Source organism: Mytilus californianus, unplaced genomic scaffold (genome assembly GCF_021869535.1).
Source record: "Mytilus californianus isolate M0D057914Y unplaced genomic scaffold, xbMytCali1.0.p SCAF_13, whole genome shotgun sequence".
Lineage (NCBI taxonomy): Eukaryota > Metazoa > Mollusca > Bivalvia > Mytilida > Mytilidae > Mytilus > Mytilus californianus.
This window is the reverse complement of record NW_026262615.1, coordinates 9,067,451-9,128,398: the sequence shown is the minus strand read 5'-3', so window position 1 is coordinate 9,128,398 and position 60,948 is coordinate 9,067,451. Positions and strand designations below refer to the sequence as shown.

The window sequence follows — 60,948 nt, the reverse complement described above, 5'->3', positions numbered from 1 at the left end:
TTTTTTACAGTTAACAATCTGGGGTTAAAATTTGTTTCACATCAATTACTTTTACAGACAGTCTGGGATTTAATTTTTTTTGACAAGATAAATTGGTTAACCTTCATGGATTGTTATGAAACTTGAACTGACGCTAATCTTCAAGACCAAGGAATTGCATCTAAAAAATAATAATTTTTTGTTTAATTCGCATTTTACTGATACATGGACTCACTTTTTATGTAAACATTACACTTTTACACTAACAGCAACAATCACAGGCGAGACACGGGTTTTGCGGAACCTTTTAGATTTTTTTATTGAAAAATAAAAGGCACAAACTCTGTTATTTAAGGGAAAAACTCCAACACAATCTCGTCTGACAGTTTTGACGTATATAGACGATAGGGAGATCTCAACATTTTGAATACTTCTGCCCCTGTCAGATTTTCATTATCTATAGGAATTTTCACGATAAAAGACAAAACTTGCATTTTACCCCCTAAGTTCTATTTTTAGCCGTGTCGGACATGTTGGTATGAAAGGGGGGAGGGTGTCATTGCACACAATTTTTAAAACTCGATAACCTAATGGTTATTTTGGCCAAGTTTGATTAAATTTAGCCCAAACGTTTCAGAGCAGAAGATTTTTGTAAAAGTTAACGGACGACGACAACGGACGACTGACGCCAATTGATCATGTTGATGAGAATAACTCGCACTGGCCCTTTGTTCCTAAATTGTACTTTGAAAATAATTTCAGAGACTGTATTTTTATAGTTGGGATATCTGTTCCATAGCATAAAAGGTGGTGTTTATAAAAACAACTAGACATGTTTCTTAGACTCTCAAAATGTAGTCAAACTTAGAATTCAAATGCCAGACTTGAATTTCCAGTTCATGCTGGATCAAAGGACCAAACTCTGAAGAAAATCATTTTACTACCAAATTATGATGCAACAGATGCATGTCATGATACATTCACAAATATTTCTGTTATATAAACACACATTAGACAGAAGAAGAAGCAATAATTTTTCGTTATAATGTCACCAACTGATCTTGAGTTCAATATATTCCATGTTTGACAGTAGTACTTCATTGAAGTCTAAATAATGTACTATATATCTGCTTTATCAATTGTTTTCGCTTTAACTTAATTGTCCACCAATTCATTTGTTTTCTTTACAGTAAAGTTTCCAAATAAGCTTCTGATCTTATTTGATGATAACCATTCTTTTGGTGTAAACATTTTACTGATATCAGGAAGTTTTTTAAGTTTTATAACGAGGTCTTTTTCAAGTTTTGTTTCTCCTTGCTAAAAAAATGCATACAATATACAGAAAAGAAGATGTGGTATTATAATAAGTACTCTTTCAATTGGGGGGAAATTTTACAACTTTCTGTGGCCTTTTAAACTTTAGCCTTTATTTATCAAATCTTCATGGTTTTCTTACTTTATATTGGAAATCTAACAACATGATTTTTACATGTACAATGTGTCTCGAAACTTTCTGATGGAGACCTTCAACATATATTTCTGTAAATTCAAAAATTATTGCAATATGAATAAGACAACAGATTTTCAATGTCCTCCGAGTACTGAATTTTTAACAGGGCTCATTTTCAGCCTTGACCTGTTGTCTGTAGAAAGCTACTGCAATTTTATCCAAATTAGATACCGATTAATTATGCTAGAATGTTTACAATCCGGACCGATGCTCGGACGGATAGACGAACGAACAACATTTATATATTCCCGGTCACAATGTGATGCTTAGGGGGACAAGAACAGATATGGGGTATATGTTAAGGAGACAACATTTCATCTCAGATATTAACAAAACAAAAATGCACACCAAGAGGTCGCCCCACGACCTGCAACAAACTTGAAAAGTTCACACCATGTGGTAAGCCCTTTATGGCCCAGACTAACACATGCCCTTAGTTGCATTTTCATGTTTTGTATAATATTATCTTACAGTATAATTTGGTTTTGCTTAAATTAATCTCACAATCTGGAAGGCCTCCATAAATACGCATTAATAGTAATACACAAATTTACTACTGAATTCGCAGTATTTAAAATTTTTCTAAATAAAAAAGTCAGAATTCAACCAAATTTTCTTTAATTTTAAATACATCTAGATAGAACTGTTTTAGTGATTGAAAACGAATGTCTCCCCTGTAGAAGTCACTCTAATGAAAAAAATGTTATTGCAAGTAAGAATATACAGTTATATGGTTTATGCGTGGAAATATGCACAGTTTTCAATATATTTAACAATTTATTAAACGAGATTGTAGGGCATGAAGGACAAAATGTATGGTACACTTAATTGGACTAGTCATGATATATTTATTAAAGTATATGGTTTAGGAATTGGGATCTGAACAGTGTAATAAAGGCTATGAACCGAAGCAAAAACATATGGTGTACTCAAAGGTGTTCTCATGTTGAATGATAATATATATATATATGATTTAGAGGTAGGGATATGAACATATTTCAAGCAATTTTACCATCAATGGAATGTAGGGGGACGGGAATGTTCCCCATGATAAACTAGAAAGGCAATTAAGATTAAATATGGGCTAGGGATTGGGTTCTTAGCCATGTATTAGATAAATCGAAATAACAACATTACTATATGAAGGGGCGGGTCATGACCCCCAGAGACAAACCTTTAGCTGTACTGCAAATATGTTGCCCGTTCTGTGGCTTTAAATTGATTACTACCACTTCATTTAACTCTGGTAAGTTGTCTCATATTAAGCAGTCAGTCCACATCTCTTAATTTTCATATTGACATGTCAAGTAAGAATATGTTTGGTTTTAGGGTGACATATAAAATTAAAAATTTTGACCTTGACTTTTTTTAACTTGAAGGTCAAAGATCAAGTTCATCATCTGTGGTACGTGACACATCGTATTTAGGTGCTGCATTTGTGTATCAAATATTAAAAGACGTTGTGAAGGGAGAGAAGGTGTGCTCCAGACAAGAAAATGAAAAAAAAATCAAGTATTTTGACCTTGAGGTTAAAGGCCAAGGTCATTTGACGGTTTTAATATTCATGAGATACACTGTCTTACTGTAATACACCTTCATGCCAAATATCATAAGCCAGTGTGAAAAAATAAATAAGTTTTCATGATTAAATACATGGATTATTGTGAAAAATACGTGAAAATTACACTTTTTATTGCGTTTCCATTGTAACGGTGTAAAAAGTAAAATCACAAAAATACTGAACTCCGAGGAAAATTCAATCGGAAAGTCCCTAATCACATGGCAAAATCAAATGACAAAACACATCAAACGAATGGACAACAACTGTCATATTCCTGACTTGGTACAGGCATTTTCAAATGTAGAAAATGGTGGATTGAACCTGGTTTTATAGCGCTAAACCTCTCACTTGTACGACAGTCTTATCAAATTTCGTTATATTTACAACGATGCGTGAACAAAACAGACATTATAAATAAAATAGTCAAAATATGGGTACAGCAGTCATCACTGTGTTACAATATCAAAACAAACAATTATTTACAAAAAAAGCACAAAAGCATCTATCAAATTAAGACCCACATTCATTGCTTCGCGTGTCTGACGTCAGAAAATGTAAACGTCACATAAGAAAAAAGTTTGTCATTCAATGTCTATTCAAAACAATTTTATAATTTCACATGGGGAATGTTGGTATACAGGGTTAAAAAATCAAAAGTTATGTTAGAATTAATTTCAGAAATAGACCGAGATTTATAATTGTCCAGAAGTTCTTCAGAACCCTTAAGAATCCACATATGGTAAATACCACTACTCGAGTAAAATAAATTTGTCGTTTGTCGTTCAAAGTATTTTCAAATTTATAATAGAACAATAACATAATGACATATAATAGAACAGAGACCCCAGCTCAAAAATCATAAATATTATAGCACACATGTAAACCTTTATAGAAATATTTAAAACCTTTAAAAAAGTAATAGTACTTTAAAAGATATCATGTTTTTTGTTGATCTTTTTGACAAGTATCAAAAAATGCCCAAAATGCCCTTTTTAGACCGGTACGCCCCAATATAGAGCTTTACTCAAATTTCGAAGGACGAATGATGCTTTTGATAAAAATCAATTCAAACACCAGCTAAACATAACCATATCTAGAATATTAATAGTGACAAAAATGTGACATTTTAGTGGAAATTAAGCCTTTTCCAGTAGAGGCCCAAAATACTTCCGCTATTGATTCTACTTCTGTTTTGTGTAGATTAGTTGCAATAATCATGGACATTGCTAACCATAGACTATTCAAACCTGTATCTACATTTGTGTACTACTTCCAAAGATGACAAAAAACATATTTTTTAAAGTAGAATTCCCAATGAAGGTTTAGATGCTATCAAAATTATTATATTTCCACCAGAAATCTGTACAAAAAACTATATACCTGATTACTTTAAAAATAAAGCTACACCTGTAATTTCATACACTTATAGAGAGCCTATTGCATCTAAGATTCTCAACCACAAGAGGATTTTAGAGGCCTTTAACCTCAAAGATGTGAAATCCAAACCTCCAGATTGCTCATGTGCATCATCAAAATACAATTATAGTCCATCCGGTCATGTTAATACTGGCAACTTTGGCGTCGTAGTTATTAACTAAGAGAGTTGTTAGCCAAGGGATCAAAATATAGAATTCCCCAGCCCATCAACTGGAAAAAAGAACTTCAGGTTACTGATAGATACAGTTGATGACTATGCCAGAACATGGGTAAAACGCGAGCCAGTTGAACCAGTACTGGAAACTTTGTCTGAATGGATCAAAGCTATTTCAGCATGCATTCAGAAGCGCATTCAGAAATTACGATGTACTATGAGCCCTTTCAAGAACCCGGAGGTTGTGGTTTCTTTATCCTCGTTTCATGACAAATATGTCGTTGTTCCAGCAGATAAAGCCTCCAAAAAAATTGTCTTCATATGTAAAAACTTTTTCTTGGAATGTCTCACAATAATAATAGATAGCAAAACTGGTAATCCTACATGTTCGTAAACATCAATTACAAAGGATGAAATTTTAGAAAATCACAAATCTGTCCTTTTTTCTTTTGATATTAGCATCAAAGAAAACGACGAAAATCTATCGTCATTATATTGGATACCAAGGCTTCACAAAACACCTTTTTAAGAACGATACATAGCTGGATCATCAAAATGTTCGACTGAACATCTTATAAAAGTGCTGACTACTTTTCCTTCTACAATAAAAGATGGCCTTCATCAATTCAGTGAAAGATATATTAAACCAGTGGTGTCAATCAGATGTGGATTTTTAAAAATTCTAAAGATCTACTGCTAAATCTTAGATCAAAATCTCTGTAATTTTGCAGCAACATTAAGACTTTTGATTTTTCTACGCCTTACACTACTATTCCCCATGTTCAATTGAAAGATCGACTTCACCATCTCATTAAACTGATCTTTTTCTATAAAAATAGGAACCGTAGATATAAATTTCTTGTTTTGGGTAATACTAATTTTTATGTTGTACATAACCATACGATTATATCAAAAAATATACTGAAGATGATATTATCAAAATGCTGGAATTTTTTATCGGCAATATATTTGTTGAATTTGGAGGATTATTATTTCAACAGACAGTCGGTATTCCAATGGGTACTAATTGTGCACCCTACTGGCCGATTTAATTTTGTACTCGTATGAAGCAGAATTCATTGAGAACTTTCTAAAAGACAAAAAGAAAAAGCACCTTGCGAAATTCTTTAATTTTACTTTCAGATATATTGATGATGTCCTATCACTGAATATCCCATATTCAGTCAGTACTTGCATCTCATATATCCTTGTGAACTTGAAATTAAGTATACTACTGATACTAAAAGGACTGTTTCAAAACTTGATCTTTTTCTCAATATTGACACAGAGGGACGACTTCACACTAAAATTTATGACAAACGGGATGATTGCAACTTCCTAATTATCAATTTCCCATTTCTCAGCAGTAACATACCTTCCGCCCCATCGTATGGTGTTTATAAATCTCAATTGATACGTTATGCTCGTGCATGTTCACCTTATGCAGAAACTGCTCCAACAGAGTTATGAGGAGGAAAGATTAAAATTGACACTCCGTAAATATTATGGACACCACCACGAATTGGTTGATTTATACGATGTGTCTGTGTCTTAACTAACTAACGACATTTTTACCACGTCTTAGATTGTGGTTAACCATCTACGTCGTCTGGTCTTCTAAGTACCAAAACGTGACCTATTCCCGAATATGACTGTTTTGCCGAGTTTGAATTCGTATTGCTATACGACCTGTTTCGGTAGTTATACATCCAACATTCATGTATTTAGTTATAATGTTTCTTTTGTAAGATTGTTGGATATTGTGTAATGTCTTATCGTTTGTGGTTTGAATTCTGTAGTTTTGGTACATTTCACATATGTCTTATTTGTCAGTATATAGATATAAGAAGATGTGGTATGAGTGCCAATGAGACAACTCCATAGTCGAGTTACTCGTGGCTCGTCTACAGTGTTTTTGTTTTATGTTTTTTATTTTTCAAGTGTGTTTACTGTTTGGTCTTACATGAACTTGCCTTATAGTTATTTTCTTTTTAATTTTCTATATGTATGTAAAAGTTGAAATAATAAATTAACTGTTTCATTTATATGATTTTAAGTTTAAAGCAACTATATGCACAGGATTTTTTTGTTTATACAAAGTTTTGATTTAGAAGGAAAACCGACATGGATGGAGAGTTGTCGCATTGGCACCCATACCACATCTTCTTATTTATATGGTTAGAAAATACAAATAATAACACCATTACAAACACAATTCCATTTTAATATGCTTGTCATGGCTAAAAAATACATAAAATAACACCATTACAAACTCAATCCCATTTTTATATTCTTGTACGTCTATAATAAAACAAATCTATTCTATTTTTAGAAATTTACTTGTAATTATATAAACGTCACAAAAAATACGTCTCTTTTGTGGCGTTGATACATTCATGTGTCGCACAGTTTTTAAATCTGTTGTGGTGTCCTGGTGTACTGTCGTAAATTCATGAGAGGTGTCTGTTGTTATTCTGTGGTCTGCAGGTTGTGATGTACTATTATACTATTTATTTATGTATTTCTCTGTGCTGATTGTCCTTGTGTTTGTTTGTACTGTATTCCTGTTACGTAGTGTTGTCATTTTAGCGGTATTTCTTTAACATTGCCATATAAGCGAGAGGTTTAGCTAGCCATAAAACCAGGTTCAAACCCCCATTTTTTCAAAAATGTTTTGTACCAAGTCAGGAATATGGCAGTTGTTATCATAAAGTCAGTGTCTATGTATGGTGGCGTTTGTTTTTGTTGCAGTTCGGTGTTTCTGTTGTTCCGTTGTTTTCCTCTTATAGTTGACGTGTTTCCATCGGTTTTGGTTTGTGACCCGGATTTGTTTTCGCTTAATCGATTTATGACTATTGAACAGCGGTATACTACTGTTGCCTTTATTTATGACCGAATCCAAATTAATCTAATTTAAATAAAAAAAAAAACAAACACTTAATGATCACCAGGCAGAATATCAAATATACATGGTCAAGTTGGTCAAGTAGGAATTCGACAACCCTCTCCTGTTTTCCAAAAAAAAATTACAGAACATCACAGAATGGTGTCAAAATCTCGTGAACAGCTGACTCGTACTTGTTTTTTTTGCTGCCTTGTCAAGCTTTGACGTTCCGTATAAGAATAAGTGTGACGACATAAAATGAAATCGACGACAATGACATCACAATGAGATTACGATAGAATCGTTTCAAATTATAGAGGACTGCCTTAACATTACTGCGTTTAAATAATTTACTTCAGCATTAACATACAATTATATAAATGTTGTGTTGGATTATCTGGTATTAAGTAGATCTCCATTAGCATGTTTATGAAAAAAACACTGTACACTGTGTAAAGGAAGAAGCAATCCTTTTTTAAAAAGAATTAGTTTTATTATATAAATTATCAACCGTGCCTTTCCAGCCATATTTCAGTTATAGTGAATAAACTAGATAACTCACACAAGTTAACACGGTATCTCTTTATTAGGGGTAAATCAAATTCCATAAGCCTTCAAAACTGCAATAAAAAGTGTATATTAAATGCCAGGAAGTTTAAGTGGTCCTACTTTTGTTGTTGGACTAAATGGAAAACCTTCTCGTAACACTTATAATCCGTGTCCTTATCGACTCATTTATTATATTATACTCCAAGTATGTCAATGAATCAATTATTCATTCACTGTAATAACATATTTATAATTGTCTATTAGGCATACATAAACTTATGTCTACAGTTTGTTTTCGGTATCATAAGAGTGTGATAATTAATAAGAAAGTGTGATTCCCGATATAGTAAAACGATTAAATTCAACAATAGCTGCCATCCAATTTTGATTTTCTTATTTGTGCGGTACTAGATATTATACCATCAACTTGCAAAGCTTCCTCATAGCACTGATAGGCTTTGTCTTTAGCACCCGATATCTCATAGCATACTCCAAGTATTGTTATTGAATCAGATAATTCATGGGCTTGAATTAAATATGAATCTTTAACTGTTAAATATAAATCACGTAAAGCTAGTTGTCTGTTGACAATATCACCAAGGTGATGATAACATAGAAATCTAAGGCAGTGTGACATAACAACAGGCGGTATGCCTATTTCGTATTTTTCAACCTCCATCTGAAGTTCTTCTGGTATTAATGATGAGTACATACAGTACCTGACACTTCTAAGTATAGCCATTCTCATCCTGTCATTTAATGTCATTGAAGAGTGTATATTTTGTCTGTACATGATTCTATGTCTACATCTTGGTTCATCGCATTGAAACACCATATCAGATGAACATCTTGACAAAACAAAATCCGTTAGTCTTAGAGTAACTTTAAACTGTCCAGTTGCATAATAAAATGATGCGTATAACAACCAACCCGATACAGCATCAGTCTTGATGCCGTTTTGTAAAGCTCTATGATAGCATTTGCGTATGTTGTACATGTTGTATGTGGTACCTATTGTGTTTGGATGTGGAAGTAGTTGTGCTACATGTTTACTGATTCCGGCATAATGATGCGTGCATACACCAATAAGAAATGTGGATGATTCAGACTTTAGTAAAGTTTCAGTACATTTAATCCTTTTTTTCCAACTTGAAATGCGATACGATGTTTTAATCCTGAAAAATAGGAAGTCTAACATTATGGATGAATATTCTCTATATGTACTTGAAAAACGGGGATTTCCATTGTCAGGCAAGAATAAACTGTTTATCAACCAATCAATCCCTCCAAACTTTATACTCTCAAGTACACATAAAAGTATTTTATTGTTTATCTGATTGATCTTTCCTATGAACATGTTGTGTTCCGGTATAAAATAGTTCGGACAGTAACATGTATTCACCCATGACATTAATTTATCAAGACAGAGAGAAAAACAAATGAACAATTTAGATAATTGAAATGTGTCAATATCCGTCTCCTCTGAGACCCAGAATAAAGCCGTCTTCAGGAAGTAGGAACACAAAAGCTCTTTGACATCATTATTTGTGTTAACGATACACTTTAATGTTAATTTAAGTAGACCGTAACATAAGAGTTGAGTAGAATTAAACGAATGTACAAGTATTTTTTCTGCCACAGAGAAAGATATTCTCCATAAGTAGTCACTATCTGATAATGTCTTAGGTCCTATAGGTACTAACAAGCATCCGTATTTTATGATCCTGTCAATAACAAATTTAGAAGGCCATTGCCGTCGATGACGGGATGCCCATGGAGTTGCGTTGTGAGGAAGATATTTACTCCGTATGCAGTATGCAATATCAATCGTTTGACAACGGTCTGTTATACATGGACCGTGTACATATGGCTTCATATGGGAAAAATCTTGCTTACCTTCATCAAGAAGGGTTTTTACTGAAAGATAAAATTGTGTACCGGTACATGTACCTGGTGGACAACGCATACATGCTTCACGGGGGGATACCCCATTACGTCCTGATACCGCTCTGAGTCTAGCAAATCCAGGATGATCAATATCTGTCTCCACAACCCACAATTCAGCACGATGTATTGGTTTTTTGATGTTCTTTAGATTATGTATTACTTCTAGGTTATTGATAACGAACATTACATCCATGTCACTGCCAGGTAAATCAAGACCTTCTGCCAAACTGCCACTAAATATTTGTGTACGATCAGTCAAACCTGATGAATTGATGATCCTATCTTGTATTATAAATAGTCGTTGTCTCGTTCGTATGTCTATTTCACTACCAACTGTTTGTACTAGGTGTTCGTATAAGTATTTTTCCCTCGAGTCAATCCCCAAAAAGTTACCTATAAGAAATATACGTATTTTCTTATGTATCATGAAACCATTAAATGACGTTCAAACATAGTACATTATCTCTCCTAGATGTATTTCAAGCGATCGTTCTGATCATAACGTCATTGTTGAGTATTATGTTGACGCAATGGACGTCTAGCGTTGTATATGTGAAGCCATGTATGACAATTTAAAATCAATGGAACAATCTTAATCATATTGGCTGTTTCGTCTTCGCGATATGACTTATAAAGATTAAACCGTAACCTCAGTGTTCGAGTGAATTTACATATCACCTAGATGTTGCAAATCGACCTATATATTTTTTTTATCTTATATATATCAATATTTTTGTCACAATAAAGTATTGTACTATTAACAAATATTCTACCTTTTCATGGAATGTATCTCAACCTTTAGTTGATTTATTGGCATTGATATCAAGTCCGTCGTGTTCAAGAAAGACATTACAACACGAACTATTGATTTTACTTCACAAACATGATTTATATTCATTTTGTCAAATCATTTTTTCCCGTCTACTGGTCTACGATTGTAAATATTCAAAAGCGACTTAGTGTTGTCTGTTTGTCTTTTCCCTTTTTGGACATGGTGTTGTCTGTTTATCTTTTCCCTTTTTAGACATGGTGCTGTCTGTTTGTCTTTTTCCTTTCTAGACATGGTGCTACCTGTTTGTTTTTTCTGTTTTTGAACATGGTGTTGCCAATTCTCATTCCCCTTTCTTAGTCATGGTGTTGTCTGTTTGTCTTTTCCTTTTCTTAGTCATGGTGTTGTCTGTTTGTCTTTTCCTTTTCTTATCCATGGTTTTGTCTGTTTGTCTTTTTCCTTTTTTGACATGGTGTTGCCTGTTTGTCTTTTCCTTTTCTTAGTCATGGTGTTGTCTGTTTGTCTTTTCCTTTTCTTAGTCATGGTTTTGTCTGTTTGTCTTTTTCCTTTTTTGACATGGTGTTGCCTGTTTGTCTTTTCCCTTTTTTGACATGGTGTTGTCTGTTTCTTATTTCCTTTTCTTAGTCATGGTGTTGTCTGTTTGTCTTTTCCTTTTCTTAGTCATGGTTTTGTCTGTTTGTCTTTTTCCTTTTTTGACATGGTGTTGCCTGTTTGTCTTTTCCTTTTCTTAGTCATGGTGTTGTCTGTTTGTCTTTTCCTTTTCTTAGTCATGGTTTTGTCTGTTTGTCTTTTTTCCTTTTTTGACATGGTGTTGCCTGTTTGTCTTTTCCCTTTTTTGACATGGTGTTGTCTGTTTCTTATTTCCTTTTCTTAGTCATGGTGTTGTCTGTTTGTCTTTTCCTTTTCTTAGTCATGGTTTTGTCTGTTTGTCTTTTTCCTTTTTTGACATGGTGTTGCCTGTTTGTCTTTTCCTTTTCTTAGTCATGGTGTTGTCTGTTTGTCTTTTCCTTTTCTTAGTCATGGTTTTGTCTGTTTGTCTTTTTCCTTTTTTGACATGGTGTTGCCTGTTTGTCTTTTCCCTTTTTTGACATGGTGTTGTCTGTTTCTTATTTCCCTTTCTTAGTCATGGTGTTGTCTGTTTCTTATTTCCCTTTCTTAGTCATGGTGCTGTCTGTTTATCTTTTCCCTTTTTAGACATGGTGTTGCCTGTTTGTCTTTTCCTTTTCTTAGTCATGGTGTTGTCTGTTTATCTTTTCCCTTTTTAGACATGGTGCTGTCTGTTTATCTTTTCCCTTTTTAGACATGGTGTTGTCTGTTTATCTTTTCCCTTTTTAGACATGGTGCTGTCTGTTTATCTTTTCCCTTTGTTGACATGGTGCTGTCTGTTTATCTTTTCCCTTTTTAGACATGGTGCTGTCTGTTTATCTTTTCCCTTTTTAGACATGGTGCTGTCTGTTTATCTTTTCCCTTTTTAGACATGGTGCTGTCTGTTTATCTTTTTTCTTTGTTGACATGGTGCTGTCTGTTTATCTTTTCCCTTTTTAGACATGGTGCTGTCTGTTTATCTTTTCCCTTTTTAGACATGGTGCTGTCTGTTTATCTTTTCCCTTTTTAGACATGGTGCTGTCTGTTTATCTTTTCCCTTTGTTGACATGGTGCTGTCTGTTTATCTTTTCCCTTTTTAGACATGGTGCTGTCTGTTTATCTTTTCCCTTTGTTGACATGGTGCTGTCTGTTTATCTTTTCCCTTTTTAGACATGGTGTTGTCTGTTTCTTATTTCCCTTTCTTAGTCATGGTGTTGTCTGTTTGTCTTTTCCCTTTGTTGACATGGTGCTGTCTGTTTATCTTTTCCCTTTGTTGACATGGTGCTGTCTGTTTATCTTTTCCCTTTGTTGACATGGTGCTGTCTGTTTATCTTTTCCCTTTGTTGACATGGTGCTGTCTGTTTATCTTTTCCCTTTTTAGACATGGTGCTGTCTGTTTATCTTTTCCCTTTTTAGACATGGTGCTGTCTGTTTATCTTTTCCCTTTTTAGACATGGTGCTGTCTGTTTATCTTTTCCCTTTTTAGACATGGTGCTGTCTGTTTATCTTTTCCCTTTTTAGACATGGTGCTGTCTGTTTGTCTTTTTCCTTTCTAGACATGGTGTTACCTGTTTGTTTTTTCCCTTTTTTGACATGGTGTTGTCTGTTTCTTATTTCCCTTTCTTAGTCATGGTGTTGTCTGTTTGTCTTTTCCCTTTGTTGACATGGTGTTGCCTGTTTATCCTTTCCCTGTTTGGACATGGTGCTGTCTGTTTATCTTTTCCCTTTGTTGACATGGTGTTGTCTGTTTATCCTTTCCCTGTTTGGACATGGTGTTGTCGGTTTATCCTTTCCCTGTTTGGACATGGTGTTGTCTGTTTATCCTTTTCCTTTTTTGACATGGTGTTGCCTGTTTGTCTTTTCCTTTTCTTAGTCATGGTGTTGTATGTTTGTTTTCCCTCTTTGATAGGGGTTGCCTGTTTTCCCTTTTTTGACATGGTGTTGTCTGTTTGTCTTTTCCCTTTTTTGACATGGTGTTGTCTGTTTGTCTTTTCCCTTTTTGGACATGGTGTTGCCTGTTTTCCCTTTTTTGACATGGTGTTGTCTGTTTGTCTTTTCCCTTTGTTGACATGGTGTTACCTTTTTTGTCTTTTCCCTTTTTTGACATGGTGTTGTCTGTTTGTCTTTTCCCTTTGTTGACATGGTGTTGCCTGTTTGTCTTTTCCCTTTGTTGACATGGTGTTGCCTGTTTGTTTTTTCCCTTTTTTGACATGGTGTTGTCTGTTTGTCTTTTCCCTTTGTTGACATGGTGTTACCTTTTTTGTCTTTTCCCTTTTTTGACATGGTGTTGTCTGTTTGTCTTTTCCCTTTGTTGACATGGGTTGCCTGTTTGTCTTTTCCCTTTGTTGACATGGTGTTGCCTTTTTGTCTTTTCCCTGTTTAGACACGGTGTTACCATTTTTTGTCTTTTCCCTTTTTTGACATGGTGTTGTCTGTTTGTCTTTTCCTTTTCTGGACATGGTGTTGCCATTTGTTTTTGATTAATGGTTTTCGATATATCTGGGTATTTTTTCCCCTTGTAAGACTGTTTCTGGACTCTCATTGCATCAATACCAATTTTACACCTTTCATTCTCTTGAGTTTTACAAATATTATTACAAATGTATTACCTTCCTTATTGTCTTTACAGTTCTCTAAATGTTCCAGATATTCTCTTGAAGATTTGTCAGGATATCTAAGGTTCAGTATCCACTGTTCTTTTGTTTTCCTTCTTTCCAAACAAGCTTTATACACTCGTTCAAACTGACTGATTGTTAATCCAAAAACGTCATTTGAGATCACCATTACTCCATCTAAAGATTGATAAAGTAATGGTGTAAACTTACGCTTTCCCCGGTACGGAAAACGTTTTACACCGTATATTTCCCAGTACGTAGTTTTTTGTATGCTAAATAGATTTTCATCATCAGAACTGTCATGGTTTCTAGAGTTACCGTTCATGATGCCTGTAAGAAAGATACGATTACATAGATTCAAATGGATCATACAGTTGTGTGCAATAGATTCAGAGTTATATTAATGTTCAATATTTAGAATTATATACCTATTATCAGGTAATATATTAGAATCCAGGTGTAAAATTTGGTTTTTCATTTTAGTTACATGCTTCTCTAGTTACGTTAAGAAATACGTTGTACCATAAATGTGAAGTAACGTTTCACGGCGTCAGTTGACATTGTTTTACCACAAGTTAGATTTCCAAAGTTTAGTTTTTAATATGTTTGTGTGTGTCTCAATTTGAGGTACTGTTTTACTGGTAAGTTCCAGCTTACCTTTTCAGTAACTGTGTTAGGTTATAAAGGGGATTTTTTTCTTCAAATAATTAAGTATATGTATAATATTTGCCAATGAGACATCCGTACAACAAAGTCCATAAAGTATAAATAGCTACAAAGGACCTCTACATGCAAAAAAAACGACAAAAACAACGTTCGGATTTGATTTGATGATTTTTTACAACCACTTGATTGATGCCACTGATGAGGGTATCACTAGTCTTGTAATCAGTATTTTTGTGCTGACACAAATATCATTTATGTATTCATTTTTCTGTAAAATTACTGTTATATGATGTTGAAATTTTCGAAACACATGGGTTTTTCTACCCCTAGGTATAGATTGCTTTAGCCAAATTTGGTACAACTCTTCGGAGTTTGCAGTTTTTTAATGCTCTTTAACTTTTTTTTTATATGATTTGAACTTTCAACTGTTTTGATTTGAGCGTCATCGATAATTCTTAAGTAGACGAAATGCGAATCGTTATCAGCCTGATATATTTAATGAGCTTTTTATGCGTTTTTTTTTTTCTGTTTTGACATATTTGTTTGTTTTTATAGTGATTAAGATTATAACACAATGTTGACTGCTGTACCTCTATTTTTAACATGTTTACCTTTTATGTCTGTTTGTTTTGTTCACACATTGTGGCCAATATAATGGAATGTTATGCGACTGTTATACAAGTGAGAGGTTTAGCTAGCTATATAACCAGGTTTAATCCACCATTTTCTACAAAAGTGTTTATGACAAAACAATAAACAAATTACAGATAGAACCGACAGCAACCAACGACAACCGTTCACTTTCAGGTTCCTGACTTGGGACAAGCACATACAGAATGAATCTAGGTTTAACATGCTTGTGACCGCTCAACCCTCAATCTAACAGTGGCCAATGGTGTAAAAACTCAATTAGAAATGGCTTGAGTTACCAATTAGACAATAAGCAGAGTGAAAAACAACTAAAGAAAGTCACAAGTACCGATCTAAGACTACTCATGGTTACTGAAGCTCACAGCCAAAGAAAACTAATTGATAAATCATGTTTCCAAGATTGAAGAATCAATCAGACTTAAAAAACGGGTTATTTGTAAAGACGTGATAAACAGCCTAAGACAGAAAGAAGGACCATACGTTATATTTATAAGTGTTGACAGGAAACACCGTAAACTATGGATTTTAAAAGTCAAAATATGGTTATTACAACCATAGCGAAACGTATCATTTATGTTCCAGTTGTTTTCCATGCTTAGGTATACTAAAGCAAAGCATGTTTTTTTATAAAGTGTCATTCATAATCTTTGTGAAAACTTGATAATTATGTCATACTTTGAACTATGAAAACCCCCAATAAAAGCATAGAACATGAAGAATACACCATAGAATAAATATATAAAGACAAAAGTAAAATCACAAAAATACTGAACTCCGAGGAAAATTCAAAACGGAAAGTCCCTAATCAAATGGCAAAATCAAAAGCTCAAACACATCAAACCAAGGACTTCAATAGTTGTTTTTATACAATAATCAACATCATTTTATATTAAAATCAATAACGGTAAAGTTATGTCAGTTCAAAGCAAGTCAAATCGTTTAAAGTATAAACAAACAAAACTCGCTGAATTAGTACATGAAATCAGACGGAAAAACAACAGTTATCTTTTAAAAGTAATTCTTGGTTAAAATTCCTGATAATTAGACATATTTTTCAACATAGTAATCCTTTACAATCAGTAGAGTGGTTTTAAGTAAAACTTCCTGAATTCTATTCTGAAACTAAATGCATACTACACGTATTAATAGTTATTCTTTGATATACGTTTTCTGTTTTTAAACTGTTTATTTATTAGTTTGCTGGAATCTTCTGATTATAATTGTAACTTATGTACACAGCAAAAATTGCATACCCGTTTTTCATGCGTAAAACAGGCGTTTTACGTATGTTATAAAACGTACGTAAAACGCATATTGAGGACCACGCATGTAAAACGCCCGTTTGAAACGTATGAATTACGTATGTTAAACACACGTAATACGTGCGTGAACGTAAAACATGCGTTAAATGATTACGTAGAACGCCCGTTTTACGGGTAAACGCACGTTAAACGCCTGTTAATTTCTAGAAAATCATGTGTTTTACGTATGTTTTTTTTTTCCTCAACACCCGTTTTACGTATGTTTTTTTTTGTCCTCAACACCCTTTTTACGTATGTTTTTTTTTTGTCTTCAGCACCCGTATTTACATATATTTTTTGGTCTTCAACACCTGTTTGACATGGTTTTTTTCTTCTGCAGCACCCATAATATGCTTGGTTTTTTGTTGTTGTCTACACCAGTTTAATGAATGTTTTTTTTTTGTATGGTGTTGTTAACATTTTACCTGTTTGACATGTTTTTTTGTTGTCCACAACACCCAAATACATTATGATTTTTTGGAGTTTTTTTTCTGGTTGGTAATGGATATACCTTAAATATATTATACTTGTCTTTTCTAATGTAAACACTAACAATTTGATTTTTTTTTACTTATATATTCAAGTAAACATCTATAAATTAATGATTATATCATTGTAGTATTTAGTTGGAAATCAAAATGACTACATTTAAATTTGATGGTGTTGTCTGTCCTTTTCAAACTTGATTGCCTCCCTTCTAGAACTGTTTTTGGCAAGGCATACATTTACTGTGTGCTATCTTACAATTAGAATGGAAGCACAATATTTTATGACATCCTATTCAAATGATCTATATTCAATTCATAAACCTAAATCCATGAAAAAACCCTCATGAGAAAGATTATCAATTACCATTTAGAATGGACTATTTACCTTAAAGATGTCTTGGTTTTTATGCTAGTCTTATTGACGTAAACACAATATCTCCTCTTGTATATTTATGTTACACTCAGAATATAATCTACTGAAAAGAATAGATTATGCTTAAGCCAATTGAAGAAGAGAAGGTACATGTATTAGGATAAGACATCATCTTTTTCTGTTGGTCATTGGAAATTGTGTTCACCACAATTGTGATTTGGATGGATTGATCGTCGGTTGGTTGGTTCTATGTTAGAATTTGCAAAAAGACCTCAAAATATGATGGTCATATAAACCTTACAAATTTAGTTATTTCAATTCTATTTATTTAACAACTACATTTTTTTGGATGAGATATTTACAATCATACAAAATGTGTACCATAGTTCTTATTTCATTAGCATTATGTGTTCTTAATGTACTTGTGGTTGACATATATACACTCCAAGTTTACTCTGCCTTGCTCTTGGACTCTTGTTCACAAAACTGTTTAACTGTTAGTATTATTTAAGACTGTTCTCCTGTTTACAATATTATAATTTTTGCACATGAATTCCTTCATTTATTTGCACTTCTCCTTGTAAGATTCCAATGGTCATGATGATATAATCCTGTTGGTCATAATCAGTAAACATATCCTTCGAAAATTTTCTACAGCATCTGTAATGTAAAAACAAAAGAAGATGTATTTTGGTGGGCAATCATTATTTTTTTAAATGGAATAACATTAACAAAGTATGAATATATATAGATGTTTGTCAAGATATGTCCTAAGCTTTTTAAAAACACAAGTGCAGACACTGAAGTGTCTCAACTGCTTTACTTCTTATCTCAAAACTGAAAAGTCTGATATATATCAGTGAATCACTGTCACACAATACACCAAATATAGCCTATTATTGATATCATATCTGAGTAACAGACCATTGCTCATTCTTGAAGGCTGTAAGGTCTCGTGTGGAGAGTTGTCTCAGTGGCAATCATACCATATCTTTTAATTTAATTTTTATACAAGTTAGAAATCTGAACATTGACTTATCGTTATGAACCATAATAATGAGGTCCAGGTCAGATGAACACTGCAGACAACACCTACACCATGCAATCATTCCTAGCTACACATATAGTTGATATATTGATTATAGTATCTGAGAAACAGACATAACCATGAAAACTTACACTGACCAATGAAACATGAAAATAAGGTCAAGGTCAGATGACACCTGTCAAACAGACGGGTACACCTTACAATATTCCATACAATAAATATATTTGATCTATTGTTTATAGTAATACATATAGTATCTGAGAAATAGACCAAACCTCAAAAAATTAACATTGTCCTATGAACCATGATGAAAGTTCAAGGTCAGATGAAACCTACCAGACAGACATGTACATCCTACAAACATACCATACACCATATATACAGGTGATCTATTGCTTACAGTATCTGAGAAACCAACCAAACCACAAAAACTTAATATTGACAAATGAACCATAAATATGAGGTCACATCAAAAGTCTTGCAACTAAAAGAAACACGATAGCAGTCAGCACAAAGACAAACAACGAAAACTGTAGAGTTGATAAAAACTAGAGGCTCTAAAGAGCCTGTGTCTCGCTCATCTTGGTCTACGTGCATATCAAACAAAGGATACTCTACAACATTGTGGAGGAAAATAGACTTCATGACAAAAATCTTTATTTTGTTGATCTTGTATAAACTTATCTCTTAGTCTGTTTAGTTTCTCTCTATCTTCTTTACTTTTTGCTCAAAACACAATAGAGGGTAAAAAAATCCCCTTTTAAGGGCAATTACTTCTATGAAGAGTGACAGTCTACTAACTCTGTCGGCAAAATTTGACTTTTTAATAGATCTTACCTTGCTGACCACTTTTGTGATTTGAAGTGTTTATTTATCTTTTATAATTTAAATCATATAAGGCATAAAAAAAAAATTTTCTTTCTAAATGTCATAGTTTTCATGGTAATAGTCAATAAAATGCTCCACAGGGCGCAGCTTGATACGACCGCAGAGGTCGAACCCTGAACAGTTGGGGCAAGTATGGACACAACATTCAAGCTTGATACAGCTCTGAATTTGGATTGTGATTAAATATTTGACACAGCATAGGTTTCTGACACAGAATGAATGTGGTCTTAGAACTTAAAAATTTTAAGTTGGACATTTACCTATTATGGTCCAGTATCCAAAATCTAAATACATGGTTAGATTCAGCATATCAAAGAACCCCATATATTCAATTTATGTTGAAATCAAACAAAGTTTAATTTTGGACCCCGATTTGGACCAACTTGAAAACTGGGCCCATAATCAAAAATCTAAATACATGTTTAGATTCAGCATATCAAAGAACCCCAAGAATTCAATTTTTGTTAAAATAAAACCAAGTTTAATTTTGGACCCTTTGGACCTTAATGTAGACCAATTTGAAAACGGGACCAAAAATTAAGAATCTAAATACAAGGTTAGATTTGGCATATCAAAGAACCCCAATAATTCAATTTTTTATGAAATAAAACAACGTTTAATTTTGGATCCTTTGGACCTCAATGTGGACCAATTTAAAAACGGGGCCCAAAATCCAAAAACTTAATATAGGTTAGATTCAGCATATCAAAGAACCCCATATATTCAATTTTTGTTGAAATCAAACAAAGTTTAATTTTGAACCCAGATTTGGACCAACTTGAAAACTGGGCCCAAAATCCAAAAATTTAATACACGGTTAGATTCAGCATATTAAAGAGCCCCAAGAATTCAAGAATAAAACCCCATTGAAATTGTTCAAGAAATAAGCAATTTATACAAAGTATTAGAAAAGTATTGTTTTTGGCCCCTAATTCCTAAACAGTTAGGGCCATATAACCCCCAAAATCAATCTCAACCTTCCTTTTTTGGTATGGAACCTTGTGGTACAATTTCAGAAAGATCCATACACTTACACACAAGTTATTGTCTGGAAACTAGAATAAAATGCTCCACTGGGCGCAGCTTGATACGACCACAGAGGTCGAACCCTGAACAGTTGGGGCAAGTATGGACACAACATTCAAGCTTGATACAGCACTGAACTTGGATTGTGATTAAATATTTGACACAGCATAGGTTTCTGACACACAATGAATGTGGTCAAAGAACTTAACAAATTTTAATTTACCTATTCAAACCATATCATTATTATATACTTTTATATATAAATCAGAAATAACCAATTTAAAATGGAAAATTTTAAAGAAAAAAAAAGGAAAAAAAAGGAACTCCTCAAATTTTGTGAACCCCCTTATGATTCATCACCCCCAAACTCAATCCCAGCCTTCCCTTTTTGGTATGGTACCTTGCAGTACAATTTCAGAGAGATCCATACACTTGAACACAAGTTATTGTCTGCAAACTAGAAAAATGCTTGTTTTTTGGCCCCTTTTTGGCCCTAAATTCCTAAACGTTTAGGGCAATTACCCCCAAACTCAAACCCAGCTTTCCCTTTGTGATATGGAACCTTGAAGTACAATTTCAGAAAGATCCATACACTTACATACAAGTTATTGTCATGAAACTAGAAAAAATGCTGTTTTTTGCCCCTCTTTTGGCCTCTAATTCGTAAAATTTTGAGGCAATTACCCCCAAAATCAATCCCAGCATTCCCTTTGAGATATGGAACCTTGTGGTACAATGTCAGAGAGATCCATACACTAACACACAAGTTATGTCTGGAAGCTACAAAAATGCTTATTTTTGGCCCCTAATTCCTTAACTCTTGGTACCATAACCCCTAAAATCCCAACCTTCCTTTTGTGGTATTGAACCTTATGGTAAAATTTCATAGAGATCCATTTACTTAAACTAAAGTTAGAGTGCGAAAACCAATGTGTCTTCTGATGACGACGACACCAACGTCATACCAATATACGACCACAAAATTTTTTTGCGGTCGTATAAAAATGCTTATATGGACCCCTTTTTAGGCCCTTAATTCCTAAACTGTTGGGACCATAAACCCCAAAATCAATCCCAACCTTCCTTTTGTGGTTTCAAACCTTGTGTTTAAATTTCATAGATTTCTATTTACTTATACTAAAGTTAGTGTTCGAAAACCAAATAGCTTCGGACGACGACGACGACGTGATAACAATATACGACTGAATAAAAATGAGAAAAAAATGGTTAAATTTGTCATTTATTGGCAATGATCCTATAAGAATTTATCTAACAGTTTTGACGTATATGGACAATTGGTAGAGCTTATTAGTCTGAACATTTTTGCTCCTTTCAAATTCTCTCTTATTTATTTAGTTTCAAAAATTAATAGACAAAACTTGCGTTTTACCCCTATGTGTCTATGTTTAGCAATGTCAGCCATGTTGGTTGGTAGGCGGGTCATCAGACACATTTTGTAAACTAGATACCCTAATGATGATTGTGGCCAAGTTTGGTTAAATTGGTCTCAGTAGTTTCAGAGCAGAAGATTTATGTAAAAAATTACAAAAATTTCCTTAAAATTGTAAAAAATTGACTATAAAGGTCAATAACTCCTTAAGTGGTCCATTATTTGTAGATCTTACTTTACTGAACATTATTGCTGTTTACAGTTTATCTCTATCTATAATAATATTCAAGATAACCAAAATCTGCAAAATTTCCTTAAAATTACCAATTCAGGGGCAGCAACCCAACAATGGGTTGTCTGATTTGTCTCAAAATTTCAGGGCAGATAGATCTCGACCTGATGAACAATTTTACCCCTGTCAGACTTGCTCTAAATGCTTTGGTTTCAAAGTTTCAGCCGCACTTCTGTACCCATTTTTAACCAAAAACCGAAGTAATCCCCACCTTTTCATGTTGAATTGATGCTGTTCCCCGGAAGGAAAAGCTCTTGACGTGTAAAAATCTGTTGTTAAATTGCTGAGAGCGTATCACAAAGTGTTTCAGTAAGGTCAATATATACCGTATTTGCTACGAAATAAAATTTAATTTTGCTGGGCAGACATGCAATGAGCATGCTTGCAATGATGGAAATGATGACAGCACGTAAATTTCAGAGCCGAACGCTGTGAAGGACGGTCAATCCGAACTGGCTTTTTTTGCGATTTTAATCCCCAAATACCCCCCAAAAGATCTTGAAATGAACACATAATAAACTACGCTGGTCATTACCCCTTTGTGGTATAAAACAATATCCGTGGATTTTATGTGAAAGAAGAAAACGCGACACCCAATTTCAACTCTATTCATTTAGTAATATAGATAATCCAAAATCTACATTTTACCCCTATGTTCTATTTTTAGCCATCACGACTATCTTGGTTGGCGGGCCAGGTCATCAGACATATTTTTTCAACTAAATACCCAAATGATGATTGTGGCCAAGTTTGGTTAAATTTGGTCCAGTAGTTTCAGAGTAGAAGATTTTGTAAAAGTTAACAGACGACGACGAACCAAGGTCAGATTAATTCTGCCGGACAGAAATGCACATCATCTGACACACCAAATACAGTTTAATTTAATATATATAGTTAATGAAAAATTTTGTAGACATGTTTGGAAATTGTCTTTGAATAACTCCATATTTCCTATGTGTCATCTATATTTACCTAAAACATCATTTTCTTTTCTTTACAGTTTGTTTAATACTAATACTATAATGCAGATCTGATCATACACCAACGAACATATTTGACAAACCTAAGAAAGAAAAAATAATAATAGTTTATACATTTAGGGAATGACTGTAATATTTTTTCTGTCTATGAAGAAATAACATCAAAACTGTGGTGCACACTGTATAACCCGCGTGGTGGATTATTTTAAATTCTAACATGACGTTCTTCAAACGCTTCGAGTACACACCCGTGGTAAAATATGAATATATTGTTTGGGCTGTTCCGATCGTACTCCCGCGTCATATGCTTTTTTATGAATGAGCTACCCGACGTCATAGAACGATGACGTAAGAATATAAGCATATTACGGGAAAATACACGCTTGTGAAACCGAAAATCATCATAACAAGGAAACGTAAACAAACGATGCTAAAATGTGTTATATAAGCCATTTTTGTTTCCAAATAAGACATATAAATACAATTATCATTTAGATTCATTCAAACCTATCTAAATATGTCATTGTAAATAGTTTAAGCATGTCATTTATTCAGTTTGCTCCGGTCTTTTACGTCAATTTAATAGTGCGTTTATTTATGGGAACGGCAAATAATGCTTTCATCTAGAGCGCTTCGATCCAAAACAATTGCCGTATTTGTCCTATTAGAATCGAAATAATTCATGGGGGCTTGAATAGATCGTGATTTTACCACGGGTTGTCCCTTTATGCCGATATTTTACCCCTTGCTATCGCTCAGGGTAAAATATTTGTCATAAAGGGCCAACCCGTGGTAAAATCACGATATATTCAAGCCCCCATGAATTATTTCTTAAGTGTGCACCACATTTTTTTTGTTATTTAGAATAGACAGAAAAAATATTACAGTCATTTCTTATAATTTAATTCTTAATTCCATTTTAAACCGGAGTAAATCATGAAAAAACGTTGATGACATCAAGGTCACATGACAAAATTATGTCTATGAGCTGATAAACAAAACAATGTCAGCCAATTGGAAGACGTGTTACATCCAAAATTAAATTATTATTATATAAAAAAAGTTTAGAAATTTATATCCCTTAAATAGATGGTTCATGTTTAACTGTTACAGCCTTTAAATAGTATACGTGTGGCTCACCTACATGAATCATTGTGCATCTGTTATTAAACATGTCGCCTCTTGTTTTTGGTGGGTTAATGTTATTCAGTCTATTATAATAAGTTTTCTAAATAGTGATGTGTGGACTTTTTGGTTGTTTCTTTTTTTTGCAAGACATCAGTTTCTCTTCCACTTAGGCCAAACAAAAAAGTATGTGTGTTTACTGCCACATGCTGAAAAAAAATAGGGTAGGTAGGTAGGGACTTTTTTTTATTTTTAATATATTTTTTACATTGAGTCTATGGGAGCAACATTGTGACTTTAACAGTGCTTAATCAAAAATGGTCAAAAAAACTTTAGGGTAGGGGATAAAAATTAGGGTAGGTAGGGGTACAGTAAACACACATACTTTTTTGTTTGGCCTTATGAGTTTTGAATGTCCCTTTTATTTCTTCTGTATCATCATGATCATTCATTTTAAGATCAACAACTCATATATGGAAGGAGTTGATAGACAATTTTTGCGCTGTTAAGTTATGGTATTGGTAGACTTTGCAATCAAATTTGGAGTTAAACAACAGTTTTTCAGTATATTAAGTCTTACGACCAACTATAGCAAGTTTTCCCAAAATTGCTAAAATCATGATTTTATGGTAATTTTCATTTCAGCTATTTGACCTTATGGCCTATATGTTGATCTTGTCTTTTTGATCATTTTTGCTATTCATAGTTTCTCACTATCTATTCAAGTTTTAAGATAATGGGCAAAAACCAAATAAATTGTTAAAAATCACTTGATTTATCCTAATAAGAGTTGACCGACCCATTTCCACCATACATGTATGGAGGTATTTGTAGATAATTTTTTGTATTCAAAAGTTGCCCTCTATCTTTTGCCAAAAGGGTGGGGGGACATATTGGAACCCTCTTCTTTTATTGGACTTTTTCTGTAATTGTGTCCATAATACCCTAATCTATAAACCCAATCCAGACCCTCATAAGTGGTTAAAATTCTTATACAACTGCATGTACATTTTGTACCAAACATTATTGACCTGTATGAGTAGTGGTTCCCATTGAGCCAACCTAATAACCATTGTTGACCTGCCAACACAAGGCCTTGGCAAGCAACAGCATGTCCAATTATTAATAATGTTTTTTCCCTTCTCTGATGCAAGGCAAAATGACATACATTTTTCAATCACCAAGAGGAAATGAGAATTTACATGACAAATTGACATGATTGATAGCGACTGCTTATGATTGTTTGCTACAATACTGTATCTAATACTTACCAATTTCAGTTGTTGGAAGAGTGATTGGCACTGAAAAATTACAAAAAGTTTAAAGTTAAATTTATTTTAATGCATATATATATACATGTACAAATAATTAGCATAATCTGCAAATATTTTTACAAAATTTACTTTATTTTTAAAATAGATGGTGGCTTAGTTAAATTACTACAATTTTTAATTTACCAGTCCCAACAATAATGTTTATGTTGTACATCAAATCTATCTCAGCATACTCAATCTAGTTAGTTCAGTGGGTGAACATGTGTACTAAGTAACATGTTGATGTCACTCTGATGGTCACATGATAATGACATGATGCGTTGATGTGACCATCAGGTGGATAGTTGTCTCATTGGCATTCATATTGCATGGCATGCTGCATCTCCTTATTTTGATATTAGCATGGTACTTTTTTTTTAGATTTATATCAATTTGACAATTCTAAAAAAGGTTTAAACTTCAAAATGTGGTGGCTTTTTGGCATTGCAGTTTTGTAGATTTACACCATGTACACATGAACAGGTCTTTCTGTTATTTTTTTGTCATTTTCATTGCTCCACGAGTCATCTTCCACATACAGATGAAGGATTTATTTTGTGATTATAAGCATCAGTTTCATAACATTTGTATGAGACATGCTAAAGTTAAAGAACAGAAACTACAGATTCAGCCCTTTTTTTAATAAAAGGGGCATAACTCATGAACGGTACAAGTGACACCACCCAATTTGTGGTAATAAGCATTGTGTTTAAGTTTCATAATATTTAGTAAAGACAAACTTAAGTTAGATTAGGAAAACAAAAAAATTAGAATTTTTTTTGTTTATAATGAGACACAACTCATGAACGGTAAAGGTGACGCCACCCAATTTTGATCTTCAGGGGCGGATCCAGGATTTTGGAAAGGGGGGGGCGTAGTATTGAAGTTCGCGGAGCGAGTCGAAAAATTTTTTTGGACCTTTTTTTGGCTAAAAAACATAAAATAAGTGTAAAATGCATTTTATTTTTAAAGTGTGGGGTTGGACATTTTTGGTGCCGTATTCTCTCCATCAATTATCTATTATGAAATGATTGGATGGATCCAAAGCTATGTACTAATTTATATATTTGATGTGGGATTTGTCAGTAAAGAATGGACATGGAAAATTCTCGTTTGTTGTATGGTTAGTTAGCATAACCTCACAGATTTCTTGTTGTAAACAAGATATTCGGCTATTCAATGAAATTTACAATACAACCGACACGAAGAAAGACAAACAAGCAATTTTCATCCAAATGTTTGGTTGAAATGTTTTACCCAACAAGGGAAGTGAGGGGTTCCAAATCAACCAAAGGCTACGAATTAGTCGGAAATGACAATGAAGTTGTGAATGATGGTCGACACATGGAGACATATAGGCCACACCCAGCATGCAGGTTGCATTCGGGCCTTGAAAAAAGTATTCAGTATATCAGTTCGGTGAAACAGACATTCCGGTCAGATATGGGATTCACATGCAACCCCCCCCAAAAAAAAATTACGCCCGTTTTTTATTCATCATGTTCATGTAATGCTAAATAATTCTGTTGAAAATATTTTTTCAAATAGCAAAAAAGTGGACAAGATTATTGTTTTCAATCCAGATACGGCCAGAATTTTTGTTTAAGGCAAAAATCAGGGTCATAATTTTTTCTCTAAAATATCTCAGACTGCCCCCTCAGATCAAATGGTCCGTACCTTAGACTTTAAATCTATATCTAGAGCTTACTGGCTGGGGATCACTATTCAGCAATGTTATTAATGGGCTGGGGCGTGTGGGGTTAAACATGTTTTGGTAGGTAAATAATATTGCTGTGGAACTTTTTTTTTTCATGAGAGTGTAATAGAGTTTTACTTTCTGTTAGGTGGAATTGTGAAATAGAAGTCAATACGTTCTTGCTCAATACTTTGTCGCTTTGAAGGCGTCATGCTTGTCATCCTCTAAGCAATGTGTTACTGTAATTTGAATTTCAAAATGACTGAGTGACGTTTTTTTCGACGAACTGGTCAACTCCACCGTAGAGAATCACATGACTTTGACATAATCATTAATATATTACAGTAAATACGAGCGAAAAATGTCTTTATAAGTAATTAATTGTCGCATGATAATTAAATACACGGGAAATGGCAAAGTTCACGAAGTCTAGTCTGATTAATCATTTTACAAAATAAAAAAGTGCAAGCAAACGGGGGGCGTACGCCCTCTACGCCCCCCTCTGGATCCGCCACTGATCTTGATCTGTGTTTTGTGGTAATAAGCATAGTGAATAAGTTTTATAACATTTGGTTGCGGCAAACTAAAGTTAGGAAACGGAACCCAATTTTGGGGATGTACGGACGGACAGGACAGACAAGGGCAAAACTTAATACCCCCTTTGCTACAGTGATTGGCATACAAATAGTATTCTCCAGTTTCATGTGTCTGTCTGAAATCGGAAAAGTCAGTGTATCCCAAACTCTGTCAGGACGACAAAATGTTTTTAGTAGAAAAACGTAAAATTTCTGTTTCATTCAGACAAACCCCAAAATAGTTTGGCGAAGACTGTAGAAACTGTGTGCATTTTCTTACATTTCAATGTATTAATATTCTTCAAGGATTATGGTGGTTAATATAAGGTAGTATGCAAGAAATATGTCTATTATTGAGATTTATTATCATTTAATTATATCAGGATAGATACTAGTAGGCCAAGGCCAAATAAAATAATATGTGTGTTTCCTATTACAACATCTTTGAAAAAAATAGGGTAGGTAGGTAGGGATTTTTTTTTTTTACAATTTTTTTTTTACATTGAGTCTACATGTATATGGGAGAGAAATTTTGATTTAACAGTGCTTATTGAAAAATACCCCAAAAAACTTTAAGGTAGGCTATTTCTTCGCTAAAAATATAGGGTAGGTAGGGAAATTTGGCCTTATACATATTATGAAGGCATTTTTTCTAATCTGATATAATCATATAAATCATCAGTGGCAGATCCAGAACTTTTTATAAGGGGGGAGGGAAGGAGGCACTCAGTGACCTAAAGGGGGGGGGGGGGGGGGGGGGGGCTCCAGTCATGCTTCAGTTATTCCCTATATAATCAACAAAATTTTTCCCACAGAAGAGGGGGGGGGGGCCTGGGCCCCCCGCCCAGGATCCGCCTATGATCATGTGTATGATATCCATATATAGTCCAAGTTGTTACATAGCATATATTACCTTTCACCATTGCTAGGAGCGCAGATTCCTTATGTATTGTTTACTTACGCCAAGTTACGACAAGACTTACGGCTTTGACAGGGCTTTTCATAGTCCAAATAATTATGACGTCTTGAAAGGCTATTTTAATTTTTTTCTGTGACGCCTTCTCATTATTTGGACTAGGCTTTTCATATAACTGATAAGTAATGGAAATAATTTCTGACTTTGACAAAAACCATTACCCCCCTTTGAAGGTTGCTCCCTACTATTTTTCATATAAATATCTGATTCAGTTTATAAAACATTAATGCCATTTGAATATATATTTTTTTATTTTAAAATAAAAGGAGGGCGAACGAACACATGGCGAAAATATCATGCCATAAGGACGAACGGACTTGACATCGTTTTCAACGGTCTTGTTGTTATGAATGTTTGTTTGTTTGTATATAAATATATGGAAACGCTGATTGACAACGTTTCAACATTGCATTCAACATACTTAATGAATGTAGTGTGTTTGTTTAAGTGATTTGAGTGATCTACCCAATTTTTTACCAAAATAAATTATCTGCCTCTTGTTGCGTTTGGTTGGCTGTTCTGTTCACAAGACAAGTCGTCCCCATTTTTGAAGTTGATAAGCCACCTTCTTCTCATTAAACACTCCGCCTCAGCTTGGACTGCTTATTTTATGCCATTTCCAATGTTTGCATTCAAATGTCCGTGTATGTTTGTATAGCAGGTACAACATTTCTAATGAACAATCGGGCACAGCGTCCTTAGTGTCGTCTGCGTCATAACATCTAGATCTTTCCGGCGTTTAAAAATGAAAACCGAATCCGGACTATTACGTAACTGGGATTCCCGCTGTTCAAAGCATTTTCATTATTTCTATATTCCGTTAACTTATTAATCAAGTCTTAATGTTTTTAGTATTGTAAATACTGCATTTTCAAGACAATACAGACTGGACTCGGAAATTGGCAATCTCGATAAAAAATAAACATTTGATAATAACGTTTATAGGTAAATTGCACCGTGCATCTTGACGTGTTTTCCCCCTATTATTGGGTAAACGGAGATGTGCTAAAAATATCGGTCATAATTTTGCGAGATTTTATATAAAAATGACCTACATATCACATACATAAATGTGATATTTGGAACCTTACTGTATTCTTTTGTAAGTTCACATTTCAAATAAGTTCCAAAATGAAAAAGGGGGTGGGGGGGGGGGGGGGGGTCGGACCTTTATCGGGACTCCGGGATCGGGTGTTTTTAAGCTCGGGATTTCGGGATCCGAGAATTCTTTTTTTCGAATTTCGGGATGTCGGGATTAAAATTTCTTTAAATTCGGGACCTCGGGATTTCATGTTTTTAAGCCCCCCTCAAAATGAACTCCAGAAATTTGATGGTAGCTGTATATTTATGAATTATGAGTGATGATACAGATTAAGTGCAGTTATATTTACATATAAACATATTTCAAGTATTGTATATAAGGATACAGGCAGAGACATATATACACCGGCGCATTACGTTTGCGCGAAAAAAAAAATCAACGTTTGCGCGATTAAATAAAAATATTTATGTCTCTGGTACAGGTCATTCTTTCTTTAATATTAACATAACTATAGGTACTGAAATTCAGTGAATATGTTATATTAAAATAGGTACATTTTTTGGCAAAAATTGCAAACCCCCTTCCGTTTTTATTTTGTAGATGCATTCTTATTAACTTTATATAATTCTGAATACATACACACCAAGACACATAACTTTAAATAAGCCCGGCCCCACGGTCCCAGATTCTGAAATGAGGACCCATGCATTCTTAGCAAAACAGTATGAGTGGGGTTCATGTATAAACATAACGATACGGCCATCATTATAGTTCTTCCATCGTTATGATTTTAAACAATCCCTATGTTTTTAATCATGATACTTGTCAAAAGCATCAGGATACTTAGGGAGCTACCGTTTGATTTATTTTTAGGGGGAGGGGGGCTAGGATGAAAAATGAAAAATTTTGTCCTGCATTTTTTTTAGTTGCAATCTCTGTCCTGCCTTTTTATTTTTCACTCTATTTCGGTCCTGCCTTTTTGTTATTCGTTTATCTTGTGTCTTTTTTTTACATAAATTGCCATCCTGCCATTTTCACTGAAAACTCCTGTCCTGCCTTTTTTCAAACTTCCATCCTAGACCCCCCGCTTAAAAGGTTTAAACCCGCTGCACATGATTTGTTTGCACCTGTCCTAAGTCAGGAATCTGATGTTCAGTAGTTGTCGTTTGTTGATGTGGTTCATAAGTGTTTCTCGTTTCTCGATTTTATATAGATTTATAGACTGTTGGTTTTCCCATTTTTATGGTTTTACACAAGTAATTTTTGAGGCCCTTTATAGCTTGCTGTTCGTTGTGAGCCAAGGCTCGGTGTTGAAGACCGTACTTTGACCTAATTGGTTTACTTTTACAAATTGTGACTTTGATGGAGAGTTGTCTCATTGGCATTCATACCACATCTTCTTGTATCTATATATTGGCAAATTATAAGATCAAGAAGCATGTTTCTAGGATAAGGGCAAAAAGTTGAAAGTAAGGGGTACTGGAATAAGCAAGTGTAGGAACAAATGAAAAAAAATATCTATCCTGAAATAAATCCTCCTTTTCTATACTGGCATTTCAAATGGTCGATCGTCTCCTAATGAAATTAAAAAAACATAATCTTATAGCTTAAAAAAATGGTGTATGCTCCCGATGCCGCTGATCCCTTGGCGGACACGGGGTTCAAACAACGACCCCCTAAAACCAAAAAATTATAAAGTTGAGATTCAGATTGATGTTTGACTATCAAAGCCATAGCCTAATGTTAAGACAAAAAAATGCCAATTTGGGTAATATTCTGGCTACATTGAGACCTTGTACCTTTTTCCACGCAGTAAGCCTGAGCCTACGATCAATATTTACATGTGTATGATAGGTACAGAAGCGTCCAATTTTTTTTGGAAGGGGTGACATTGTAGAAGACCAAAACATTGGCAGAGTTTATGCTAAAAATGATGTATCATAAGTTTCCAATCAAAGGGGGCGTATGCCCTCTACGCCACTGTATTAGGAATTATTTACAAAATCACACACTCATTCGATTTTAATTGAGACAAAATGAATAAAGATAAAAACAAAGAATAGCAATTATTTTTTGGGGGGTTACGGTCTCATTTACGTATTAACCACATATCTCCTTTTATTCATATTTCTAATAAAACATGAAACTTTAGTATAACAATTGTTTCAGTTTCCGAAAGAGCGTAAAGACAATTGGCGAATGTGCAGAAATTATGAAAGTATTTGCAATTAAAAAGTGCCCGGGCGGATCTAGGGGGGAAGGGGAATGGAACCCCCCTTTTTTTTACGATCAATGCATTTGAATGGGGACATATGGTTAGAACCCACCCCCTTTTTTTCCATGATTGGGCCTGAACCCCCTATTAAAAATGGCTGGATCCGCCTCTGCTAAATAATTCATATTTAAGAGGGCTCGAGGTCACATGAAACATTTTTTTGCCTTTCAGTCCAGTTCACTTTCATGACCATCCAGTAATTTATACATATAAAGATACTGAACAGAAATTACTGCAAATATTAGACCGTCAGTCAGAAGACCAGTCAGCGTAAACAACATTCACCCCCCCCTCCCCCCCCCCATCCCCCAGAAATATATTTACTAACTGTGATTATAAACAAAATAAATTAATATAAGACCATGCAAATATCACATCCACATGTCCTTCTGATCCCTTCTGGTAAAATGAGAATAGATTTGAAAAACCAAAGGCGGATTTAGGGGAGGTGCTTACTGAAAAACAAAAATATATTTCCAATATATTTTGGAATAAAACCTTAAGCTATGATGATTTCTCCATTTCATAATGACTTATAAATATCTGATGCATTTATCTGACCACAGAGGTTTTAATAGCATCTGTGAAAAACAAAGACATCTTTTAAATAGTTTCAATTGTTACCTATAATTATTATATGTCTCTGATAATGTTAATAAATTTGCTGATAATTTCTGAGTGTCCTTAAATTTTTGGTAACTTGTTCCTTTTCAAATTATTATTTACTGTCAAAGAGAATATTGTGTTCGTGTTTTAATTTTCTCTGCATGTAAAAACTTATAGGTAGAGGCTATGTTTCGCTCCCCTGTACCAATTTATACCTTTGGAAGAAAAAAAGATCCAAGTTGGGATGCTCTCTGTTTTGCTTCCCACATCAAACAGTGAAACTTCTTTTGTTCTGAGTGTATAAATATTGTTAAAATGGTAATTAAACCAGTTGCTTAATCATAAGTTCAGGATTGGGTAAGGCTAAGCATGTAAGGGGGTGTTAACTTGTAGTAACTAACGGCTATCACTATCAGTATCAGAGACATAAAGATACATATATAGGTGGGGGGGGGGGGGGGGGGCATATATTGTATTATACATGTTATATGTGACAGTCTCTTGTAGTTATGGTAGTACATATATTTTCAGTGTTCTGGCCATTCTTTCCCCATTACTTTACTCCACAAATAAAAGTCTCATTGCCATCTTCTAACTGCTCAATAATTTAAAAGGGGGAAGGCAATGAGAAATAAAACAAATTTATATGAATATGAGTATGATTTGTAATCAGTTATAAAAAATATTATTTAAAATTAACTCCCATTGACTCAGCAGTTGCATCTAACCTTGGTGGAAATGATTCTTACCAAACAACAAGATCTAATAAGATTATTTATATATACTAGTATCACAGACCATAGATGTAATGGGTATTACATCTATGCACAGACATACATTGTGATACAGTTGTACATTATACATGTACTTGTATGTCTCTGTAACTATACCTTTTAAGTAAAATAAAATTAATCTTGAGAAACAAGGACAGTTTGAAAAGATAATTTTTTTTAATTGTGGAATAAAAATTGGTAATTTATATGTTTAAAATTTGTGTGAAATTTCTCATGTAAAACAAATGTTTTACTTTTTCACATTGATTTCTTTGATTCATATGAAAATAAGGAGATGTGGTATGATTGCCAATAAGATAACTTCACCTGAAAATTTGCACATGCATTTTTAAAATTCTTGATTCACATGTATGTACATTTAATGTGTAAATTTTAAGTTTAAATAATACATACAATAGCTTTTTAAAGGAGGATGTTGTACTAAAAGGTTTAGCATGAACTGATAATTTTAATCATTATGCAAATATTCATGTTTGCAGTATGCTGTTGTTATTTTTTTATCAGCTTATGCACTATTTATAAATATGCTCTTAAAAATGAAAAGCAATGGAAAATAAATTGTGAAAAAAATAACCTAACCAATTTGACGTGAAATTCTCTTGAAGTTAAATGTTTAATTGATGTTAAATAAGTTTTAATTTGAGAAAAAAAGATCGGCAACACAAAAATATATAATGAAAACACACGTAAAACACATGTAAAACATATGTTTTACGTGCGTTTATAAAACATACGTTTTACGTACGTGATGTATTACGCCCGTTTCTAAACAGGCGTTTTACACCCGTTTTGGAACAGGCGTTAAACGCATGTTGGCTAAAACATGCGTATTCCATACGTAAAACGTACGTTTTACAGACGTTATTTAAAACGTACGTAAAACATGCGTTGCACTTTTTGCTGTGTAAGTGTTGAATCAGAACTGTAAAAGTTGTATTGGTGCCAAGTTTGTATAGCTATATTCATGCTAACTCATTTTACACACTATAAATTTCACCACTTATACTCCAGTATTCAATACACATCATATACATAAAAATAGTACGACTACAAAGGTTTCCAAATTTGAAATATATTGTTTTTGCGCAATATTTCATTACAAGTAGCATGTACTTGTGTTGTTACTATATAATACTCAATAATACTCAAAATAACCAAAGTAAACATGACGCATCATGTTCAGCATGTCCCATAATCGGTCTCATCAGTGCAGTAAAAACGTGTCAAATATACCAGGCTTATATGGGAACAAGATTATAAAGAAAGCCATACTTGATGAGCAGACGGTAAAAGTGCATTCCGAGAAAAATTTCACTTTTTTAAAGAAAATATAATTGGCATTTTTCATTGCAGTTTTGTTTTTATTCAAACCCTCATTCCCCCTTCTCACCATTCCCCCTAAGAAAAACACAAAAAAGCATAACAATAGAAAATAAAGTATACCAACAAAAAAAACAAAACTGCAAAAAAAGTGTCTTAAATCCAAACAAGTTGTGAAAATTGTACAGTCATTTATTCATACGTATAACAGATTTAACGCAGTTGTTATTTCTTATAAGCATGTGTTTGATAAACTTTCTAAAGATGTGGCGATGTGTTCAATTTAACATTTAATATTCTTATATAATTTTGTTGATAAAAATTCTGCATTAACATTTGTTAGGATCCTACAACAGGATGCCGGATATAAAACATACCACGCTTGTCTTTCTGTCCGTCTTTTGGTGTGGTAAATGAAATGTCATTAGTCTAGTTAAAACTGTTATAACAAAATTAGTCACTGCTGTCTAAAATTCATTGAAATTAAAAGTTTCATGAAAACAGATATTGGAGGTTCGTGTCAATAGAAGGTCAACCCAATCTCAATAAAAACTCAGGAGATATCTAGTGTTTAACATCGGGTATTTATTCATAGCTCAGGAACTTAAGTTTATAAACATCTAAATAACAGAAAATTGCAAAGGTGTATAAACACCAACACAAAGTTTAAGAAAGAAAAGACAGAAAAGCTGATCACAAGTATACCTGTCTCCAAATAGGCTATTGATAAGGGGAATCATATGTGATTGATACGTTAACATTGATTAAACTGTATTGTTAATTACATACAAATACTTTGTTGGTATACATTTTCTATTATGATCTTTTAGTATTCGATGAGTACAGGCACGTATATTTCTTGTCTGATATATTAAGGTAATTGAAGGTTATCGATGTTTAAATCTCGTCAATCGACTACAAACAAACGAATCTGATAACAAACAAACACTGAGGTAATCCCTTGAAATTCAAAAAGACAGAAACAGGTTTTGTTTACAGGGTAGACGTCTCCTGCCGTGTTTTATCAAAGATATCTATCTAACCTTTTATCACTGGGACCGCTTGATGTTCGCGTGTTGTTTCACACTATTAATTGACTGATTAAACGTAGGAGTTTAGGGAAACTGAAACAAAGAGAGAAAAACTTCCTGATGAAAACATTGTAAATACTTGTACGGACGCTATCTGATTTTGTTCGTATAAACCAAGGATGGGCGGTCACTTAGCTAAAGTGTTTAACACTTGATGAATATGATTTCAAGGAAGTCGAAACGCAACGTAGGTGAATCATAAATCTAAGCCTTTCTCTTGTCTTACTATTTAATTCATACATTTCCCAGTGTTCATATGACAACATGTCAAATACATTTAAGTATTTCTTATCGTTTTGTACCTGATAAATTATTCCATTCATATAGCTGGCAAATTTAGCTGTAAAGGGCATCAGTATTACAAAATATAAAACGTTTCAAAAGAGAAAACCAATTGCGTGAGTTTTGCTACAAAATGACAGAAAATGCAATAGATCAAAAGTTTCTTTGTATGCATGCATCACCTATCATGTGAATCCACACTCAGTCAAAGATAAACAATCGTGTATATGAAAACATTTGTACATTTTCAGACCAGACGTTTTTTCGTTTATTTAAAGATCTAAGGCCGTGAAAACATGCAGCTAATGAGTTGAATTAGAAACACAAAATATTTATCAACCAATTCAGTTTTGATCAATTAAGAGATAATTTTATTGTATTTGAAGCTTGTCCTACATACAATTTGGGTTTTACTGTCGCAAATTTAGAAGGGACGCGTAGCGGAGCTGGTAAGCGGATATCTGCGACGGTAAAACCAAGTTTAACATAGGCCAAGCTTCAAGTACAATACGGTAATATCTAATTGTGTGCCAAAAAACCCCATTAAATTAGTCTATTTGAGTCCTGATTTCAGTACAAATTTCATGAACGTAAATGCCGGTGAATGATGACTTTGTCTTTGGCAACTGAACAAGGTGACGTCATATGCATACTTCTAGAATCAAATATGAACATCGCGTTTTAATCCTTGTTGTTAGCCTCAGTATGTTATATTTTTTTTAAGTGAAAAATGTGAGTTTTTTTATTTATATTTGAACAAATAGCATGTCGATTTGTTCCAGAATTGAAAATGTCGACTTTCCAAAGCTACAGACAGATAGAGAACGTTACGCTTGTTTTTCGTCAAATCAGAACCATTGATACAAAATGATTGCATTATAATTATCATTTGATGTGTGACGACATACACCGAATAAGGTGACATGTGACTGGTGTCTACAGTTATGTTTTTTTTTTCAATTCTATTAAAGTTAATTCAAATTTGATCTCTCAGCTTAATAAAAAATTTTGACTACTTTGTCTAATAGAAAATAGTGAATGGGTACAATTTTGTAAAATTATGCATTCCTTCATTCATTGGACGTATGCTAAAAACTATTTCGCAATTTTACAGGGACAGTTTCGTATATTTCTTAGAAACAGACGTACTTAATTTCACAATAAAAATTATGCGTGTCATTTTTTTAAAATGTCTGAAACATTCACGTAAGAAGAAATGTTGGCCTAACTTTAAAATATTTTGACTAATATACAGGAAGTCATTGGAATATATTTTACAGTTGCATACATAGTTGAATCTGTTTCAAATTTTGTTTGATTTTCTACAAACGTATAATTCAATTATGACAGTAGATATATATGTAGATTTTCTGTTACTTTACCATGAATTATGAGTTTGAATGTCCCTCTGGTATCTGTCACCTCTCTTTTATTGAAAGCAAAATTAATGGCAAGTTGAGAAAAAAGCAGAATAACTTCCTGATAATAGGATTGTAGACTTGTTAATCGGAGAAAACATGAATTTGTTGGTATTAAAACAAAACAATCGAAAAGTATCCACCATCAGTGTACAAACTTGAATAACTATACCTTAAAGGAAAACGAAACTCAGTCTTAGTGATGTTAGTTAGAAATCAAACTCTATTTTTATCTGGAATACAACCATTACCGGTGTAACTATGTCACATCAAATAACGATTTATTTTATTTTTTGTACCCTAAAATTATCTGCTCAGATTCCTAGTTGGCCGTCAAACCACATCTTAATACAATGATGACGTGCTTACAATTGGAATGCGTAATTTACATAAAATATAAGACATGTGTAACATAAAATTTTCTTTGTCATTCATGTGTCATTGTTGAGCAGATAACTTTTAGGTACAAGTTTGTTTTTTAAGATGTTTAACTTCGTACCTGATATGTGGTCTTCCAACGTTTTTTATACTCACGCCACTGATGAGTCTTGTGAAACACACGTCTATTCTACCAAAGTTTTAGTCTGGTAAATCTGATAATTTGTTCAGGTAATTATTCAATTACACTCAAATTACATGCAATGCTATTTAAGGCTAATTATAAATGCTAAATATATCGCCCTCGTATCTGCTCGTTAATTCTGTTAATACTATAAAAGAGATGACAAAGATACCAGAGAACTATTCAAAATCATAAGTCGACAATAGACTGACAACGCCATGGAAAAAAAGACAAAAAGACAAACAGACAAACAATAATTCACAAAACACAACATAGAAAACTAAATATTGGGCAACACGAAACCCCACCAAAAACTGGGGGTGATCTGAAGTGCTCCGACAGAGTAATCACGAAGTTAATAGATTACATGATTGACTGCTTGAAACTAATTATTTATATACAAAGCTATCATGGGTACCATGGTTCACAATCTCAGTGATACACTATCAGTGTCATCTAAATTTGAACACAAGTATTCTTTAAAGACATGTGTATATACAACTCCTAAAGCTATAACAATCTCCACATACACTAAATGATACACAATACCTATAACAGACATTATAAACATTTTGACTACACAGCAAGCGATAAAGCAAACTACATCCTGTTGCTCTGATACGATAGGCGTTCCATTAAAATTGATTTTAGATTATATATAAATGTCAAAAATGTCTCATCAGTACTGATCAAGGCCAATAAATTTCAAAACAGAAACGGACTACCCAAAGGTAATATCATAAACGGTATCATTTTTTCTGCACCAGATGCGCATTTCGACAGTCAATGTCTCTTCAGTCATGCACGAGGCCAACATATTTAAAAATCCAAAGCTTATTAAAATGATGAAGAGCTATAAATCAAAAAGGACAAAAATGTTTAGCCAAAGCCGTGCAAGGAATCAGAGCTTTTCATGAGGGAGATACAGTCCTTAACTTTAGGTAATTTCAAACATTTTGTAACAGGAAATTCCAATAACACAAAATCCGTATTTTCATGCCAGTAGCGAAAAACTGGCTACTGGGTTGGTGATACCCTCGGGGACTATCAGTCCACCAGCAGAGGCATCGAACCATTGGTGGTAATAACATAAACGATATAAATTTTTCTGCACCAGATGCGCATTCCGACACTCAGTGTCTCTTCAGTGATGCTCAAGGTCAAAATATTTGAAAATCCAAAGCTTATTAAAAAGATGAAGAGCTAAAAACCAAAAAGGACAAAAAGTATCAGCAGCTTCCACATCATCAACTTTGTTTGAAGAGAAAAATGTAAACGATAAAAATTCAATCGAATGGGATACTTCATGATATTGAAAAGGCAATTATTTTAAACAGTATTTATTAATGAAAAATAAAAAAATGAAGTAGTAAAAGTTTACATGTAATTCATATATGGGATTCGGAAACAAGTTTCGAACAACTTTTATAAATCTGTCACCCGAGGCAATAGGAGTCAACGACGATAATTGACACACCAATAGACGACCTACGTCCGACTAATCTTGAAACAGGACAAATAATAAATAACGTGGTATGCTTAACACTACTTACTGAGAATTTATGAGCACCATGATTATTATCAAACACATTTAACAGTTGACAAGACGAAACTAACCACCTTCACTTACCTCTGTTGTGAGCAGATAAGAAAAATAACAAGACCATGGTAACGCTCATACCAATGGAAACAGACTGGAGGAGTTATCAAAATTATTTGACAGTACAATCAACTTCTCTTATCACATGCATCCGACTCCTTTGTGTATTTCAAAATTATTTGACTGTACAATAAACAACCATAAACACATGCATCCGACTCCTTTGTGTATATCAAAATTATGTGACTGTATAATAAACTACTCTTATCACATGCATCCGACTCCTTTGTGTATTTCAAAATTATTTGACTGTACAATACACAATCATAAACACGTACATCCGACTCCTTTGTGTATATCAAAATAATGTGACTCTACAATAAACTACTCTTATCACATGCATACGACTCCTTTGTGTATATCAAAATTATTTGACTGTACAATAAACAACTCTAAACACATGCATACGACTCCTTTGTGTATATCAAAATTATTTGACTGTACAATAAACAACTCTAAACACATGCATACGACTCCTTTGTGTATATCAAAATTATTTGACTGTACAATAAACAACTCTAAACACATGCATCCGACTCCTTTGTGTATATCAAAATTATTTGACTGTACAATAAACAACTCTAAACACATGCATACGACTCCTTTGTGTATATCAAAATTATTTGACTGTACAATAAACAACTCTAAACACATGCATACGACTCCTTTGTGTATATCAAAATTATTTGACTGTACAATAAACAACTCTAAACACATGCATCCGACTCCTTTGTGTATATCAAAATTATTTGACTGTACAATAGACAACTCTAAACACATGCATCCGACTCCTTTGTGTATATCAAAATTATTTGACTGTACAATAAACTACTCTTATCATATGCATCCGAATCCTTTGTGAAAATATCAAACAATAAATAGCTCATGGTATACTTCGTGATGATTGAAAGGGATTGGAGGAGGTTTTTTTTGACGGAATCAAAATCTTAACACTAGACGATACTTACTACCTACATTTTGGTCCTTTGTGAAAAATCAAACAAAAGATGTGACATGGTATACTTCGTGATGATTGGAAAAGCTAGTTACAGTTATAATTGGCGTAACTAAAAACTTAACAATAAATGTTAATTACCTACATCTTGGTCCTCTGGGAAAAACGGACACACAGTGAAAAGGGCATGGTATAAAATTAAAAACGACGATACGAATTATCACAAATACTTGACAGTAAAATTGACCACACTTACAATCTACATCCGGCTCCTTTGCTAATAAAAAGACACACATGCAGACACATCAATCCGTTATATGGACTAGGTTAATTGCAAAATATGATGGACTTTATAGCTGTTAATTTCTGTTTCATTTGGTCTCTTATGGAGAGTTGTCTCATTGGCAAGCATACCACATCTTCTTTTTTATATTTAACTAATTTTACGTAAACAAAAACTCTTCTCTTTGCCTTTTTGTACTAAATATCATACAAGTTAACTAGAGAATACATTTTACAGCCCCTTAACATATTAAAATTATCACCATTATAAAAAAAATATATAAAACTGGAGATGCACTAACGTTATTTTATTGGTGAGATGTAAATTGTGATATGCATGTTGAGTTAGACTATAATATCCATATTTTGCTTATGTGAAACCAGTAGGCATATTTCCTTATACATTGTTTTATTTACTTTGACCTGATGAAATATTATGTTAAGTTGTACATGAATATATATATAATATTTATTTGATTTCTGATAATTTTTACTGCAAAAGATAAACCTTACCTTTACTTCAATGAAGATACATGTACATTCATAACCTCTGCTCACTACACCACTTCTATGATTTTAAACTGCAATTTTAGAAAGAATAAAACGAAAGAAAAAACCTTTCGGCCGGAAATTAACTACACTTGTCTTGGAAAATTTGCATTGGCTCATAATTTTTTTCTATGAGATGGACATATAGTTAACATAAGTGTTTAACATTTGTTTAAATGTACAGTGAGAAAACAAAATATTTGTTTATGGTACCTGATAATTTATTAACAAATGTACACTATAAAGTATAAAGATAAGCTTTTTAGTAGTATTTCAAAAGTTAAAACCTATAACGTACATATAACAATAAGAAGAGTTGGTATTTTCGATAATAAGAACAAGTAAATAAGCAAAGAGCAAACCTTTAAGCTATTGTAGGTCATCCACTGACTTTGATAAATGCGCAATACCAATTCGAACAGTAAGCTATGAAGGCCCCGGTATGACACTATGTGACACAATGCAAAATATGAAATCATTTTTGTGATATATATTACAACAAGGAGGGAAAACACAATAAAATATAAATAATCGATATATTCTAACTACCCAAATTTGATATTATAATTTAGAGATATGAATGTGAGAGATGAACTTATGACAAATGTTTAAACAGTCTGTGTGGATTTGTAAGACACACTTTTTAAAGGATTGATGATTGAAAACTGCAATGTAGCAAAGCACTATTTTAACAAAGTAACAATTTGAATGTGTGTAAACTCAAACGATATCTTCCAAATCATACACAGCTGTATCAGTAAAAACAATGGTAGATAACTCTTACGCTTGTAAAGTGTCGATAAGTCCTTACATTTAATTAAATGAAATCTATTTAGACGAGTGACAATAACCATAGAATTTCATTTTAAATGCACCCACCTAACATACGGCTAAATCATATACCATTCGAAAGCACATCATCTGTACTATCTTCTTTGCCCGGTCGTCAAAAATTCGTATGGTGCAGTTTCCGTCAAATCAAAATGAAAGGTCAAGGACAGGCAATTTCTAATTTTACAAGATGTCAGCATTTTATGCCTATTCTGTCTTCTGAATAATAATATTTTGTATTGACATATGAAAATCTATTAGAATAGCGCCGTTTCCAGAAATTCCAGTGAAAATGATAAAAGTAACATATTTTATTTAGTGGTACGGATCTTTTTGACATCACCAAATTTCTGCAAATCCGCCTCTTGTTAATTAAACAGTCAATTATAACAACCCATGCAGTTGCCCAAAATACCGCCATCTGCGAAAAGATAGCTTTTTAGCTGTTCTGTGGTAAACAAATTTGTATGTAGTAAATACTAGGTTGAAAAACACAAATCTTAAAAGTGCAAAATTTTTAAAGGATATAATAGACAGGAAACTCATGCTTTTAGGGAAATTTTGGGAGCGAAACTTTGATAATTCAATATTTCGGTATTTATATGTTTTCTTGCGCATGGTTTAATCCTATCAAACTACATAATTTCTTGTAAATAAATTGAGACGTGTTGCATTTATATTTACTTGCATTAATTTTTAAGTTGGAAATTCTAGCAATTCGCAATTACAATACATACACTTCCTGAATACCTCACATATGAATACATTGTAATATAAAGAGACGCAATTGTCAGCACTTTTGGCTACTAAAGTATTTTGCAGCGATCAGTTGTTATTGGTTTAGGCCAACGGAGTGCCAAAGGAACCACCTACCTTCAATCATCAGCATCAATCGCCTTTTGTAAAAGTAAGCAACCTCGTACCAAACAAGGCAGGTTTGATATTGATGTTTACTTCAGCTACATGTTTCAAATTAATTTGCTTAATAGAAACATGTGTAAATGCATTTGAACCACTTTTATTTCAAATTTAATTGGCCATGATTTTGCATTAAAATTTCAATTTAGATGGGCCACATGATATTTTCATTTAAAGCATTTAGAAAAACAGAGCGCTATTTTAGTAGATCATCTGTTAAGCATTGATTAAACATTGACATATTAAAGATAGTACATGTACATTAAGAATATATATGGTTAAAATGAAGTTTTTTAATTCTAAAATATCTATACAATTGTGAGAAATGAAAATTGTTGTTGAATTTATTCAATTTTTTAATTGGTTTTTTTATCATCTAAACTAAAATTATGTTTGTTGATATTTATTTTGCACTAAGCCCTCTGTTGTTGATCTGACAGCGACTTTGGTGATTTTCTCAATTTATTTTAATTTTTTTTTTTTTTTTGGGGGGGGGGGGGTGTTTCTAATGGTGCAAAGATCTCACAACAATAATAAGTGATATAAGTTGACATGGAAAAAACCGTACAAAATGGTATGTATAAGTGTAAAAACATGGGCTAAAACTCAGATCTATCAGGACTCGCCTGCTCATATATCGTATGAGGATATCGAAATCAGAGATCTACATTTTAATTAGATAGGGGTTAACTTTATGAGATAGCTTAAAAGCAGGTATCTTATGGCAAATTTAAAACGCTTACTATTTTTACCTCTATTTGAATATGTCTATTATGAAACACTTCCCTTCATGTACAACTTCCGTATGTGTCATTTGAACAATGAAATCTACCAAGCAATGTAGGAGAAATATAATTGACTGCACTTTGTGTGGACTACTTTATGTTGATGAAACTCGACAAACTTTGCGTAAAAGGATGAATCAACACCGATCGGATAATAAAGATCCGCAATTCAGGGTTCGTATAACCATTTTAATCAACCGGGCCATGATCCTTCTTTATCTATGAAAGTACGCATCATCGAGAAAATTTGTCACCACACCAATAGCTCTATACTAAGTACTCCTTTCCGAAAAGATAGAGAAAATTTCTGGATAAGGGAACTAGGTACTGCAATGCCATATGGTTGCAATGATAACATCAAAGGAGTAGGAAATTTGTCAAGTCCAGCCTGCAGTGATGTTAATGTAATGAGCTTATTTAATACTACCTTACGACAACAACGTAGTCATGGGCAAAAACATTACCATCTGCCTAATGTAAAAAAGTCTTCCAAATCTAGATCGCCCTCTGGGAACTTTGATGACCTTCTTTCACGTCTTCATCATCCGCTATGGTTACATTACATTAGAACTATTCTTTTTTCACTGCCTGTTGATTTTCTAAAATGTTTGAGAGAATAGCACTTGACAAAGGATGCATAAATACATTTTATCCAATATACAGACTTGTAAGTATAATTTGTGATGTAGCTCTTTTCCGTCTTTTTAAACCAGTAAGATCGGCCCTTTAAATGAGGAAAAGAGAAAATGCCTTCTTGTTCAGTTTACCAATAGAGGAATTGATGCAATCAACATCAGCAACGTTCTACATCACAAGGAGGTAACATCTAAAATTCCACTTTATTTTCAAATTCAGTCTGTTTCTATTCTATCATACAGTTACACCAAATCCATTGCACCCAAAGTATTTAACTATAAACAAGCATTGCAGGACCTTGATTTAGAACAATACCTAAACAACCCTCTGATATATGACTGTTCCCACTCGCATTATATTTACAACCCCTCTGGCCATGTTATTACGGGGGATCTAAACATAATTCAACATGAAAATCTCCGAAAGGTGATATCTCATGGTCCTAAGTTTAGAGAACCCAAACACATCAATTGGAACCATAACTTCAAAATAATTATGGATTCCATTGAGGACTACGCCATAGCATGGGCTAAGCGAGAAGAAGTTGAACTGGACACTTTGTCAGAATGGGTCAAAACAATCAGGTCTCTGATAAAACGTCGGAAAAAAAAGTTGAAAAACTTTGTGAATGATCGACCAAAGTCCGTTTTCAGAGACAAAGAGGCTGTGAAATGTCTATCAACTTTACACGATAAGTATGTTGTTGTTCCTGTGGACAAAGCTTCAAATAGTATTGTCTTTGTATATTCTACTACTACGAGTGTCTTGTAAAAGAATTAGGAATAAATGAGCACTCAGGTAATCCCACATACAAAAACATATCATTTGACAAGGATGAGATTTTGGCGAATCATAAGTCCTTCATGGCTTCAATGAACATTACATTGAACAACATATTGGAGGATTTACCTTGTTTGTATTGGATACATAAACTTCACAAAATTCCGTACAAACAACGGTACATTGCCGGCTCATCTGCATGTTCGACTAAAGAATTATCCATTAGTTTGACAAAATTTCTGTCCGCAGTGAAAGAGGGTCTTCAGAAATACTGTGAAACTGTTTACTCGCGTAGTGGTATTAACAATATGTGGATTCTAAAAAACTCTAAAGAATTTCCTGTAATTTTAAATCTCGATCTTTTTCAGAAATTAGTTCTATCAAAACTTTTGATTTTTCAACCCTGTATACCACCATTCTCCATGTGAAATTGAAAAATCGTCTAAAAGAAATAATCCACAATGCTTTTCAACATAAAAATGGTAGCATACGCTATAAATTTATTACTTTGGGATACCATACGGCATATTTTGTTAATAGTGAACAAAAAGGTTAAACATGCTACACAGAGGAACAAGTGATCAGTATGCTGGAGTTTCTTATTGACAACATATTTGTTGAATTTGGAGGTAGACTTTTTCAACAAATTGTCGGCATTCCTATGGGAACGAACTTTGCGCCTCTCCTTGCCGACCTCTTCTTATTTTCATATGAATCGGAGTTCCTTCAGACACTTGTCAAAAACAAAAAGATCAAAGAAGCCAGGTCATTTAATTTCACATTCAGATATATTGATGATGTTCTTTCCATTAACAATCTAAACTTTTCTGATTGGGTTCCATTAATATATCCCCAAGAACTAGAAATTAAAGAAACAACAGACACGGCTTCCTCCGTCTGATTTTTAGACTTTTGACATACACGGTCATCTCAGTACCAGAATCTATAACAAATGAGACGATTTTAATTTTGAAATTATCAATTTCCCCCACCTTAGTAGCAATATACCAACTTCACCTGCATATGGGATATACATTTCCCAACTTATTCGGTATTAAAGAGCATGCGGCAACTACTCAGACTTTGTAAAACGTCATCAGTGCCTGAGCAGAAAGTTGATGAACCAGGGGTATGTCAAAGAACGTCTCGTCTTTTTTCTAAAAAAAAGTTCATAGTAAGGTACCAAGACCTTGTTGACAAATATTCCGTATCAACTTCACAAATAATACATAATGGTCTTGATGCATAGACTCTTGGTACTGACGTTGTTTATCATCTAAATAACGTCTTATAGTATTCTTTTTTTTGTCTTTATGAATATTACTTTTACTGTTTAGTCTGTTTTTGGTGGTATTCATTTGAAGTGGCTCTGTACTTATACATCCCGTCATTGTGTTATTATCTATGATAAATTTTGTATTCTTGTCTTTCATTTTTCCTAATATGCTTTGTCTATATGCCTTTTTGTGTTTCTTTGTTACATATGACGTGGCTCTGTACTTATACATCCCGTCATTGTGTTATTGTTCTATGATAATTTTTGTATTCTTGTCGTTCATTTTTTGCTAATATGCTTTGTCTATATGCCTTTTTGTGTTTCTTTGTTACATATGACGTGGCTCTGTACTTATACATCCCGTCATTGTGTTATTGTGCCATGGTAAACGTTTGTTTACATATTTGTTTATTTTTATGTGATTAAGATAATAACTCAATGTTGACTGCTGTACACCTATTTTTGACATTTTTACCTATTATGTCTGTTTGTTTTGTTCACACATCGTTGTCAATATAATGGAATTTTATGCGACTGTCATACAAGTGAGAGGTTTAGCTAGCTATAAAACCAGGTTTAATCCACCATTTTCTACATAAGAAATTGCCTGTACCAAGTCAGGAATATGACAGTTGTTATACGTTCGTTTGATGTGTTTGAGCTTTTGATTTTGTAATTTGATTAGGGACTTTCCGTTTTGAATTTTCCTCGGAGTTCGGTATTTTTGTGATTGTACTTTTTAGTATATTCCGCCTATTTTTTCCTTTACATTCCTTGCTGAAAAACAACATGAATCAAACAGAACATATTCTGTATTTGTAAAAAAAGACAACAGTCGTAATAATTGGACAAAAGACTTTTCTTTTTCATTATAATGAAGAGTCATAAAAATGATTACACTCCTAACTAGCTAGTGGTTTGAATATTTCATTTATCATGTTTAAGATCTTGACCGATAGGTTTCTGCTATTTTATTATCCGTGATTGCAGAAAACATCTGCTGTACGTTAAGTGTAACACTTTATTTATCATTATTTGATACATATGTTGGTAGTGTTCACTCCTATTGTTCTGAAATATGAGGCTTCTATAAAGTTCATAATGTTGACAAAAAAATAATATCATATTTTGTAAACGAATTGTGCATGTTAAAACATGTACATATTTGAAAAAAAATATATAACAGGAAATACCTGTTTTTGATCAAGGAAATTCAATCAGTTCTTGATGGCAACCGTGAAACTTATGTAGTGTTGATTTCAAATATTTTTCCACATAACTTTTAGAGTGTATGTGTAAAGAGCCATAAACTAGTTTTCAGTAACTGAGAGGACTGTTTAATTTATACTCTGTGTCTTTTGTCGTTTTCCTTATTGTGTTTGCTTGTCTGTTTATTATGTTGAGTTAAGCCTTTTACAACTTATTGTTACTGTTTGATCGTTTGATGTGCTGTCACAATACTGTCCAAAGTTAGGTGGAAGATTGTGTGTTACAAACTTGCTAAAGCCTGCCAATTTTTTTATGTATTAAAATAAGAATATGTGGTATGATTGACAATGAGACAACTATCCACAACAGACCAACTAAAACAGAAATTAACAACTATAGGTCACCGTACAGTCTTAAACAATGAGCAAAACTCATACCTCATAGTCAGCTATAAAAAACCTCGAAATGACAAATGTAAAACAATTCAAACGAGAAAAAAAACGAACTAATTTATGTACAAAATAATGAACAAAAAACAAATATGATACACAGCAACAAACGCCAACCACTGAATTACAGGCTCCTGACTTGGGACAGGGACATATAGAATGTGAAGGGTTAAACATGTCAGCGGGCGCCCAACTCTTCCCTAATTAAAATGTAATACATACACAATTGGATGGTGTGTACCCACGAAGTTAACAACAACTCTACAGCGCATTGAGGTCATTACATACATTTCATATAGATCACCAGTAAGTACAAATGATAGTAAACTAATCGTGACCGAGTGCACCGAGAGGGCATGCGTCATCTGCTATACAAACCCAGACTTAGTTTAAATGTCACCATCGGGAATAGGACAACATCGTTAAAATTACAGATTATATGACATATCTGGTCCCTAAAATCTTAGATTGTGAAAACATGTGGCTACTGAATTGAATCACAAACACATTTGTGATGTTTACCGTTCAACTTATGAAGTAGAGATTTTCGTAGCTCCTCATAAGAAGTCTGTGTAAATAGTTTTTAAAAGAGCACATCCCTTATAATAATGTCCGTATTGTGTGAACATGTACGAAAGCAGGTTAGATGTTTCGAAAAATGGGAAATTGGCAATTGAAAAGACATCCTAACATTTCTCATAGATTGTAGTTTGAAGTCATCCATGTGTGTTTATATTGAGGAAACTGTCAGTATATAAACCAGATCGTCCACTTTCGGTATTATGCTTAATCTCAAGTTCAGTGGGATATATGAAATGTAAGCACTCATTGAAGTGTGGGTTATTGAGTTGGAGAACATCATCAATATATATAAAAGGAAAATAAAAAAAACATTTCAAATCTTTAAGAAGGTTTTGTGTGAATTCTGCTTAATATGAGTACAAAAAGGAGTCGACAAGATGTATCTAATTTCTTTATCTTCCAATCAACATAACATTATATGGAATCAGTCGCAAGCAATATGTATATATTCAAATAGAGTTCTTATTAAAGCTGTTCATGCTGGATAATAGTTTTAATTTAACAGTGTAATTTTATATTACGTAGGCATGTTATTATCATGACGAACTTAGAAAAACATTGCAACCGTAACCTCTCGTTGGTGATTTTATTTCATTTGGTAATATATTTCTAGTCTGATCAGTTTTACAAAGATAATGACCTCACCTGTCTTTCATTGAGGTCATGGATATACATTATTTATTCAATACCTCAATATCAATCTATGTATTTGAAGCAGTCGTTTAAGGAAGCTAAAGCAAAGAGAGGAAAAAAACTTCCGGGTAATTGAATTTTAAGGTACTTGTCCAGATCATATCTGCTATTGTTTATTTTTAAACAAAGAGATGGGAAGCTACTTATCTAAAGTATAAAACACTTTTATAAAGGAACTTAAAAGAATTCAAAACACAACTTTAAATAATCATAATTTCCAAACTTCACTCCATTTTTTATTTATATACAGTCCGTGTAACGTAAAAGTTAACAATACGAACGATGCCCGAATCATGTACGGACAATGACCGAACGATGTACGGACGATGACCGAACGCTGTACGAATGCAAACGAAACGCTGACCGAATGTTGTACGGACGCTGAACGAATGATAAACGAACGAAACCATGTACCATCAACCGTACCATAAACGTTTAAGCGCTCTTTCAGCGTGCATAGTATATGGTTTAGCGTACATCGTATGGTTTAGCGTACATCGTATGGTTTAGCGTTCATCGTATGGTTTTGCGTAAATCGTATATGGTTTTGTGTACATCGTATGGTTTTGCGTACATCGTATGGTTTTGCGTACCTCGTTTCGTTTAGAGTATATCGTATCGTAAAGCGTTCATCGTATCCTTTGGCGTACATCGGTTTGTGGTTTATCTAACGTTTGTAGTTGTAACTCTTATTTTTTTCTGTTGTATTCGTGTGTTATGGTAAATATAATTAATCACCAAGTTCATTTATTAGATTTTAGTTTGGGTCAACTAAATTTATACGATATATTTGGTTTTCAGTTTGATTAAGAAGAAACACCGACATAGCTAGATAATACAATTAATTATCTAATTACTATCATAATTTTATATTAATTAGTATTGTAATTTTCATTGTTATTAATACATGTTATATCAGTATTACAAACCTCATCTTGAACTCTATCCTAATTCTATCCTATTTTTGGAACATTTTTAAAAATTCAAATGTGACGTCACTTTTTGCGTCGATCTCTTCGGCTAACTCGGCTGTGAATTTGTATGTGCTGGTTTAGGTTGTTTTGTGTATTTGTTTTTATTCTGTAGTTAGTTAGTTACCACTTCGGTGTTATCATGTATATCTATTATATAGTCATTTTTATAAATTTACTGTTTGCAAAAGAATGAATTATATTAAACAGAAAGGATGTTCTTATCCCAGGCAGAAAACCTTAGCCGTATTAGGCACAACTTTTTGGAACTTTTGGTCCTCAATGCTCTTCAACTTTGTACTTGTTTTGGCTTTCGAACTTTTTTTATCTGAACGTCACTGGTTAGTCTTGTGTAGACGAAACGCGCGTCTGGCGTATTGAATTATAAACCTGGTACCTTTTGATAATATTCGTATGTTTCTCTGTCCTATATGTTCTCGCATTTATTTGTATTGTAGTCCTGTCATGTAATGTTGTCATTTTAATGTTATATTTAACATTGCCATAAAAGCAGGAGGTTTGGCTAGCCACAAAACCAGGTTCAACCCACCATTTGTTTCTTAAAATGTCCTGTACCAAGTCAGGAAAATGGCCATTGTTATATTATAGTTCGTTTATGTGTGTGTTACATTTTAGTGTTGTGTTTCTGTTGTGTCGTACTTCTCCTCTTATATTTGATGTGTTTCCCTCGGTTTTAGTTTGTAAACCGGATTTTTTTTTTCTCAATCGATTTATGAATTTCGAACAGCGGTATACTACTGTTGCCTTTATATATGGTACATATATGATTATATATATCGAAAGAATTAATCGTGTGGTGTTAGGATAAGCATTTTTCTTCTTCTATAGGTTATCACGGGCATTTATTTAAACATTTAAATTTGTTGAATTCTTTTTTTGTATAATTTAACTGACACTTGATTTAACATGAAAATACTTATTGTGTGTATATAACCATCGAGGTGAATTTTTTTTTTTAGGATTATAAGAAATTATGTTTCTTTTTATCAGGTTTCTTATGCATACACGAAATATACCCATGAATAGCAATAGTTTTATTGCTACAAATCTGTAATATGATATTTTCATCGAGATTAAAAGTCAGCATTATCAAATTGTTTCATACGAATTGAAGATGAGAGAATATGCATTTAAAGATTTTGATAAAGTGGACCTTGGAACAGTATATCTAACGATAAAATCAACTACAATTAGATCGTGTCAAGTCCCGTCAATATATATATATATATATATTAGGATCCATTTATTACACCTTGTGATCCGTTTATTTGGAAATCGCCAATGGCAGTCAGCAGGGTTTAAGAACATGTGTTGTTCGACCTGTTAGTCAAATGCGTTTTGTTAAAATATACTTTTTCACTTTTTTGGTCTTTTGGAAAATGTTGTTTGTGTTGTATTTAGACCCCTCTAACAAGAAATTTGTTTTTGCATGCACACGTATAAAAATTGCGGTTTTTATCCAACGCAATCATAGGTTTGAACGTTGTTTTCAATTTAGACTTGTTTATATTTTTTCGTTTGGGCTTGTATTATATTTGCCTTCGGGTTTATATGATCCGTTCATCCTAATTTGACTCCTCAAAATTCGAGAGTCTATCCTAAATTGAGGTAAATTACATGGCCTTCCAAATACTGTTTCGATTCCTAACATCACTGAAGAGACATTAATTGTCGAAATCCGGATATGGTGTACAAAAATCTTTGCACCTTTGTTTGCGGTATACCATCTTTGCCGCAAGTTTATTGTTTTCTGTTTGGTATTAAATTTTTATTAAGATCCATTTATTACACCTTGTGATCCGTTTATTTGGAAATCGCCAATGGCAGTCAGCAGGGTTTAAGAACATTTGTTGTTCGACCTGTTAGTCAAATGCGTTTTGTTAAAATATACTTTTTCACTTTTTTGGTCTTTTGGAAAATGTTGTTTGTGCTGTATTTAGACCCCTCTAACAAGAAATTTGTTTTTGCATGCACACGTATAAAAATTGCGGTTTTTATCCAACGCAATCATAGGTTTGAACGTTGTTTTCAATTTAGACTTGTTTATATTTTTCGTTTGGGCTTGTATTATATTTGCCTTCGGGTTTATATGATCCGTTCATCCTAATTTGACTCCTCAAAATTCGAGAGTCTATCCTAAATTGAGGTAAATTACATGGCCTTCCAAATACTGTTTCGATTCCTAACATCACTGAAGAGACATTAATTGTCGAAATCCGGATATGGTGTACAAAAATCTTTGCACCTTTGTTTGCGGTATACCATCTTTGCCGCAAGTTTATTGTTTTCTGTTTGGTATTAAATTTTTTATTAAGATCCATTTATTACACCTTGTGATCCGTTTATTTGGAAATCGCCAATGGCAGTCAGCAGGATTTAAGAACATTTGTTGTTCGACCTGTTAGTCAAATGCGTTTTGTTAAAATATACTTTTTCACTTTTTTGGTCTTTTGGAAAATGTTGTTTGTGCTGTATTTAGACCCCTCTAACAAGAAATTTGTTTTTTCATGCACACGTATGAAAATTGCGGTTTTTATCCAACGCAATCATAGGTTTGAACGTTGTTTTCAATTTAGACTTGTTTATATATATATATATATATATATATATATATATAAATAATGTTGCGCTTTTCGAAGCATAGAGGAAAATTATTAATGGTGGAAGTTTTTAACGACCTTGATTGGCTATACAGTTATTATTGTACTAACGGTTCTTTCATATATACATGCACGGACACGTGATATTAACTATAGTAACACGTGTGTGGTCATTTTTCGAGATTTAATTTCAGAATTAGACTATTCTCTCCTAAACTGCGAACTCGTCAAGTTCTATTATAATGTTGACTCATTATTGTATGGGTTTTCTTATTTTGTAATATAAAGGTATATTTTTTATACCAATATACATTTTGAGGTATTTTGTTTATGAAAACATAAGCCAATTTTCAGTACACCTCTCGAGACGATCTTACTAGCATTAGGGTTTGGAAACAGGTTTCCATATTGACCGAGGTAACCTTGTTTTTTTTTTTTTTTTTTTTTCCTGGCAGGCTAGTTCGTTTATGACAGAGTCAAACTTTTCAATTCGTATCTGAATTTTGAATGTTGTTCATATAATTATATATATATATATATATTGAGAGAGAGATATTATTTTTATAAGATAAGTATGTGTATTATATGTGTATAAATAAAAGATTATAATAAAATTCGGTGTCATTCTAGTCTGGTGGTCGATCGTCAATTGTAAAATATGTTTGAGATATTTTTGCCACATATAATATATATGTAAGTTCCTTAGGGGACTTCGAAGAGAGCACCCTTATTGTGAAAAGTTTTAGCCCGAATAGATGTAGAAAGTCCACAATTTATTAGTTTAAACATTAGTAAAACCGTAAGCCTAAAATACTAATATAATTGAATTTGCAAAAATACATCCATATGGGTCAAGCAAACACAAATGCAAACAAATCTTAAACAGATAATGAAGAACTACAAATATAAACATGAAAAAAACATCATTATAAATGGTAATGTAATCTTTGATGGACATGGACCTCATTTTCGCAATTCTTAAGATTGCTTTATAAAGTCACCAACTTCTGTCAAAAGCTCAGATTCGGGATTTTAAATTTGTTTTAAAAATAGCTTTAAAAGTGGTTGATAATTTGTATAATCAGGGTTAATATTGTCAATCTTTAAAAATAAGCAATCTCTTAAAGTTGAGTTCAGTTTGCAATATAGAAAAAAATGGTATTCATCATCAAGTTTATTACAAAGTTTACATAACCTTTGATTTCTTGGTACATTTTTATATCTTTTCATTTCAACTTCTAGGTTATGGTCACTAACCCTTAATTTAGAAATTAATTGTCTGGTTTTAAAATTTGAATCTTTTAATAAATGATTCTCAACTTTTATCTCAGTTTTATTTGACTATATAGAAATAATTTTGAAATGTCTGTTACCGAAGAAAGTTTATTCATTTTTTTTGGTATAAACTTCATGTGATACTGAAAGGAAATTGGTATAATTTCGTTTAATGTTGATTTATCTGAATAAATATTGTTTAAACTAAAAATATATTTCTTCCTCCAACACAACAGAATTATTCTTCTTCGTGTATCAGTTACATGTCTCTAGTATAAATGAGCATGTTTTAACGAATATATATGTTAATTAGTTAAACATGAATTATTTTTAACAGTTCATTGTGTTTTTACTCGTTAAAACTGAAATATTCGAGAAATTTGAAATAGGAACAATTATCCGTCATGTGCCTCGTCAACTTTATGTAGAAATCTTTACCGATTTATGTACGATTCTTAATGGTGCATTATTTAAACAACTAATATAAGTAATCATTAAAAATCATCAGATAAGGGGTTGTCATGCAAATCAAATATACATGTATTTCGAAAACTGAAGAGAAATTATAATTGAGGGTCCTGATTTCTGTATTCTTCCATTTTGTAAGGCCATTTTCCTCTATTCTTAATTTTCGCCTTTGTTCTCTATTTTTACTTCATTTTGTTTGCTTAGTTTTCTGTATTCTTATTTCCCCTTTCCTATGCCTCTTTTCCACCTTTGTTCTCTATTTTTACTTCATTTTGTTTGCTTAGTTTTCTGTATTCTTATTTCCCCTTTCCTATGCCTCTTTTCCACCTTATTCTCAATTCTGTTAACCTCTTCCAGATCGCATAATTATCATAACTACTTAAATAACGAGATCCAATTGGTAAGTAGGTGTCCTATAGCAATTCTTCCCCCATGCCATTTTTTCCGGGGTGAAAAACTAGATATATCAAATTCAACTCCCCCCCTTTCCCCCCGTAAATATTTCTTTTTTGGGGGGGGGGGACGGAGGGGTTCAGGATCAGGCCAATGTTTCCCTCTTAATAGCACGAGAAGCTAAATTTTCCCTCTTGTAATATAACGTCGGCGACATCAGTTCAAATTTTTTATCCCAAAAAAGGTGACCACATTCATTCTTATTCGTGAACCCTTGGTATCAGTTGACAAAACGGATAGTTAGTTTAACTACTTCGGTCAGTTGGTGATTTTTCTCTTGGATAGACGTGTTTATGATGTCTCGACTTCACATGATTCATGCTAAGAACCTACTCTATGTCTACCTGATGATGTTACATCGGTACTAGATGTAGTTGGAAGTGCAACCGCAGACTGGACTTTAACCAAAAGGAATGGACATTACACTCAAACAGTTAAATGACCGCCATTAGGAAATTGTACAACTAAAAGAGAGACCACAAAGTAAAAGAACTCATCGAAAGCAGGGACAGAGAGAACCGCCTTAAAACTTTCATTCAGAAGAAAAGGTCCGATACGGATAACACTTCATCAAACTTAGAGGAGATAGGTACACGTACCTGCTATAACCAGCATGGGAGATGTGGAAGTACAGAAATTACAAGACATAACATCAACCGAATGCAGAAATCTACCCCCATCAGTTGGAGCTGTACAAGATCTAAAAAAATATCGCGCTTTCCCTAATGGTACCGAGGGTCGACAAACATCCACCACAAATGAGACAAATATCCAACGGAGTTACACTGACGTGGTAGTAAGTAATTAAAGGCCATCCTACTGCAATCAACAATGAGAAAACCCCATACCATATAGTCGGCTATAAGATTCCCCGACAATCAAAATGAGAAACAATTCAAACGAGAAAAACAAACGGCCTAATTTATAACAAAATAATAAGAAAAAAAACATGACCGACATAAACCAACAACAACCATTGTACTACATGATCCTGACTTCGGAATGGCAAATAAAGAAGGTGGCGGCTTTAAACATTAAATCCTCCCTATAATCCAACCTTGGACAGCACACCATAAGAAAAAAATCACAACATATCAGTTGCAATTTGCTTAACTAAAAATGTTGGTACGGTGCACAAAAACCGCTTAGCACCGGGATAAAAGTATTAGCAGTTACTGAAAGCTATTTCAAAACCAAATACAACTAATAACGCATGTTCTCTAAAACTGGTTGTTGTTTAATAACGAAAAAATAGTACTAACGAATTTGTGTTATGTATGAGACAATGCTACGGACTGATGAACATGTAGACAGACTGATGATCACGTAGACACTGTATGGTAGACATACAGAACGACTGGTAGACATGTAGACAGACTGGTGGACACATACACAGACTGGTGGAATTGTAGGCAAACTAGTGGAAACATAAACTGACTGGTAAACATGTAGATAGACTAGTGAACCCGGAGACGGACTGGTGGAAATGTATATAGTATAGTAGACACAAAGACGGACTGGTGAATATGAAGTAACTGAAGTCAAAACTATTAAAAATGTTGACGGACTAGTGGACATAGACAAACTTGTGGACACGTAGCCAGACTGTTGAGAATGTATACAGACTAGGGGACTATTAGAAAGACTGGTGAAAATAAAGACAAACTAGTGGACACATAGACAGACTTGTGTAAATCTAAATTCCCCGGAGGGAAACTGGCATGGGGTTGAATGGCTATATAACACCGACATGATGTTTAAACGAAGAAATACCAGTCTTAATGTTGAACAGAGGCATATTAAAGTTTTAGCTGTGTAAATATAAGTGAATGTTTATCGTAAGCATATTTTAAGAAATTTATATTAAATGTCTGTAAAGTGTCGGCCCAAAGGCCCCTAAATACAAATGTGTACCAGTTCAGTGAAAATGGACGTCATACTAAACTTGAAAATATATAGATTCAGATTCAATATTTTATTATGTATACTATTATACATTCCAATATACATATAAAACATTGCGTATACCATAAAACATTGGAATACATATACAACATATTGTATATTAAAACTAACCGTAAAATGTCATTAGCTTAAACACTAAAACATATACAAGCGCCATTCTATTAAGAATTATGAGAGAATATTAAATGATTAATTATATACAAAATTTCACATAATTTTTAAAACTACATATATCTAAGATTTAAAATACATCATCAGCTCTATACAAATAAGAAATGTGTTCTTCTACATAAAATATTACAGCAGGTTTTAGCAACTACCCGACATAGTTCTTCATTTCTGAATAAAAATATAACGTTTTCGTCGTTAGATAAGTTATAAAATTGATCATTATGTTTTACTGCTTCACTATACAATATATTTCGAAGGTCTGCATATAAAGGACATAAAGTAATTACATGTTTGTCATCTTCAATTTCATTTTTACACATTAAACAAGATCTTCAAGTTCATATACACTTTTAAAATTTAAAAACATACAAGAGACACAAAGGCCAGAGGCTCCTGACTTGGGACAAGCGCAAAAATGCGGCAAATTAAACCCTCCCCTTATACCTCTGCCTCTATCCGGTAAACGGAAAAAAAAGTCACGGAAAAAAGTAATAAAATTCCTAGGAAAAAAAGTCACAGGAAAAAAAGTCACAATATATTTTAGAGTAAAATTATTTATCAGAAGTATGTTGGAATGCACATGAAATAGTCACAATGTACATGTACATGTATGCAATAAATAATTAAACTGGAGTTGTTAATAATGCATAGTAAAAAGTCATAATATACTTGTATCAGATCAATTATCTTTTTTTTTAAACTGACTTTTGAACAAACAGGGAATTCAAAGCTCATTATTTCCTTTTATTTAATAATGATCCCAAGGTATATTTCATTGGTATGGATTCCTACCTATACAGGAAGCGAAAGGTCTACAAAAAAGGAAAGGTGCCACAAGAAGCCACTAATCAATATCAACAGTCCCTATCAATAACTGTTGTAAATACTAAACTATTAGTGAACTATTAGTAATGACGATGAGTTGTTTGTTTAACACTAAATTGAAGGATTCTTATCTTCTAAAGAGATATAAAACAAAATAATTACATTTCCCGATGGTCAAATGTGACAGTCGAATGATTTTTGTTTGTTCGGTTTTTTTTTCTTTCTTTTTTTTGTACCTGATAAGATATTTGCACATATACAGTGATTAAATGAAACACGTTTTAAAGAATATTTTCACCTTTAAAGGAATCTTAACAATCCAATTACGTAAATATAAAACTTAGGAGATTCGGCATGATTTCAAATGTCACAACTTTCCATATAGCAAACGGCAAACCTATGAAATATTATTGGAAAATTGTTACGCAGCAACGATGAAGGAAAAAGTAAAATAACAAAAATACCGAACTCCGAGGAAAATTCTAAACGGAAAGTCCCTAAGCAAATGGCAAAATCAAACGCTCAAACACATCAAACGAATGGATATCAACTGCCATATTCCTGACTTGGTACAGGCATTTTCTTATGTAGAAAATGGTGGATTAAACCTGGTTTTATAGCTAGCTAAACCTCGCACTTGTATGACAGTCACATATAATTTCATTATATTGTGAACAATGTGTGAGCAAAACAAACAGACATAATAGATAAAAATGTCAAAAATAGGGGTACAGCAGTCAACATTGTGTTATAAACTTAATCATCATAAAAACAAACAAATATGTCAACAAAGAAAAACAAAATGTCATGTAGACAAAGCATAAAAGCAAAAATGAAAGACAAGAATACAAAAAATGACCACAGCACAACAACCAAACTGCTGGGTGCATAATTACCGAGTCATGCCAAAGGGATATTACCAAAAATGGACTAACAGTAAAGGTTAATAATTTATAAAGACAAATAAAAAAACACTATAACATGTAATTAAGATGATGAACCACGTCAGTACCTATAATCTATACTTCAACATGTCTTTTTATGTTGTGATGTTACACTATTGTTTCAGATAAGGGTGAAAGTTTGGTACCATTAAAACGTTATAACCCGATGCAATTGTTTGCACCTGTCCTAAGTCAGGAATCTGATGTTCAATGGTTGTCGTTTGTTGATGTGGTTCATGATTGTTTCTCGTTTCTTGTTTTTTATTTAGATTAGACCGTTGGTTTTCCCGTTTGAATGGTTTTACACTAGTAATTTTTGGGGCCCTTTATAGCTTGCTGTTCGGTGTTAGCCAAGGTCCGTGTTCAAGACCGTACTTAACCTATAATGGTTTACTTTTATAAGTTGTGACTTGGATGGAGAGTTGTCTCATTGGCACTCACACCACATCGTCTTATATCTATTAAAGACCATCCTGTATTATTTGTGAAGCTGATACGAAGCAGTTATCAACAAGGTCTTGGTATCTTCCCAAGAAACGTTTTTAAAAAGGACGAGACGTTCTTTGATATAACCCTGGTTCATCAACCTTCTGCACAGACACTGGTGACGTTTTATAAAGTCTGAGTAGAAGCTGCAAGCTCTTGAATGCCGAATGAGTATGTTCGTTGAGTATTGAACAGAAAAAAATAATTGAATCAGTGATACCATATTCTGTGATATTCTTTTTCGAAAGAAAATAAATATATATCTTACACTAGCATTATCTTTGTACACGTATAAATCATGCACCTTTCTGTTTGGTATTAATAAATAAGCAGTAAAAAAAAAACTTGAAATGTGAATTGTTTTCATAATATAAATATATAGGATTACCTAACAGGTTCACATAACCTGGCGTCTTTAAACTCTGTTTCAGTGTCACAATTAGATTTTGATTGTCTATAAGTATTGATGAAATAGACTTCCCTAGGAGTATCAAGAAAGATAAGAAGAAGCTCACAAGAATACATTATTCTTTTTAGGTTCAATTAATGGAAACAACACGCTATAAATTGTATGTCTCGTAAGCGCTTTTCTTGATAACCCTTCATCAGAAATGCTCAAAGTCGAATATTTGAGAGCCAATGATGTAAAAGAACCAAATCAGTTGAAGAGATATACGACCAAACAATATCTTAAAAAAGCAAAATCCACGCATGGTCAACTTTTCCCAAAATTGATCGCCCTGATGATCATACAAATATTTTATCAAAATCAAATATGTCTTGAAGGTTTTGATTTTGTAAAGTTTCCCGGTATATTTAATGAGCATTCTGTTAAAGAACAAATTCCTGGCTATTTTGGTAATACTGAACTCTCTCTTATTTGTTATGTTTATAAAAAATCGACCCGGAAATATGTGTTTAATTATAGCGAAGTGTGTAAAGCTGTTAATATCAGTGACAATACACCTACGTCAT

General features: G+C 33.2%; 1 protein-coding gene across 2 annotated transcripts; it reads right to left on the bottom strand.

Moving 5' to 3' along the window:
* Positions 1–7,796: 7,796 nt before the first annotated feature.
* Positions 7,797–41,655, bottom strand: LOC127723120 (uncharacterized). Of its 2 annotated transcripts, none has more exons than XM_052229614.1 (3): positions 41,600–41,655; positions 14,006–14,341; positions 7,797–10,414 (listed from the first exon to the last, which is right to left on the bottom strand). In XM_052229614.1, exons 2-3 carry the CDS (start codon positions 14,334–14,336, stop codon positions 8,436–8,438), a joined length of 2,310 nt encoding a protein of 769 aa, XP_052085574.1. In that variant the 5' UTR covers positions 14,337–14,341; positions 41,600–41,655; the 3' UTR covers positions 7,797–8,435. The 2 variants fall into 2 exon arrangements, with proteins under 2 accessions (XP_052085574.1, XP_052085573.1); XM_052229613.1 differs by lacking the exon at positions 41,600–41,655 and adding an exon at positions 15,289–15,408.
* Positions 41,656–60,948: the final 19,293 nt, after the last annotated feature.

What these genes read in the sequence shown, in the direction of transcription:
- LOC127723120 (XM_052229614.1), bottom strand. Translation starts at nt 14,336, where the DNA reads ATGAACGGTAACTCTAGAAACCATGACAGTTCTGATGATGAAAATCTA. An exon ending in CTGTAAAGACAATAAGGAAG is followed by an intron (nt 10,415 to 14,005) that starts GTAATACATTTG and finishes TATTTCTTATAG; the next exon opens with GTAACTTTTTGGGGATTGAC.